This window comes from Protopterus annectens, chromosome 3.part0 (genome assembly GCF_019279795.1).
Source record: "Protopterus annectens isolate FY-2018-M chromosome 3.part0, PAN1.0, whole genome shotgun sequence".
In the NCBI taxonomy this organism is placed as follows: Eukaryota; Metazoa; Chordata; order Ceratodontiformes; family Protopteridae; genus Protopterus; species Protopterus annectens.
In genome coordinates, this window is record NC_056731.1 from 1,227,698,836 (window position 1) to 1,227,770,924 (window position 72,089).

Sequence of the window (72,089 nt, forward strand, 5' to 3'; positions counted from 1 at the left end):
TGCTTTTTTTGCAGCTAATAGCATTAAATTTAGTAAGACTTTACTATGTCTGAAAAATTCAAATCCTACATTCCAGCTCAGAAGAATCACTTCCTTAACCATTTGCTAACCCAACATTTCTGACAAAGTATTCTGCAGGGAATTTTTACAATCTGACAAGGGATTACATTTCCAAAAACACATTCTCAATTATCCATCTCTTTCCCATCACAGCCGCAGTATCTATCTATCTATCTATCTATCTATCTATCTATCTATCTATCTATCTATCTATCTATCTAGCTATCTATCTATTATTTATTTAATTTATCTATCTATTGTAGTTTGATTACCAAGGTAGTACACTGATGACTATAGACCATTTGCAGGCACAGCCCATTTCCTATTTATCTGAGAGAAAATTCTCTGACGTCTAGTTGGAATATAAAATTCCCATGCAAATTCTTCCAAGCAAAACTCATAAAGTCATGATCCACAGACTTAAATCTCTAGTGTAAGATGAATAACACCTTCTGATGTGTTACGTTCCTTACATATTACCTTCCTGACCATTATGCAAAGCACCTCCTTGATTATATTTAAAGCCAGCCATGATGATTGGATGGGTGTTCATAAATTCACACCTCATTTTATTTAGAATTATCTGCTTATGGAAGAAACTAAGCTATTCTTGTTTTTACATAGGTAATGAGGCAAAGCTTACTGATGATGACTCAGGTAAGCTTGGTGTTATCCTATGAACCTGTACTGCTCACAGCAGCACATTGCGTGACCCTCTTGTCAGAGGCATATAAATTCTAATGCATTGTCACTGCAGTTTGTGTATATAAATAAATATATATATATATATATATATATATATATATATATATATATATATATATATATAGGTGTGTGTGTGTGTGTGTGTGTGTGTGTGTGTGTGTGTGTGTGTGTGTGTGTGTGTGTGTGTGTGTATATATATATATATATATATATATATATATATATATATATATATATATATATATATAGAGAGAGAGAGAGAGAGAGAGAGATGGGTCTACTTCTAAATTTTGAAGTTTCAAAACTTTAAATTTCTTTTGGTTGAGACCATAAGATCAACGTTTTGGAACTTCAAACTGTTTAAATGGAGATTGCAGTACAGCATGGAACAGTATATTTACCATTTTTCCTGCTGTAGTGTGATCTCAGTTGGTACATTTAATTGGCAGGATGTGAGGGGGTGCAAGCCCCCCCTGCAAAAATGTAAAAAAAAAAAAAAAAGATTTTTTTTTTGTTTTTAGTGTTTTTATTTACATTTCAAAGTTTCAAAACATTAATATTATACTCTCGACCATAAGAAATTTGAAGTTTTGATACTTTAAAATGAAGTAGACCCATAGTCCTATATATATATATATATATATATATATATATATATATATATATATATATATATATATATATATATATATATATATATATATATATATATATATATATATATATATATATATCTAGCTATGCATACATTTAGCTAGCTAGATAGATATATTCATCACTATGTCCAATGACCATTGAATGCTTGACTCTCAGCACTGCTGCATAACATATTGAAATGTAAACATCTCTTCTAAATGCATTTATTATATCAGTTGTTGGTCCTGTGGGGCCTGTGCATTGCATGATTTGACTAAGTATTAAACTATTCTGTGAAACATTTATATAGCTAGAGAATGACTGGCTATGTTCTTGTCTATCCAGAGTATTCTAAGTGGCTAGTAGTACACTTGCCTTTGATACATAAACTGTGGGCTCTATTCTAACACAAGGTAGTTGAATTGCTGACACTCCAGTGCAGCATAATGGAGAAGGTGTCATCATTCAGATGAGGCATTAAACCAGGGTTCCATCTGCTTGACATGGTGGTAGCTCAGATGGATAGATTCCATGGCACCTTTCAAATATGGTAGCAGTTCTTTATTTAAAAAAAAAAAAAAACATTATGTACAATATTATTTATAAAGTTACATATTTACATATTTGCAAATGTATACAATGTACAAATTTCAATTTCTTTCTATCATCCTCATGCAGTCATACATACCTTGCTTTTCATTATGTTAAACGATTGCCTTCATTATCTTATTTTGACCTCGCTCCTTCTTTCCACAACCACTCTCTAATTTTTCTTAAAATTAGTGCTAGTTTCCATTTACCATCAAACATGATTTCATTTAGCCTTCATTCCAAATGGTCCACATAACATCAAATAACATTTTATCTGTTTTACCAAAATATTGCTTATTTTTATGGTTACAATATCCACAAATAATTATATCCATACTTATTTAATTTACCTCCTTTATATTTTCAAATGTTTTTTCTTTGTACAAATGTTCCCACTATTTTGCAACCCATGTACATTTTAAGAAAACATGTTCTGTTAGTTCTTCTTTACCACAATATATTCAAACTCTTTCGCTGTTTTTATGGCATATTTCCCTTCACTGGTTATTTATTAATCACTAATCTCTATAAAAATTCTTGACATTTTACTTGATTTTTACACTATGCTTTTTACACTGTTATAATTTTAACTTTTTCATTTGCTAGCTTAGCCCAAGGATTAACATAATAATATTGTGTCATAATATTATTATACCACACTTTCGTTTCATTTTCTATTTGATTCATTTTTATTTTTCCATAAAATATTTTTATTTTCTTGATAAAATCTCATTACTTCCTTTAAACATGCTTTTTCCTCTTTGGAACATTTTTAACATATTCCAATGCCACTTATGTTACTACTTTAGTAAATTTACTGCCAACTTTCATTTTTATCATTTATCCAAAACAAAATGTTTTACAAATTCAAAGAAGCAGCATAAACAATTGGGTTTATTAATCCTAAACATCCATCTTCCTTGCCTGTGTATAAGACTCCTCTCTTCACTGGATTCAGTCATGAACTCCAAATAAACAAAAAATGTACTTGTAATATTTTTTTTCATTGATTTTTGGCAACATATAGACAATAGCTAAATATATAATCTTTCCCTGTATAGCTAAATTAATCAAATAAACCTTGTTATTAAATGATAGCTTGTATGTTTTCCAAAAACAACTAAGCTCCTTTATTTCATCTAGTATCATATTCCATTTGTTCCTCACTTACATTTTTACCCCCAAATCTTATTCCTAACACAGAGATTTCATTATTCAAGAAGGATACTCCTCCTGTTTTTACTATATTAAAAAGAGGAATTTATCAGAAACAGAAGAGGTGGGCAACACAATTTCCAATTTAATAATTAGATAATTTAAAATATACAAGACACAAGTTAAAAACTTTCACACAGAGGGCTTCTTCAGATGTATAAAAGTATATCACCTAGTCCTTTACTCTTTGCTTTATTTAAAGTCATACCTATTATATTTAACCATGGATGTATATAGTATAATAACTTATTTTATCCAGACTTTCTTTCTTATAATCAATATAATATAATTTGCATAAGAAAACATGACTGGAATTTTTATCTCTTTATTAGTAATATAAGTAGCTGCTCTCATGTGGAAGTTTACATCTCTAACTAGTAAATTCATAACTAATGCAAATAATATACTACTCAGAGGACATCCATGATGTATCAAATGAATAGATGTAGACATGGTTCTATATAACATTATTGAATGCACTAAACGTTAAACACCTCTTCATTGAACCCTATTTGTCAAAGTCTTTATCTGACAAATGGTCATTTTAGTGAACTTTTTCCCACGGTAAGTAACCAGTGGCCATTGTAGGGAATTTTCCCTTTTCCCCACTGTAGTTCAATCTTAGAGTTGGTATATTTAGTAAGGGGTACGAGTGAGAGCACATCCCCCCCAGCAGGGTAGGTTTTAAATAATGCTATTTTTGTTGCAGTCGGTAGGTTGGCCACATTGTTACTTACAGTGGGAGCACGTTTTGTTGAAATGGTCATTTGATGGATGAGGATTCAACAAATAGGGTTCAATGAAGAGGTGTGTGACATTTAGTGCATTTGATGATGTGTTATAGACCCTTAAACACAAAGTAACCAACAAACATTAATGCAAAGAGGCCAGCAGGCCAAATCCAAGTCACAGGAATTGTAAAGGCTTTAATAAATATATACAGAACTGAATGCTTTCTTTCTACTAAGGAGAACTTCATCAGAGTGAATCTCATACTTATTAAGTCCCCTTCTTATAGACCCAAACATTAATTAAGTGAAATCATGATTTGTTACTCAAGTAATGCTCCATAAAAATCACTCAGAAACCACAAGATCATAAAAATAGACTAGAACATCCTGTTAAAATATATATTTAAAAAAAAAAAAATATATATATATATATATATATATATATATATATATATATATATATATATATATATATATATATATATATATATGGGATCCGTACGGATCACCAAAAGACAACATAACTGAAAGAGTTTCGGCCAATCATACTTGTGTGAAAGTGCTTTTCACCGAAAAGCACTTTCGCATAAGTATGCCTGTTGCGGAGATCGTACTACAGTGGGGATAAGGAAAAATTCTGTTTTCTCCACTGTAGTGTGACCTCAGAGTGAGAATATTTAAGTAGGTGTGTGTGGGGGGTGTAAGGGGGCTGCCCCCCCTGCAAAAATGTAAAAGTAATGTTTTATTTTTTTTTTTTAAACATACTTTAACAAAAGTGCTTTTTCAGTGAAAGTGCTTTCATTAAAGTGTGTTCGGTGATTGTGGATTCGGACTAGATCCATATATATATATATATATGTATATATATAGATATATATATATATATATATATATATATATATATATATATATATATATATATATATATATATATATATATATAAAAATATATGAAACATTTAAAACCGTAACTAATAAAAAAACTAGTAACATTACAATACAAATTTTGACAAGTTCATAGCTCTCATTTAAAGCAGACTACTAATAGAAATTACAGCATAAAGATCAGGGTAAACACTCAAACTGAGTCTTCATCTCCCTAAGTTCAAACAGGGGATTAACACCCCCACCTCAAGGATTGTGTTGCACATAATCAATAATAAAAAATACAAATTTGCTAAAATTAGAACAATTTAGACTGTACTTAAACAGAGTATTGGTAGTTTTATTCTTTTTTATGTCATAATAATGTTCATCAACAGTTCACAATCTTTGCATTTTGATATGGATGACCACCCGGGGACTTCAGTACAGTCACTAGGTTTTGAAGAACATGTTGTATCAAACTCCCCTTTATTGAAATGATCAGAGAGGATAGTCTCTCAAATGTCATCAGGGGGACTTTGCATGTTCCACAACAAGAGAAACAAGAACAACAAAAATCTTCCACAGAGGATAAGGGGAAGGATCAGGAGATAAGTTCTATATTTCTTTTCTCACCCACCTCTGAGGTGAATGACAGCTTGGACAAGTTCACAGTTTATAATTTTAATGAGAGACATTTTGCTCATTCTGTTATTACATTGTTGATTCGTAGTTTCAATTTTGTTCCATCTTTAAATTTAAATATAGTGAATGTACGTATGCAGTTAAGACTTTACACTGAATTTCTTAACTTGAATTTATTATTTGGTAATTCATTATTGGTGTTGATGAGTTTCATTTAAAGTTAAAAAGGAAACATATTTTTACCACCTGTTAATCCAGTGTTAACAGTGTTTGAAAGGGTATGGGAAAGGGGTTCAGAGATATTTGGGAGAACCAAAGCCCTGTTTTTTCCAACCTAACACCACAGGAAAAGCAAGTTCTGCAGTCTATTAGAAATGACAGAACCCTCTGGATAATGACACCTGATAAAGATGGTGGGGTTGTGATTATGGATGCATTTGATTATAATGTAAAGATGTGGGAATTATTGGTGGAGGAGAATACATATGATAGGGTTTTTAAAAATGAAGTAACAATATCCTACAGCAAAATTGATTTGGTTTTGTGTGATTTACTTCTTGAAGGTATGTTAGATCCACCAGCATACAATTTTGTTAATGTGAACAATCCAGTTTACCATCCATTTTTGGAATTCCTAAAATCCATGAAGATCTGTATAATCCACCTTAAGCTCTAAAACTGAAACATTAGCTATTTATATTGATTTGATTTGTAAGAAACATTTGGACACTAAGGTACATATTCTTAGAGATTCCTTGCAACTTTTGGAAAAACTAAACAATATACCATTTAGTAATGACTATTGTTTCATTACTGTTGATGTTATTAATTTATTTATGGTCATTCCCCATTTCACTGGTATTATTTACTTTATAGCTGCCTTACTGGAACAGAAGGATTTTTTTTCTGTGAAATCTCCAAACCAGACAGAAATTAAAAAAAACACACCATAAATATTTAATAGAGATCTATGTTTTATACAAGTGCCACCACTCATTACTTAAACAATTAAATGATAATTGAACATTGCTAGTTAAAAATTCATTATCAACATTTCTTTAAGTTCATAATACATGACATATGAATATTATTTAATGTAAGAAATACAAACTTACTTCATTGCATATAATCTTATTTAACAATGCTTATGAATTTTATTTTGTCAAACTTTTTACTTGTTGAAACATCCTAACAAAAGAGACCCTAAAAAATCAAGTTAACCTCCAAATTCATGCTCATAGGTTTCATAGTCCTATAATTTAGAATAAACTTACTTTTCAACTCGAAAAGCTTGCAAATGAAGCCCCCTTCTAGCAGAATGTGGTGTAACTAACACTGAAGAAGAAAGCTATAATCCAAGCCTCCATGTGACTGATAAAAATTCTCTGCCACAGAGCTGTCCAAATTTATGTTCCTGATATCACCATATGTTCTAAAATGCATATTTTTACCTTCCTTTTAGTCTGTCCCACATACCATTTTGTGGGTTTACATCCACAACCAAGAATATAAACCACCCCACACAAATCACAAATGAATCTTTCAAGAGAGATACATTTCCTCCTATTTATTTTTGAAACTGACAAATTCCTGATTTTCTTGCACAACTTGCTGCATCCACAAGCAAATGAACCCTTGTGTTCCCCCTCTGAAGGCATGGAACTAACTCTCAAATTCAGTAGTTCTTTTAAATTCAAGAACCTACCATAGGAGAATGATACTTGCTTAGGGAATAATTTATCCACTGTATCATCATAACAAACTACTGGCAAAAGATTGTTAACCAAAATTCTTAAAATGTCAGAGAAGGAGAATACGTTGTGACAAAATAAATCTTGCCGTTATATCCCTCGTGTCAACCATCATGTTCATGCTGCTCATTACCCCTCCTTCTTGTGTTCCCTTTCACCATATTCATATCCAACTTATTCCTAACTCTATCTAGCATGTACGGGCAATACCCTCTAGCTTGTAATCTCTATCTTACTTCTGCCAGGTGTCTTTCTAATAAGTTTGCTTCTGGTATATTAGTAAAAATATGTTTAAATTCACCATAAGGTAAGAACCGATTAAGTGTTTGGGATGCATGCTACTAGCATGTAAAAAAATGTTTACTACTGTAACTTTTCTATATGGTTTATATTGCACAAACCTATTCTTACGTACCTATAACTCCACATCCAAAAATGTAATCGAATGTTTATTCAATACATGTGTAAATTTCAAACAATTCTTGTTTAACTGATCTAACAAAATCCCCACAAAATAATTTCCCTTTACAGATAAAAATTAAGTCATCTATATAACATTGATATATGATGGCATGCTTGGAAAAAAATTCTGTGAGATATCTGAACTTCTTTACAAATTCGTCCATAAAAATGATAGCATAAGAGGGACCAAATGTTATAGCAGTTCCCTTTTTTTTGCAGAAAAATCTCCTTGCCAAAACAAAAATAATCATGTGTGAGGTGGAACTCTAAAATTTTAATAAGGAAGGAGGTGCATGGTCCTTCCCCTAGCACATTATTAATAGCTTCTAAACCCCATCTTTTTTAATGCTGGTATACAAAGAACTAACATCTACAGTAACTAATAATAGTCATCTTGCCATTCAATTCCTTTGACAGTCTCACAAAAATCTGCAATATTTTTAATGGGCGCTGGAATTTTCCGTAAATGTGTTTTCAAATGAGCATCCAAAACATACCTATATTTTACAAATATGACTCCATCTCTAACACTATTGGTCTACTGGGGGAGTCAATTAAGTTTTTATGGGCATTAAGAATCACATAAAATATAGGATCCATGGCTTTTTTAACATGTAATTTCTTAACATCTAAGGGTGACATTAAGCTTAATCTTTTACCTGTTGCTAATATTTCCAATAAAGATGAGTTGAACTCAACTACCGAAATCCTGGGCAACTTTTTATATTCTTCCCCACTCAAAAGTAAATCAAAAACCACTTTGTTATACCCGATTTTGGAACTTGTAATCCAATTACCCCATTTATCTGCCTGCCTAAAAATGTAATTATTTGTTATATTACACAGATTTTTAAGAGCTAACCACTCCCCTGTAAGTTGAAACTTCCTGCTGACTTAAATTTCAAATACTCAAGTTTTATTTTCCTACACAATATTCTTTCAAAACTACTTAAATTTGCTAACATTAGAAAATACAGGAAAAAACAGTTTCCCATGTCCCATGCAAAAACCTTCACCTTCATTTACATCTTCTACAAGTGCACCTGAATCACATTTTTGTAACACACTGAATGATATATCACACAAATCATTTTCATGCAGTGAAACATTCAGTAATGAATCATCTAAATCCACAATCTCTAAACAACTTTGCATTCTTACCCTGAAAGAATGCTATTAAATTATTATACTTCCTGCAAAAATGTTTAACTTCTATTAAAACATCAGCCAAAGTTGGCAACTTTGCAGGCACAAATTTTGCACCTTTAAGCCACAAATGCCTAATATTTCTGGTAATTACCAAGTCAGATAAATTAATAATATTTAACATTTCAGATTCATTTGAACACTTACTTTGAAAATTATGAACATAGTTCCATGGTGTGTGTATTTTACAATTTTTTTCCTGGCCTGCAGATGAAATTACTGGAAACTTTTTTGGAATTTATTTTACATAGTAATTTTGCTTTCTTTGAAGGTGAGTTCTTTCAACAAGGTTCAGGGTTTGTAACGGGGGCAGCCTGTGCCCCATTTATGCTGATACAGTGTTAAATTACTGGTAAGATAATTTTATTTTTACCTCTGATTGGTTCTGATTGGTGGTGGCCTATTTTAGATTTCTGGATGATGTTTGTATCAGTTGGAAAGGATCCTTAGACTAGTACATAGAATTTTAAAAAGTTTTTGATACGTCTACTGAGTTTTTATCTTTTTCATATCAGTTAAGTTACAACAACATTAACTATTTAGATACTACCACTGGAAAATACAGTACATTGAAATATACGTCTAACATTCTTAGGAAGAAAACCTTGAAGATGAAGTTAAGTGCTACATCCAAGTAGTTTTTAGCAGAGGTAGAAACCTTAAGAATTTACTTGAATTTGAATCAACTACCTCTCATGATAAACATAACCACATGACTAAATGTGGCCATTGTAAGCAATGTCAGTATATTCATGAATGTCCTTATATTTCAATTGAGGAACATGACAAGCTCCTCCCTTGTCCATGTACAGGGAATTGTGAGTCCATTATGGTAGTGTATGTTGCTTTGTGTGTCTCTTGTCCAGCATTTTTTACAGGGAAAACTACTCATAAACAGAATTTGTGAACATTATTATGAAATAAAAAAGAATACAGTTACCAATGCTCTTTTTAAGCAGTCTAAACTTTTCTAATTTTAAGACATTTGTATTATTTATTATTGATTATGTACAACACAATCCTAGAAGTGGGGATGTTAATTTCCTGTTGGAACTTAGGGGGATGAATTGGCAACTTAGATTCAATTTGAGTGTTTAGTCTGGTCTTAATGATGACATTTCTATTAGTAGTGTGCTTAAATTGAGAGCTATCAACGTGAAAAATTGTATTGTAATGTTACTAGTTTGTTATTAGTAATTGTTTTACATTTTTATGTTATGTACATATGCACTTTTTAATATATATTTTCTACTGTATTCTATTTTGTATGATGTTGTGGTTTTATTAGTTCAGTGGTTTTTATGGAGCAATAATTGATTAACAAATTATGACTTCACTTAATTAATGTTTGGCTCTATAAGAAGGGGACTTAAGTATGAGATTCACTCTGATGAATTTCTTGTTAGAATGAAAGCACTCAGTTTTCTACATATTTATTGCAGTCTTTACTATACCTACGTCTTAGTTCTAGAGTTTTGGCATCTTTGGATTCATTTTTGCACATGTCTGATGTATGCCATTCTTTAGGTCTTTCTTTGCATAACTATCCATTCACTAAAACTTTTACTTTATTTTTATTATATGCAGAACAATATACATTCATAATTTTCTTACTAATGTTATACTCTTCCATGATCATGTAAAAAAGTTCATGTTGCACTGCATCAAAAGTTTCATTTAAATCTCATGATATTGGCCTTAATAAATCCTCTTTATAATATTATCCAAAATTTCCCTTACTATGAATAATATTTGCTGACATCCTTTTCCCTTTAAACTATTTATGCTATATTCCATGTTACTTTTCATTTTACTTTCCATTCTCTTCTGAATTATTTTCATAACAATCTTATAATCTGTATTGTTCAATACTATAGGTCTCCAATTTTCAATTTAATCTGTCTAAGTACCCTATATAATTCATATAAGGAGATCTTGTTTTCCAGTTCCTTATTTTCTTGTTCTTTCAATTGTTTTAATATGCCATTCTTTTTGTACTTTCTTTTTAAATTGAAACATATTTTTTACATAATTGATTATGATACTCAAAATTTGTTCCTGAGATCTGTTTACATCTCATCTATTATCTTTCATGTTTCTCATTATACTAGAATATTCTTTATCTATACTACTCAAATAAGCTGATAACACATCTTTTTTATCTTGTAAATAATATATTTGCCTAAATATTAATTCTTTAATTTTTTTCTTTACACTTTTTGTAAATTCTACAGTCTATCACATAGTATTCTCTATCAATCTTTTCCAAATCCTGTAAAGCATCCATATATTCATAGGTTCATAGGTTAGGTTCATAGGTTGGTACTAGGCTATCGGCCCTAGGGCCTGTGCAATCCTAGCCATAACAATTCCCTGGATATTTCTTCCCACAATATTTACTTCTCCACGCCCCTGTCTAGCAGGGCGAATGACATGATCCCTGGGGTGAATTTCCTATCTCCCATCCAATCATCAAGGTTCCTTTTGAAGATGGCCAAAGAGGCACTCTGCTTGATATGTATGGGCAGTCTATTCCAGAGTACGAGGAGTCTCTGGGACAGGAACCTATCCCTCCAGCATGTTTTGTTCATTGTGATGACAAGGTTTAGATCCCTGGAGCATGTGGCTCTGAGGGATTGGGATTTCTTTAAGTGGAGCACATCCAACAGCTCAGGGTTTGACATGGCCTTGTATGTTAAGCAGAGATCGCCTCTGAGTAGAAGATATGCCACAGAGTATAGCTGGAGGTTTTTAGATGGTCAGTATATGGCATCTGCTTTAAGCCTGTTATTCTTTTAGTGAGGTATTTTTGTGGCCTTTCAAGCTGTTGCAGATGTCTTGTGAGGTACATACCAAATGGGGCATTATACTCTATAATTGGTCTAATGAGGGATGAGTACAGTGGGACAATGACCTCCTTTTTTCTGGATGAAAAGCCCTTAGTGATGAGGTGTGCCACATAGAAGGATTTCCTGACTGTTGTGGCAATGTGGTTATCAAAAGTGAGACCACTGTCCACCTGTGTCCCTAAGTCTCTCATCACACTTTCGATGTTTAGTGTCCTGCCACCTATGTGGCAATTCATGGGTACATGTTTTTTTCCAAAGGGGATAACTATACATTTCTTGGCATTAAGCTTGAGCCCATGGCTCTGGTACCAGGCATCTGTTTCTGTAAGGCCATCTTGTAGAATATCCACATCATTTGGGGATTCAATAATGGCTCCCAGTTTGCAGTCATCTGTAAACTTTGTTAGCCAGAGTCCCTTAGCGTTGGCCTGTACTTCAGAGAAGTAGATGCCAAACAAGAGTGGTCCCAGGTCTGTACCCTGAGGTACTCCACTTGTCACTTGTCTGGAGCTGGATTTGGAGTCGGCTACTTTTACTGTCTGGGTTGTGTCAGTAAGCCAGTTAGCAACCCATTGAGTGATGTAGAGATTCATGCCCAGCTTAGTAAGTTTATCTATGATTCCAGAGTGGGAGGTGGTGTCAAAGGCCTTGGTGAGGTCCAGATAGGCTGTGTGGACTGCCTTACCCTCATCCACAGTGCTGGAGACTGATTCGAAGAAGTCAATCAGATTCAGGAGACAAGATCGTCCCTTCACAAACCCAAACTGGGTGGGGTCTAGTGTTTGAAGGTTGCCAATGTCTTTGTTTATAAGTTCCATGATAATGCGTTCCATGCCCTTGCAAATCAGGCTTGTCAGACTGATGGGACGGTAGTTCCCGGGATCCAAGTTGGATCCTCCCTTGTGGAGCGGGATAACTGTAGCTGTGCACCACTCAGTGGGCACGAAGCCTGAGGTAAGGCTATGATTAAACATGACACTTAGGTGAGGTGCCAGTTCATTTTGTAGTTCATGTAGTACACAGCCTGGGATGTCATCTGATCCCATGGATGCTGTATTCTTAGCTTTGGAGAGTGTGGTTTCTACCTGTGTGGCCATGATTATCGGAATTTGGCAATCTTTTGGTATTGAGATGGGCCCTTTAGGGGGTGAGAGTGGGGTGAAGTTGGCACTGAATCGATCTGCCAGGATATTGGTAATATCCTTGGGATCAGTATATTTAATGCCATTCTGTTGTAACTCAGAGCAGATCTGAGCATTGCCATTTAGATTTTTGACATAACTATAGAATGCCTTGTGGTTGTCTTTGGAATCTTTGGCGATTTTATTTTCATAACTAGCTTTTGAGGATTTTATGAGGGATCTCAGCTTCTTACTGAGGCTGGTGCAGGGGTTTATTGCATCCTGGGATTTTCCTCCTTTTTGCAACATTTTCTTCCTTCTGTTGTATAGTTTGTTTATAGCAGGGGACCACCAGATTGGCTTCCTTTTTTTGGAGAAGAGCATCTTGGTTCTATTTGGGATGGCACGGTTCATGCACGAGTGGATGTTCTCATACAGTGCCTTAGTGTAGGATTCTGCAGTCAAACTTCCAGATCCTGTCTGCATGGGTGTTGTGAAGTTTGTCACTTCTGACTTCAGTAGCTTGAAGTTGGCTTTGGAGAAGTTTTTTAAGGAGGTTTCCTTACTGGGGGTGGGGGTGGGATGTGGATGTCAAGGGTGATTTGCTTATGGTCAGACCTGACCAATGAGGGGGTGACCACTGGTGTGGAGCATCTATCTCCCATGTTGGTAATGACCAGGTCTAGGATATTAGAGCCTCTGGTGGGACAATGGATTAGTTGATCCAGGGCGTTGGAATTTATGAATTCCAAGAACCGTTGGGAAAAGGAGTTGGTACCTGAGTAGTTTTCCCAATTAATGGCAGGGTAGTTGAAATCACCCAGTATTAGGGTGTTTGGTTGTATCTTAATATTTTCCAGTATGTTTAGAAAGGTGTAGTGAGAATCTTGGGGCATGGATGGGGATCTGTAGCAAGCTACAATTTGGAGTGCAGTCTTACCTAGTGTTAGCTGCACCTGGAGAATTTCAGATGCATTGTGTTGGGCAACTAGCCTGGAGGTGTGAATATCCTTAGTGAATATGGACACTCCACCACCTTTAGTGTTTCAGTCCTGGTTTTGTGGCCGAAAAGTGTGGCAAGAATTGTAGCCTGGTATTGCAGGGGTGCTCTCTGGAGCCTTGAACCAGGTCTCAGTTATTGCACAGATATTGATGTTCTCCATTTTTAGGAGTGCCTCGAGAGAGTGCATTTTGAGGTTTAGACTTCTAGCACTGAGTAGCATTACCTTCAGATGTTGCCTGCTACTATTTGTTACGGTGGTGGTTTTATATTGTTTGTGTTTATATATTGTTTTAGCTGTTTTCTGTTTTTCTTACATCCGAATGCCATTATAAAACCATTTTTTATTATCTTCTTTCAAAGCCAAACACCACTGACAGCAGTTTTTCTGACACACTCCAATAGAAATGTGATTTTTTCATAAACACATACTTGTTTTTTTACATTTTCATCCCATAAGTTCTCACTTATTCTTTTTATTCATTTTCTCAATCTGATATAGTCCTTATTTTCTTGTATTTTTATGCATATGGATGAGTGATTTGAAAATCCTGTTGTAAGTGTCTCTCTCTTAGCTATATTTAAACCTTGTGATATAATAAAATAATCTATTTCCATCTTGTATACATACCTCAATTATATGTCCACAAATTATTATTCCAAATCTTTAAATTTTATTAACATCATTTCCTCTCTTCTTGTTTTATTCTCAAATCACAATTGCAATCTCCTGTTGATAGTATGTTCATATTAATTACTACATAATCCAAAATTTATTAAATACATTTTCTATTTCTTTACTTTTCACATAGGCATACAGTGCTATAACTCTTGATACCTCATTATGCCCTCTGAGGTCTACAATAATCAATCTTCCCATCATTGCCAATATGCCCTCTGAGATCTTCAATAATCAATCTTCCCATCATTGCCAATGTTATGTTCAATATTTATAGTGACTTTCTACAAAGTACAAACATGCTTGAGCATAGTGCATTTCCTAGATTCCGTATTGTATCTCCACCCTAAAGTTTCTTTGTAATCTCACTTCTGGCATGAAAAAAAATCTTACATTTTCCAATATTATTACATCAACATCACACTTACTGCAATTTAGATTCCTATTCTTCTACTTGTAGCTTTGATACTATATACATTTACTAAAAATACTCTAAAGCTGTCATTATGTCTATGTCTGTTGTAGATTACCAGAAATTGTGTACATTTGAAATATTTACCCCATTTACATTATCAATTTCCTTTCTTGTTCTGTTTTACACTTATCCCTTTAAACTTTCTTTTTCTGTCTCTTATTCTTTTGTCAATATAATTACTTTTACATTTTACTAATTCCAGTTTATTCATCATCACTTATTTCAGAATCTTCTTCTATGTTATCTTCTGTTTCATTTTCTCTTTATCCTTATCTTTAGTTTTACCCTGATCTTGCTTCCCTACCCCCTCTTTATCTTTTATTAGGGCTGTTTCTTCTATTTGTATACTGTTCTCATGTTTTTCTGTATATTACAATATATCCATAAATCTCACTTTTGTTATGTTTATAACATTTCAATTAACAGTTTTTTTGCTTCAGGACCTTTATCCCCACAAATATAACATTTTCTCTTATTACAGTTACTTATCAAATGATCATCTTTCCCACAGGAGAAAAAAAAACATATGTTTGGTTGTCATGGCTATTTCAAAACATCTCTGTTACACTGTATATTTATCATACTAGGGATACGAACATTTTTTTATCTTTCCATTTTCAGTCCAATATGACAGTCCCATCCCCAGTCCATAATCTTCTATTATAGTAGACTTTGCTAATATCCATAACTTCTTTACAAAGTTTGCTTAAATGTCTATTTAAAGTCTCTTTTTCAACTTCAGTGTGAAATTGAACATGTATTTTCGTTCTTGTTTCTCTGTTAAATGTTTTGACGACATAAAAATTCCATGGAATACATTTTTTTCTTCTTCATATACCCCCCAATAAATGTTTTCCAGAACAGAACAAGACTCAAAAACAATGCCACAAAATGTCTCTTTATTAATAAGAATGAAAGATCTTATCTCCTGAGCCTTTATCCCCAATGAGACTATTAAATTATCCCAAATGTCATAACTGTCTGTTTCTTTTTCTCTCTGTTCTGAGTTTTCACCATAAGTTTCCTTTGATTGTTGACATTTCCTTTCCTCGGTTCATCTCTTATCACATTCCCTGCAGTTTCTTTGACAGTCTTGGCTCATGATTTTTTTGTCTGGCAAATTTCTTTCAAAATAGCTTCTGATTCCTTTGATTGAAATTTTTTTCCATAATTTCACCCCATGAAACATCTTTTCCACTCTCCAGTTCACTCTCCCACAACAATTCCTCCCAATATCATCATGCAATCCTCCCAACTAGAGGGCTATAATAACACATCCATTATTGTTTTGAAAGTTTGCCTATAATGAAACAAACAAATTCTGCTGAAACAGCTCCACAGAATCTTGATGAGCTTCAAACACTGTACTAGCATTCACCTCTGTGCTATCTGCCATCCTGGATTTCTCTGAGTGCTGTTCTCCCAGCCATCACTGTGCTAGGAATGGAACAAGCACTCTCCTGAGGAGTAGGGGTCCTTTATTAAAATTCACAAAATACAATATTTACATTCTATGTAAAATTCCACAGGTTATGAACAATATTTACAATTATATAAAAGTAATGAATGCATTTACAAAATTTTCAGACTTCCAATTCCCCACACTTTTTTCCACATTATCTCATTAATTCTTTATTTCCATATAATGCACATTATATAACAAAATTTGCATCTAATCTATGTCATGTTGTTTCATATTTTCATAATATTCATATTCTATCATTCCCATATTTATTCATTTAACATTTTTCAATCCTTTTAAACATTTTTGTCACATATTTCTTTCCACAATTGGTGTACCCTTTTACATTTCAGAAAAACATGTTCAGTTGTCTCTAATTCCCCACAATATATGCAGATTCTATCTTTTACTGTTTTATATTGCATATTTGCTTTTACTGGAAACCTATTTATAGACAATCTCCACAAACAAAATCTGTACACTCCACATATTTTCACATCTTTTCATTCTTGCTTTCACAGCTTTCACGTTTTTATCTCCTACATGTTTCCAAGGATAAATATAATGAAAGTTTACCATTATATTTTCATGCTGTGTTTTCCAATTCTTCTCTATGTTTCTTAAATCAATATTCCATAGTAATATTTTCTGTCAATATAGTTTCATCTCGCTACAAGTGATTCCCTTATATCTTTTTAAATGTTTAAGCTTTTTCCAGATTGATTTATATTTTTCCACTATAATCCTTATTAACAATTTTTCTTTTTCCTGCATTCCTGTCAATATTTTATGTAAATTTAATAAGGCTATGCACACAATTGGGTTTATTAAACCCAAATCACCTTCCATAATGGTAACAAAAATAATTCCTATTTTAATAGGTTTCAGTCTAGATCCCATATAAATGTAAATAACACCTTCAATAATTCTTTTTCACATTCTGGTGGCATCATAAATGCACTTGCTAGATGTGCTATCTTACCTAATATTACTGAATTAATTAAACATGCTTTTTTTATATGTAAGTTTAAATGTTCTCTGGAATGTATAAGTACTCCTTATTTTAAGTATCATGTCCTTCCATTGTCATGCTCTGTTTTTCAATACCAAATCTTATTCCCAGAATTTCTATTTCTTCTTTATTTTATTAAACCTCTTATTTTTCCAGAGAACCCCAGTCCTTTAATCTTTTCCTCATTAATACTCAAAGCTAACACCTTTAGTTCTTTGTCAAGTGTTTTAATGGCTATACTTATCCATTCTTTATTTTTAACAGCTAATACTAGATCTTCCACATAAGAGAACATCACTGAAATCTGACTCCCCTCTGACATACAATATTTAGCTTCTTTCAATGCCACATGTACCTTGGTAACAACTGCATTTATAATTAATGCAAATAAAATACTACCCACTGGACATCTCTGCTTAATACCACTCTATATTTCTATTGTCTCACTTAACCAACCATTAACCACTAATCTTGCTTCATTTTCTTATATACAGATTTCAAATGTTGATTACTTTATTATATTATATTCTCTCAAAATCTCCCATAATGCTTCATGCTGGATCTTGTCAAATCCTTTACTTACATCTCCTACTAGTGTTTTTAATTTTGTTTCCCTATTTATTACATCATCTGCCAATTCTCTTATTAACATTAAACGTTCTTGACTTCCTTTTTCTTTTATTACAAATATTGTTTCAGTCAGTAACTTATTTGCCTTACTTACTATTCTTTTTTCTACTATTTTTATACAAATCTTATAATCAACATTATTTAATAGTAGTTGTCTCCAGTTTTTTTATGTCTGCTCTTTCTTCCTTTTCCATATAAATTTCTTTGCACCTACACATTTTTCAAACCATTCATTTAACACCTCTAAAATATTTCTTTTTGCCACTCTTGCATGTCTTTATACATTAGATATTCAAGCCCATCTAAACCTGTAGCTGCTTCTACATTTACTGTTTTCAACACATTTTTAATTCTATCATTGCAAAATTTTCTTCCATCGTCTTATTGTTTTCTTCAGTTAATTTTGTTAAGTTCCATCTATTTTTTCTTATAATGTCACACATGGAAAAAGTTTTCAAAATATGTCTTTTAACTGTCTGCATTATGTCTTTTTGTGTATTCACTATGCATCCTTCCTTATTCCTTAACTCTTGTATTATTTTTATTTTTATTTAACCATTTTACTTAGATATAGTGTTACTTCTTCTTTTCTTCCTTGTCAAAAATATCTTTGAATAACATTTTTTTCATTTTTCTCTTGATTCATTTCATATAACATTCTTTCTTTTTCTAGAAACTCTTCTTTGTTGTCTATTATGTTTTTAAATACTTGGTTACTGATTTTTATATTTACAACTATCTTGTATTCTTTTTGTCCTTTGCCATTCTAGTACTTTTTTCTATATAGTGTTCTTTTTAACTAATCCATCAACTTGTCAAATCTTTATAAAATCATCTCATGTTTATGTGATCCAGCCACAGCTGATGTATTATCTCCTTTACATATTCATTTAGCTCTGATTTGTTAATTCTTTTGATACCTCTACCTATTCTTATATAACATATTTTTTCTTGAATCTCTATCCAGATTGCTACGTCGTCTGAAAAACCCATAATTTTAATTCCTTGGTGTAATATACTTAAACTCTCTGATAATATAAAGCAATCAATTTAAGCTCTCAGATTATTCATTTTGTATGTCCAGTGTTAGTTTTTTCCATAAATGCATGTTGCCACCTTTGATCATATCTGAAATAACATTTACATCCACCCCTTCTTTTTGCCTATGTCTTAAATTACAGTTGAAGTCTCTCACTATTATCACTTGCATATTTCCAATTACATAATTAAGTATTTTCTTAAACATAATTTTTCTTTGTTTTTGTAAGGTGTATTCATAGAGTGCAATTACCCTATATATTTGGTTCTTCCATGTTATATCTAATATTACTATTCTTTCTACTACTGCTACTAGTATATAATTCAACATTTCTATACATTCTTTACATAAAATTGCTATGCCTGAAAATTTTCTATCTCCCCCTTCCCTTCCCTTAACCCAGTAAAGGAGAACTGCACCCACATACTCAAAAAACTTGTTTATTTTGTCATGGTTTGGTGTTTCCTACACTTTAGCACCACTCTGGAACTATATACATGTTTTTAAATATTTTTATATGTAATTTCTCAGTCTGACCACATGGGGTCTGACATCTTGAAGTAATTCTGATTGTTTAGTCTGCCTCTAGGTGTCCCACAATTCAGTGCTTGTCTGTAAAAAATTACAACATGCAGGCTTCTTTCTTCCTAAAGCTCCTGTCACTCCATTTATTTTACATGCATACACTGGTGTCTTTCAGTCAATTAGTTTTAAGTAACATTTCATGCCATTCAATGACTACTTAAAACACAAACAGTGCAAATGCTACAGAACAGACTTTCAAAGTGCTTTTTACTGCTACTTCTTTTCAGAATGGCTAAACTACAGTCTTTTGTGAAACCTGAATTGTACTACTTTGACTCATCTCCCATCCCCCTCCACACCTAACTTCCCTAGCTTTCAAAGTGCTAAGGATAATTTGAGCTTTTTCCTGCTGTGATTGATAGCTCACAACAAGATACTTGACTCGTACTGTTTCCTTGTTCTAGCCTTTACTTTCTGTATGGGTAAGGGAAGGATCAGGGAGCCTTGACATCACAGCATGGGTGAGTTTTTAGGACTGTAGTGGTGATGTCAATTTGAGGAGGGAAATTGCCAGAAAACTACCTGTATTCAGTGGACTTGGGTGACATCAGTGAAATGGAGACTGCAGCAAGGGTGGGACAAAATTATTTTTAAAAGTGAAACCACCACAATATAGTAAGGTACTGCTTTAGTGGAGAGAAACAGTCAATTTAAAATATTTTAAATGCTGTACTTTTGTTTATTCATAGCAGGGACAGTAAACAGGGAGAAAAAGACAGAGAAGTTGAGCATTTAATAAAATAATCCCATTGTTGTCCTTTAACTTGTATTCTTTCTTCTTATGTTGTTATTCTTATGTCTACTAATGCTATAATGTCCACGTCTAACATTCTACACCATTCCAACATTCCCAGCCTTCGTTGAAAATGATTTATGCTGTTTACATTAATAGCTAGGATTCCCACCTTGTGGAATAGTTTCTGTTGCTTTTATCCTTTTCCTTTTTTGCTTCATTCTATACTTATATTTTTAATTTTGCTTTTTCTATATTTCACTTTTTTCCCAGTAGAGCTTATTTTACTTTTGACTCTTACCCATTTATCATCCCCTTCATCACTTGAGTTACTTACTTCATCCTCTATAACTCCCTCTTTACCTTTTGTTTCCTTCATACTTTTATTTCTTCCATTATAACTTTTTCATTTGTTGTTTCTTTTTGTGTTTCTTCTGTATTCCCTAGTAAGCAATGTCCCTATCTTGGTCTGATTTTGTTTCCTGTGTATAATTTTCTGTAGCATTACAGTTCATTCATGAATCTCCTATTTTTCACACTTTATACATTTTTGATCACATTTTTTTGCTTTGTGGCCAGCTTTACCACAAATAAAACATTTTTTTATCACAATTGTTGATTAAATGATCATCTTAACCACACAAAAAACATGTCTTTGGTTGCCCCCAGTATCTAACCAATCCCTTATTTCCCTCCACATTAATTATACTTGGCAAATGCATTATTTTATCATTTTACATTTTCAGTATAACACCACATCCCAACCCCCAGTCCATAAACCTCTATTGACATATGTCTTTGTAACTTCCATTACATCTCTACACACAGTTTTTAAATAATCTTTTAAACTGTCTTTTTCAACTTAAGCTTGAAGTTGTATAAATACATTTTTTAGCTTTTCTGTTAAATGCCTGCACAACATATAGGTTGCAAGGGTTTTCATTCCTTCTCTTTTCATACTGTTTTAAAAATGTCTCTATATACTGTGCCTCCTTGAAAAAAACATCATAAAAAGTATCTTTGTTAATACAAATAAAAGCTCTTACCTCTCTGGGTTCAGTACCCAGTCGTGAAATAATACTGTCTCATATTTCATACCTGTCCATTTCCTCTTCCATTTTACCACTGATTCTCACCCGATGCTTTTTTCTTACTTCTGCTTTCTTCTCTTTTTTTCTTTTGCCTTCTCTCACCATTTGCGCATATGATTTCTTTTCCTTCTTCCTTATTTCCTGAACTTCTTATTCTTGAATTCTTTCTATTATTTCTCCCCATGACACTACCTTCTCACTCTCTGGTTCACTCTTTTCAATCAATTCTTTCAAATAAATATCTAGCAACTCTCCCAACTGGAGGGTTGTAACAACACACTCAGGTGTTGCAGAGTCTGTTACAAATGAATTCCACTAAAATAACTCCTCTGACTGCCATTTCCATTTCATCTCCCTCTGTTTGCCTTTTACTTGGCTCACCTCCACTCTCTTTTCTCCCTTCTCCATCCCCCTCATTCCACTTAACATCCAACTCATTCTCAGCCACATTAGTGTTTCTAGCTGTTTGATTAGCAGCTTCTCTCTCATCAAAAACACAAAAAACACCTTCTTCCACCTCCATGTTAGATTTTAGACTTCCTACTTTTCTGAGCAGCCTCTGTTCCTAGACCAGAAGACAGGAAGCGTAACAGTAAACTGAGACCCCTATAGAATGAGTAAGGGAAGTTTCCCAATGCCATGATGAAATTTACCCTACTAATATAAGTACCACCTTGGGTCTCCCTTGAAAAGAGACGACTAGTGTAATGGGTCTAGCCCCATCAACAAAGGACAAATAAATAAAAATAAAGCTACATCTGCAGTAACCACTCACTTGTTGTTCTTGCTTCTGCTGATGAATTATATCCTGATGCTCTTACTGCCACCTTGAGAAGACATTCTTCCTATGGCATACTACTTATCTATCCTCTGCCAACTATGTGAGCTCCTCTATAACCTCCTGATATAAGTTCATAAAAAGAAGACCTCCTCCTAGATAAATAGGATTATAATGTCCTGTTCTGTTAATTAATAAACTAAGACATTTATAGGCCTCCTTCTTCTGGAGCACACTCCCCTAACCTGGACTTGGCTTGACTGACTTTATCCTGTTTGCGTGTGTAACTGCAAATATATTTCATCCGGACTTATGTTGATATTCTGTGTTGTGTATTTGCTATTTTTATATTTCCTACTTTGTGCACAGATGACTTATAAAGATATCAATAAATAAATAAATAAATAAATACATAAATAAATAAATAAATAATTCAAATAGGGGGGAATGATGTCTTTATGGAGGTCCTGCAGAAGCATAGATCTGCATTTCATTTATGTTCTGTCAAATGAAGCCATGAAAAAGGTCTGCAAAGAGCCAGTAATACTATTAGGTATCACAGATGCACAATTCAGCAATGTTTGCAGGTCATTTAGGCAATAAGGAATGATTTAAATGATTTACCTGGCCCCCATGAAGACTGGCAGAAGGAAATCTCACCTGTAGATCACTAAAGAACAAGGCTCCCTGGTTTCCTTTGTTGTGTCAAAGGATTACATCCTCATCACTGGTGGGTGGGTTGCAGTATGGTTTTCTTAGCGTGTTCACAGTGTCCTTACACGGTCCTACTGTTTTATGTCAGATTTACAGAGCACGTGCATCATATCTGCATGGACCCACTTTGTATGTCATTCTTTTCATTCTCATAGGTACGTCGCAACACCAGACAGGAACTGTAGCTTTTATTTCACAACAAACATTTAAGCACTGACATCAAGGAACTATTTAGTAGCAGGTATATCTGAGTAAAGCCACTAAGGGAACAGTATCCTTCCTTTTCTTCATCTGTGGAAGGTTTTATGTTGTCATTTTCTTCAAGACAATTGATCCTGTTGAGTTTCCTGCTCTGTATACTAACTAGTCTGTTTCATGTAGGTGCAGCATGCACACATTTTCACACAAATGGCTGATATTTTGTTATTTGGGATATACTTTTCTGAGGTGCAGGTCAAAACGAGGGCTATGGCTGACCAAGTTTGCAGATGACTGCAAGCTTGGAGTTGCCATCAGTTCCCCTAGTGACATGGACATCATCCAGGAGGGTCTCACCCAAACAAATGACTGGTACCAGAAACATGGCCTCAAGCTGAATACAAATAAATCCATCATCATCCCCTTTGGGGAGAGTGGTGTCCCCACAAATTATCACATTAATAATGTCCTAAGCACGCAGTCAGTCATGAGGGATTTGGGCACCCAAATTGATAGCAATCTGACTTTTGACCACCATGTTGCTTCCATTGTATGGAAAGCTTTCTGCATGGTCAACCTCATAAGTAAGGGTGTCTCATCCAGGGACAAGGAGGTCAAAACATCCTTGTATTCTTCCCTTATAAGGCCCATTGTTGAGTACAATGCCCCATTCAGCATGTACCTCACAAAGTGGAGACCACAGAGGTTCCTCACCAGGAGAATTTAGGGCAACAAAAATCTACCATACACAGATAGGCTACAAGCCCTATCCCTCTTTGTTTCATGCAGGCTCCTCAGAGGTGATGTCTGTCTAACATACAAGGCGATCTTGGACCCCACCTTAATTTAACTGCTGCATATCTGCAAGTCAAGCTCCACTTGAGTAACCCACACACACACCCGCAACCTGGTCTGTGACATCAATAGGACTTGTTGGCGGGACAGATTTTTCTCACAGAGGCTCCCGCATCTATGGAATAGACTCCCTCTCCATGTCAAGGATCTCTTTACCACTTTTTAAGTGCAACCTGGATAACTGGGCAGGAAATAGAAAATACATCCCCGGGATTCCACCCTTGTCCCTGCTGGACAGGGGCATTGAGTGCTGATTAGTCTGTGCATGGGTTAAACTCTTGGCTAGGTTTATAAGGGCCTCAGGGCCAATAGCCTAGTAACTTCCTATGATCCTATGAGCCTATGATCTTATATGATTGTTTACTGTACTTTATACTACAGCATTATCGGCCTGTTATGGAGGCCATACTATATATGCTTACCTCTGTGTCAGAAAGCTTGCTATTGCTACAATATGTATATTTCTAGCCTGGCTGTATCTGCTTCTTTCAAAGAAAGTTTGATTTGGACCAGTTGGATGGCACTCTACATCCATGTCATACTCAGTAACATGGCTGACACACATTGGACTGAGGCTACATCAGTCTGGCCATGACCATATCAACATACTGTCATGAATTTGCCCTTTTCTCCACTGTAGTGCAATCTCAGAGTTGTTATATTTAGTTAGGTGTGTTGGGGGTGCAGCCCCCCACCAGAGTGGGTTTTAAATAATGCTGTTTTTGTTGCAGTCGGTAGGTTGGCCATCTTGTTACTTACCATGGGGACAAGTTTCATTGAAACAGTCATTTGACGGATGAAGATTCAACAAATAGGGTGCTAATGAACTCTGCTGCTGAGTTGTGCAGTATATGCACAGCACATTCGCCCATCATGATGACAAAATTCTTAGACATTTTTCCATTAACTGTACTCTGGATATTTTGCATTCAGCACAAATAACTGTATGTGTTATGTCATGCACTATGGCAGATTTGAGCATGGATCCTTATTATGGGTCTGAGCCTTGAATTACAGATGCTATTTCAACAGGCAATATAGAATTGTCAAAGATGAAACCTGACAATGGATAACTAGTAAGTGACACAGCCACTGTTGCCAAATATGTATGATAGTGACACAGTGACTATTGCTTGTAACATAGGAGCTGGTCTGGAGCTTTTTGGAATATGCATGCCCAATGCAATGTACACAGGTGTGGAACTTTCATCTTTTGTTTTAGGTGGAACATTACTGTGTTGCCACCCGGACTTAATCTGTTTGTATCTTTAGAACACATGTGAGACATAACTTCTCCATTCTATGGATACAGATATCCTCTAATGTATTGTCCTGTTCTGGAGGACATAATGTTGCTTGATCTGGATGCATATTTGTTTATTGCACTTAGGAGCATTAATAATACCCCAGAATGTTGTGCAATGTACTATACACCAGGGAAATGCAGCTGTCTTTGATGGAATTATACTATGGAAATTGTAGTAACATTTTTGAGCTACCAGTATACTGGAAATACAGTTTCCAATGACTATAATATGTTTATCAACATTCTAAGTGTAGCTGTGTGTGCCCAGTTGCATGCTTCTTCATATACTGTTTGCCATCAACATTTGGCTATCATTTGCAATGTCTGCAGAATATTCCATCATACCTTGCATATTATTCACTCTACCATGCTGTAGCTTCCTGTGTGTTGCTGCTGGCATTTTTCGCCATTCTGTGGTAGTTATATACTTTAACAAGATGTACACTACATACATAGCTGTTTGTATAGCCATTTGTGAATGCAGGACAGAGGTCATTTATCTGGCAGAAGCATGATCCACATGCATTGCTGTAATGAAAGACACTTTTGATTTGAATCATACCATCAGCTGGTAGTTGATGTATTTTCATCTGCAGCCATTGTACCACTATCATTTAGAACATATCAGTATCCCATTGAGAATGTGTGCAGTCTATGACTCACAGCATCGAGACCAATTGCCTTTCACTTAATTCCCGTGTAGGTCTGCAGCATGAACATTACTGCTTAAAAAACAGAAGCATGCATATTTGCTATTTTGATGTGACTCTCTTTCTGACTGCACCAAAGTGGCTTTTTAAGCATTCTCCTCTTATATAGATATCCTTTTCAAATGTGTGGAACCCCCTCATTTTCCAGATTGTGGGAACTTGTAGTGTATCTCAGTAAAATATGCCTCATACACATTTTCTTAGGTTGAATTATGACATTGTTGATGCTATTTTATGAACTTTATTCTAACTGTGTGATGTTACAGAGTGTAGGGGAGTTATTCATAGCTACAACTGTTTTTAAGTTGCTTCGAAAATTGATATTGTTTTTTGAGATTGTTGAAAAGCCGCTATTATTATTTTTAGCTTTTTTATAGTTAGGATAAATGTCAGCAAAAATAGTATACTTTGTCATCAGAATTATCATTATTATTATTATTATTATTATTATTATTATTATTATTATTATTATTATTATGAATTCATGTACTTTATGATGATCTGCTTAATCCACTTCAATGTTGTGGGAGAGATGGACCCTATCTTGGCTGTCATTGGACACAATACAGAGAAACTAATCTTGACTGGGGCACTAACCTATTGCATTCACTCACTGGCTTACTCACTCACACTTCCAATCACACAAACCTATAAACAATTTATATTACTAACAACCCACCTATGGCATCATGTCTTTGGGATATGGGAGGAAACTGCAGTATACAGCAATTATTATTATTATTATTATTATTATTATTATTATTATGATTATTACCTGATAAAAGCAAAAACAAAAGTGTAATTTATACTTACAATACTATTCTAATACTAACTGCTACCAGGTTGCTCAAGCAATGGTATTCTTTACTTTTTGTAGTTTATAAATGATTTAATATACTCTTAAATTCTTAACTTTGTTTTGATTCTGTAACCTTCAATTTGGTAAGATATTTAACTGCTCACACCATACTGAGAACAAAAATATTGTATTTCTCTTCTTGGATATGTGCTAGTCTAGAATCTAAAATTATGTGCTATTTTATTTCCTACAACAAACATAAGAGGTATGATGTGTTTTTAAGCTAAACATTTTTTTCTGGCCAGTAGGCCCCTTACAGTATTAATAGATTTTTTTGTATTTTAGGTGAATTACCTAACATTTATTTGTCCTGAAGCTGAGTTATCATTCATTTGACCATCCCATTGACCTTACTAACCTCAAGGAATCCTCTGTCTTTCTTTATACCACACATACTTTTAATAACTTTCCTGTAAGACCTTTTGTCACCTGGAGATTAAAATGTTTCTGGCATCTCTTTAGTTTTGTTTAAATACAGAGAATTACTGAATAAACAACCTTATTTAAATTTGCTTAGAATTCGATTTCTTTGCAATAAAGCCTTTTTATCACTAGAGTTTCCTCCACTCTATCCAAGCAAATAATTGATAACCAGGTTTCAACTACTGTAACCAATCTGACTGCCAGACATTTTAATTAAATCTGAGCAGCTCATACCACTACCCCCCTCACATGTACTGCTTAAACATCCAGTTAAAGCATTGCATTAGATTCATGTGACATGAACTTCCTGTTGTGAATCTATGTTGCCTTGTATAGCTCTGCTCCACTGGCCTCTAGCTATTCAGGAATCCTTTTTACTGAGAAACACTTCCATCATCTCTGTATTACTGAGGTCAGATTTGCTGACCTGTAGCTTCCTGTTTGTGACCTGCTCTCACGTCTATGAAACTGAATCTCATCTGCTCTCATTAAATCCTCAGAAAATGCCACATTATTTCACCATCTTTTAAACTGAGTGGGCAGGGATACTACACATTCTAACAACATTTTAATGTCTTTTGTCTGAATCTCATTACTTTGTACAACTTCAATTTTATAATTGCTGGAGATTTATTTCTTACATGAATTGACTAAAATCCTCCCTTCCTAACATTCAAAATATTTCAGATCTTCATATAAGGTACTTTCTCAGCTTTGCTTTGCCAGTCTTGTGCAACACTAGTTGTTCACCATGACCTTTTTCATTATGTTCACCTACCCATTCTACCTCTTTTTATTGGGCATCAGTCCCTCTCACTTTTCCCTGGTTCTGTAACGTACCACAAAACAATGTTTTATCTGCCCATCTTAATGCAAGTTGCTGCCGTTTACCTATTCTGGAACATTCTGCAATACCCTTTTTGGTTTTTTTTTGTGTTTTGCTCCTTCTACATTTTTATTGTTTCTTAGTTAATTTCTTTGAACTAGTCTGACATTTTTTGAGCAATGAAGTGACCTTTTTGTTAACTATTTGAAATGTCAGGACCCACTAGAGTAATGTTACCACCTGTCCCTCTTTGCAAGGGACAGTCCCTCTTTTGGCAGTTGTGTCCCACTTAAAAAACTTACAAATGGCCAATTTCCTGAGATTTTAGGATAAAAAATATTTCCCAAAGTGTCTTTAATAATTGCATAAAACAGTTATTTTGTATGTGAAACACCTAAATATTATATGAAATAGCATAAATATCTCATATGCTATAAGAGAAATATTTTATTTTGACAAAAAAAGTGAAGTTCTGTCCTTTGCACTAGCCATGGGTATGTTTTGCCCTGCAAAAGCTCACATTTCTACAAAAATGTCCCACTTTGGGCATATGAAAAGGTGGCAACTACGAGTCCTGAAATACAGAGACTGAATGGCTGAAATAACAGGCTGACATATATCGTCAGAGATGCCATTTCTAGGAATATTCCCTATTCTCTGAGGTATGGGAATCTTGGAGTTGGTATATATAAATGTGGGTGGTGTGGAGGCTTGGGGTGGTGCAGGAGCCCCCCCCCTGCAAAAGGAAGCTTAAAGGAGAAGAGTGATTTTCAAGATTCACTTTTTTTTTCTTTTTCTTTTCCAGCTTGTTGGCGCTCAGCATTCAGAGTGCACTGCAGACATTTCAGTACAGAGCCAGCTTTTTCTTTATTGTCTTAATCTGACATACAAAAAGGTCTGTTTCATAGCAGTAAAACACTCATTCTTACTTATCTTCTAACATATTAGCAGTATTTTCTCTGATGTGATCCTGTCAGCCTTTTGAAAATTACATTTCTTAGTATTCACTGCTGTTTGCATTATTACCAGTTCCTACATTTTTAGCTTTTCTCCTCCACATTTTGAGAATAACAGCTGTAAGCCTAGTTACTTCTAATGGGTTCACCATCAGTTCTCTGAGGCATGGTCTTTGTAATCCACAAGCAAATATTACGTTCTTACATGTGACTATAATTAATGTGTTTCAGTTATAACATAAAATATACAGGACCTACGTAAATAACATCATGCTTTTGTTCTGCTATTTGAAAAAAAAAGCCATTCTCTTTAGTCACTATACAGTTTATTATTTTTATTTTATTATTTTAAAAACAGCACTAGCATACATATAAAGTAAGGAGAGGAAAATAGTGAATAACATTATATAATGGAGTCGTAAAGTAATTAAGGTTCATACATGCAGGTCAGTCTGTGGCAAAGAGACAAAAGTTTTATGTATGGGAATAGTGAACTGGACAGGAGTGACCCCCTCAGAAGAGCAGTTTGAGCAGCAGCACTTTACCTTTTCTAGCTGGATGGAGACTGTTGGTGCTGGTGATGTCAGGGGAATGGAGACTTTTCTGTGACCCAGGAGAATGACCATGCATCATCTTACTTTTGCACAGGGCAGTTATATTGGAGACTGAAGTTGTGCAATTGTTGCCATTGCCATATATACTTGCATACCTTCAGGGAAAAAGTAGGGTGCTAAAATGACTTGTGTTCATAGATCAATAATACGCCAATTCCTACCTTCATGAAATCTCTCATTCTTTAATCTCCAGTTTTGATACATTACAGAAGTAAATAATAAGACCCTATTTTGTGGAGGACTGCAGCCAAAGGTTAGAAGAATGTTGTTCTGCAAATTATCTGTGAGCTGTGCAAACTATACCTTGTCTTGTTGATATCTTACATTCCACTGACATTTCCTGCAACAGTAGACATGCTGATGTTATTTTCTGACCTCAATGTGATATTTTATGCAAATCTGTTAAACAAAACATGCCCAAGCATCAAAGCTAGTAGTAATGTAATAGCTATCAGTTTCACTCAAGAAAGTAGTCTCTAAATGTCACCATCAGTCCCCATTCACTTAATAAGTTTCCTTGTATTCTTACCATTTTTGGATGAGTTCCAATACCTCTTACCTCCTATAAGCTACATTTCCATAGAATTACCCCATCCACACATTTCCCTTTCTGCAGTCCTTCAGAATGCCAGTTATGAATTGGAACAAACTGGACTACATCAGCAAAGCTGCATGAAAGTATGTTGCTCCTGCCATTTACAAAACAATGATTACTGACTAAATACATTAGCCCTTCCAACAGAACCCTTTTCTATTCTGTTTTTTCAGTGGAAATAAGACTAACACACCTGTAATTTTCTGCTTCCTCCTTAAAACTGCCTTTGTGCTACAGATGCCACAATCATCACCTTCTATACTTTGGAAACATTTCGGTTTTTAAAAGATGTTTTGTGCCACTGAGTACTGCTGGAACTTGCATATCTATTTCATCCACATCATATGCTTTGTTTCCATAAAGTTCCTTCCTTCCTTCTTTGGCCACTTTCACATTTGCTCACTACACTCATTCATAATTAACTACCAGTCCCATGCTGAATCTATGTGCCAAATGAGAAATAATTGCTGAATTGAATGAAGCTTGATCTGCTTTCTCTCACTCCCTATCACTATCCAGTGAATAAATGTCCTGTAAGTTCCTCCTGTGCTCCCTGATGTATTTGAAGGATGCATATATCTTCTATTCATCACCAATCTGGTTGTCTTTCACTGTTGAATGATACCGTCTGTCTTTTTCCTGCTGTCCTGTTAGCCTTTTTCTTATCCTAGCGCCCATTATCAGACATTTGTGGTTTGCTATACATATTTAACACCCCATATATCCATAGCCAGGCAGGTGCTGCCTTTTAATGGAGTTTCTTTTTCTTATGATATAGCAAGTCATTCTCTTCTTCACTGCTGGCTAGCTGAACAATGATAAACATGTAGATTTGGTTCTTTTTCATCTAATTATTAATCACTCTTCTAATAGACTGTTGACTTCCCCCTTTCAGTACTAGACATACACCTTGTTTGGCTTAATCTGGTAACCATGTGAAATACCAGGCTATGCATTTACTGGTATGATCTGGGAAAGCATCAGAAACAGCAAGCTATCTTTTTACTGTTGTGAAATTGGAGCATACAAAGTCAAATCACCTGCATTGTAATGTTTCAAATAATTAAATAAGAACACTGAACATGACACACAATGGCAAGGGAAAGGTCAAATATTAAGTATTAATGTCAGTAGAACTATAAAATAAAACAAAACACAGGTAAAGTACCAGAAAAATAAAACTATTGAAACAGAAAACTAGCACTTCAGTGAAACCACGCCATAAGATCCATATCCGAACAAGAATAAAATAACAGCCACTGTCCTTCGAAAGTCAAATATATTTATTTATAAAATACACCAGGTAAGTGCTTTCATCCCTCAGATTATGGAGAGACTTCATCAGAACAATCAAACTGCTCAAAGCCACACATTTAAATACCTCCAACAGTAACTTAATTAATTGATTACATCACAATTGACTATTAAAGCGCACTTGTTTGCCAACATAAAAATCCATTTTAAACAAAATACAAAAGACATTAAAATGTGTTAATAAAAAACATCATTTTAGTTCTAAAGCTCTCTTCTTTAAACCAGGAACCAATGAAATATACTCATTAATACCTGGCATTGTATTAAAATGCAATTTAGTTGTTGTTTTTCTTTTGGCTTTTCCCGGTTAGGGGTCACCACAGCGGAACTCCGGTCTGCTGATGATTGGCAGTCGATTTTTACAGTGCCGAGGTGCCAGCCTGATGCCCAGCCTTCAATGAAGGCATGCCCATTTATGCATGTCTTTCAAATGCCACTCGACCGTGGGGAGGACATGCAGACTCCACACAGAAGGCGCTCCAGCTGAGAATTGAACGAGATAACCTCTTGCTGTGAGGCAACAACGGTACTGCTGCACCACCGTGGCTCAGTATTAGAATGCAATTTAGTAATTCAATAAAATTCTCTAAGTTCTAAAGTAAGTTCTCACCACTCTCCTCTTTAATAACTTGGGACCTGTTCCAAAATACTGAATTTAAATTTGGTAAAATCTTGACACTGTAATGTGTGTTTGTACAAGAAATTGTTAATATTACCTTTTAATATTGCATATAGATGTTCATATATTCTAGTTTTTAACTTTCTTTCTGTCTTCCCTACATTATAACTTCCACAAGTCTGGCATATTGAAATATATACTAAGCCTTTTGTTTTGCAATTACATTTTAATAAATTTACCTTATAATCCATGCCCCTTAAAATGATACTACTTAACTCTAATATATAGGGACATTGTTTGCACATACCACATTTTAGAACTTAGAGAATTTTATTGGATTACTAAATTGCATTCTAATACAACACCACGTATTAATGAATATATTTCATTGGTTCCTGGTTTAAAGAAGAGAGCTTTAGAACTAAAATGATGTTTTTTTATTAACACTTTTTTATGTCTTTTGTATTTTGTTTAAAATGGACTTTTATGGTGGCAAATAAGTGCTCTTTAATAGTCAGTTGTGATATGATCAATTAATTAAGTTGCTTTTGGAGGTATTTAAATGTGTGGCTTTGAGCAGTTTGATTGTTCTGATGAAGTCTCTCCATAGTTTGAGGGATGAAAGCGCTTAACTGGTGTATTTTATAAATAAATATATTTGACTTTCGAAGGACAGTGGCTGTTATTTTATTCTTTTTTGGGTAATTAGCTTATGGTGTGGTTTCACTGAAGTACTAATTTTCTGTGTCAGTGAAACTATACAGGATTGTTCTCAGCAGGGCAGCAGCCCAGCCAGTCATAATGAAATAACCATGACGGGAGTACAAGAATTGGCTAGTTACACAAACATGATGACTGTAATGTGAGTACCAGCATAGCAACATTAGCAGCTTAAGGAAAATGAAAAACAGGTGGGTGCAAGAAAAAAGTCATTACACTGCAAGTGTGATTTGGGAAGGAGCATGTGTGACTGCTTAGGAATGCCAAAGATCTTCTAAGGGTAACATGGAAAGCAACAATCTGACTGAACACCCATGTAGATGTAGGAGGAGAAAAGTTGTGTGAAAACTAGCAAACTGCAAACAGAAATCAAGTTGAATTAGGAGTTATACTTGACCAGAGATGGTAGAAAACATATGGAACAGAAACTATGCCAGAAAAAAGACCTTATGAATGCTGGATGGATGTGTATCACACTTCTTCTGTCTGGGGGCCAGTGTGATTCATGCAGCCTTAGACTAATTAGTGCATTCCATGCTCTGTAAGCAAGGTAAAGGTACAGTCCCAAAGGTGGCAGTACTTCCTACTCTGTGTTTCTAAGTAAATATCATACATTTAATCTTAGAAGTAGTCCACAATACATGGCTTAACTGGAACTCTTTCAGCACTGAGTTAACTAACATCTAGTAGCATATATATTCTGGCAGTGTTTAATGATTTCGGTAGCCTTTGAACCAGACATTAGTCTTGGAGGCATCACTTTGAAAAACCTAGCTGGACAAAAGGAGATGGATATAGTTCACAAGGTCAATGGAACTGTCTTGCTTCCTAGAAACAACTTCACTGGACTGCGTGTACTTCATGGCAGGGGTGATATCTGAATGAAACCTGATGATCTTTCCACACATATGCTGCTTGGCATAGAAGCTGGGATGAACAGACAATAACAAATCACAAGAGTAAATGTGCTTCATGCTTCCAATATGACTGGACGAAATAGAATGCACTGAGGATCAGAATCCCTGAACTGCATTCACCAAAAAAAAAAAAAAAAAAATGAAAAAACACTTTATAAGCATTTTTTTGTAGCGGACAAGAACCCTGCACCCCCCAGAACCACATACTACCGCCATGATCACACCAACTTGAAGAAAGGGGAAATTCCCCCCAAAAAGGCATTGCTTTTGGCTCAAATTACCAAAAGTGATTTCCTGTGGAGGAGCTCTGATCACTGATATGTTCAACCTTGGGCAGCTGAAGCTCAAGAGTTCAGCTTTCACCCACCAGTAGGTTGAAGAGAAAAAGTAATCTGTAATTTAATTTTAGACAAGTTTATATAGCCATTTAGACTAATTAGAAAGAGCTGTGATGATTCAATATGATTTTGTTAGGAGAAAGCTAACACTAATATTGTTTTTAAAGCAGTGTTTGTTGTGGTAAGACATACAATGCAGACTCAGATAAAACTCACATAATAAATGTAATAATAAAAAAGTAGTTTCAATGACTAAGTTTGAGGCCTTCATTTTCTTGATTGCTATGCTGAGTAATTAGACATGTCAATAAATATGAAGGGAGGGGTGATATGTTTGGGAAGTGGGGAGGAGGTAGAGCATATGTTGATAAATTAAAGAAGAGGTTGTTAAAGTAACATGGAAGGGATTAAATGCTAATATGGTGTACTTCATTGTGCAAAATACTAGACATCTAAATTAAAACCATGTCCATTTATAGCATATAGGTGAACTAAAGGTCTTCTTACTGACTCCCACTTTAGCATTTAAAATGAAAGTCCCTACCTTTATAGCAGTCATTCATTATGTTTACAATTATTAATGCTTTACTTCATGGGGAAGAATATAAGTACTGATGCTATTCTTTACTAACTCTATTGTAACTCTTTCATCCCCTTCTATTAACAGTTGTCATTAGCAACCACAGTCATAATTAGCATCTATTTAATTCTCTGGAATGAGTCACCCTCTTTCTGTTTCCAGCTCTAATGGCATCTGTACCTTACAATTGAACTTATATTGGGGAGGATGGATGACTAAAGTGCAGTAGCTCTTATGGACTGCTTTTCACTTAATTGTCAATCTAAATTCTCTGGCTTCTAAGCAGCTATGTTCAGTTTTTTAGTCTTCAGGTGAATTCAGTAAAGCCTACATGAAATTTATTTCCATGCGTGCATCACATCGCAATGCATACGTGGGTGCAAACAGTTTTAGATTCACTAAACCCAGTGTAGTGGCGCTCAAGCAAGGAAACTTTTGTGCAATTCAAATTTTGGCTTAATTATCTGAATTGCATGCAAATTAGCCCGGTGGAGTGATCCAACAAGATGTAATGCATCTGTGTAGACTCAGTGTCCATGTAAGTAGTGTACATGGAAATTTTCCATGTACAGGAGTCTACACTGAAAAAAGATGTAAAAGTCCAGAAATATGGACATAATTCACATGAAAAAGGAAATTTTCCATGTACAGGAGTCTACACTGAAAGAAGATGTAAAAGTCCAGAAATATGGACATAATTCACATGAAAAATTAAGATCACATACATAAATGTGCAAAATGTATATTGCAAATGTCTGAAAACAGTAGGGATTATGAGAAATTAATAATTTTTTTTTGAATAATTTCTGCATATTTGCACTATGCACCGCATTGCACAAACATGCTTGACATAAAAATAAAAACAAAAAATCTGTAAAATAACACTTATAATGTACTTCAGACAAATGTACTGTACGACCTTGTGTCAGGTCTGTACAATGGTGCATTCGTGCTGTTACTCAGCTTAAAAGGCTATGAAACTTTAGTTTCCAGGCTATCAGCATGAATATTATGCAAAGGAGGGATAAATGCCCTGGATTTGTTGAATCGCTACATGGAGGAACCATGTCTGCATATTCACATTGTGTAGGCTCCTACATGGTGTTTATATTCCCACTGGATGTGAATGACATCAGGGGAGTATGTCATGTTACTTTTAGGATTTTCTTGGGCACACTGCAAGTATTTTTGCAGCGTGCCACTTGCTGCAAATGATTTGGGCATAGCTTAGCATGTTTGTGCAACCTGACCACCCACATGACAGTCATGATCTAGCCAGCTATGAATGAAAACTGGATATATTCAATTAATAATATATAGTTTTGTATAAGCTATGCTGCACGATGCAATGAAGTAGGGCCTTTAAATCATGTCTATTATATCTTAAGCAGGTGAACTGCATTATAATTAGCCAATCCCACATGATGGACTACACCACAGCTGTATAAAGTACACATACAACCTACATTCTGATTTTCTCCACAGTACTCTGAACCATTGGAGTAGAGACTTGGAAATTTTAACTGAGATAATGGTAGGGGCTGCTGCAGCTATTCTACATCTGTATGTGCTTGATGCTGAAGTCAATGTTGCTGGTGGTGCCCAGGCCAAGGAGGAGAAGAGTGTTCAGGCCCAGGCTAACCTTCCAGAAGCTACAAGAGCTGGAGACTGTACAGCACTATAGGGTGGACAGGGAGATATTACAAGAACTCAGTGAGCTCTGCCACCCTCAACTCAGAACCAGAGATAACAGAGGGTAACCCATCCAAGTGGAAACTAAGGTATGTGTAGCCCTTAGGATACTAGCTACAGGTACTTTGCAAAGACTAACTGGGGCCATGATGGGGGTGTCACAGGCATCTACATCCAGGATACTCCACCAATGCCTGGATGCTATGCTCCCACATGCCAGTGAGCACATATCTTTTCCCCTTTCCCTTGAGGTGAGGGCCAGCAATATGCAACACTTCTACCATGTACCATACTACCATGAAGCACTGGGTGCCATAGATTGCACTCATGTACACATCAAAGCACCGCCTGGTGAGTAGGGTAAAATCTATGTTAACCGCAAGGGATACCACTCCATCAACTTCCAAGTTGTGTACAATGCCCAGGGGAATATGAAAAATGTGTGTGCTGACAACTCTTGCAGTTATCACAACTCCCATATCTGGCACACATCACAGCTGTACCAGATGTTTGCTGGATGGGACATCCCACAGGGCCATTTATTGGGGGATGCTGGCTATGCCCTGGAACCGTGGATGATAATACCCATCAGAAATGCACACACACTCACAGACAAATGCTATAATGAGGCACACGCACAAACTAGGAACATCATAGAGCATGTGTTTGGGCTTCTGAAGTCATGTTTCTGGTGCCTTGATACATCTGGTGGAGACCTGCAGTATATCCCAGCCACATGTGCACAGATATTCACAGTATGTGGTATGCTACACAATCTGATCCTGCAGAAACAGCTTCAGCAGGATCAGCAAAGGGAAGGGATACACAGCCCCCCACCAGTGCCTAGTTCACCACAGCGATAGTCACAGGAGGACTCAGAGGAGGACCCTCCTGCCGATGTCCCTGTAGCAGAAGTAGGCATGCTCTGTACACCCTGGCTTTGGCTAAGAGACAATGCATAGCACATTTCCTGACAACCTAGGGATCTAGTGACTAACATCTTATTGGTGCCAGCCAACTCACACATCCTGTACCTATCTATGTTTTGGCTGTGTACTGCTTGCATCAGACTGATTCAGCCCTGAAATACAGTTGTGTCAACTGCTGCATGTGCAAAGCAAGTCTATACATACACAGTAGTCTAGTGGATTATTATGATATGTTATTATAGCTATGGACTGGGTACATTATGCAGTTAACTATAGTGGGCTATTTGGACAGAAATTACATCCACATGGGACTTCAGATACCCATTCCAATATCATGTCACCATTTGTAATCAATAGGCCTCATGCTTGGAATATTCATGTAGTTCTACTGCAACAGATTATGGGTATATCATTCAAGGGACATGTTTGAAAGTGAGGTTAAATGATAGTAAGACTAGTGTGTAAACTAGCAGGACATGGGCTTTTGATCCCCCACCCCTCAAAACAGCATTGTCCCCTTGTAACTACTATAACAGTGACTCATCTATGATATATGAGCATTTCACACAGTTAGTATGCCACACAGTATCAGAACAGTAATGTACAATTTGAACTTACATTGTATGTGTTAGGTAACTGAGGAATAGCAATGTGCATATTTATGCAGGTGATTGTGTGATAGAATGATCCTCTTTCTGTGAAGCAGCTTCTGTGGTTCAAAGGACTAAGATAGTTAACTTGTTTGATTGTGTTCAAGACTCTAATCCTGAGAAATGCAGATACTTTGCATGTGAAGTAGTAATACGTAGTGCTTTACAGACTGTTACTCTGTGTGTGCTATAGTAATATTAACATATTTCACATATTAATTACACATTTGCACACTGTGCCACATATCTAAGACCTTTTTAAAAAGTCTTAGACAAATTGCATGAAATGCAGCAGTTCAGAAACAGGTTCAGAGGTCACACCATGTAACACACATAATCCCAGCTTGGAGTACAGCTAGATGTGGGATGGAGTCAGTTTATGGAACAGTAAGTCTCTGATGTAAGCAATGCGCCTCCCATTTGTGCACTGCTTATCAATGCACAAACAATCCAGAAATACCACTGCGCATGCTCATAGACTTAGTTAAACAGAGTGCATATCTCTTGCTCCTTGTGCAATTTTTAAAACAAATTATACATATATATATATATATATATATATATATATGTATGTGTGTGTATATACATATATATATATATATATATATATATATATATATATATATATATATATATGTATATATATATATGTATGTGTATATATATATATATATATATATATATATATATATATATCTGTATGCATATATGTATGTGTCTGTCTGTATTGCCTTACATACCCAGATCATGGAGAGTAAAGTTGCACTATGACACATATAATGTTGGACAAAGGACCAAATTAAGGGCTCAGCATTAGACAATGGACTTCATGTAGAAGTGCATAGAATAACATGTGTTGCATTTGGAGCACTATTGGGACATCTGAAATTTAGATTTCTGGCAGTCTTCTCTCATGTCATGTATAAATGATACCACATTTGACAATAAACCACAATTTAGTGTGAAACACATATAAATATGAGTTAAATCTGTGTACTTGCTGCAAACATCTGGACAGTGGGGAGTCATTCCACATCTCCCTAGTAGAAACATTGAATATTTATGGTACAGTATATGAATATGTACATATATTGTGAAGTCATATGTTTGTATCTATGGCAGCAACAATACCAACATTCACTACAGCCGCCTGTGTCTGTTGGATTTCACCACACATGCATCAATAACTGAACAAGTTTTGTAATATATTATGTTGTGTGCTCACTCACTGACAGGGCTAATTGAGTTTTCCACAGGCTTGCCCATCCAAATGCAAACAGCCACATATGTCTAAAGCAAGTACTGTTGTCACATAGCTAGGCTACAAAATAGATTTCTGACTGCTAGGCTATTATCTGCAGATGACAGTAAGAAGCAATGTGACTCTACAGGCCTTCCAAGCTGTTCAACACTGGCTTATGTATGTCCTCAGGATTAATTCACCTGCAGTCATTTACAAAGCAGACTTGCATCATGGTGCATGCGTGAAGTACTGTGATCTGTAGTGTATAAGACTAGATAGGTAGGGGTTCTAATCTCACTCCAGCCCACTTGGTGTGTGTGTGTGTGTGTGTGTGTGTGTGTGTGTGTGTGTGTGTGCATGTGTCCAAAGAGAAATGTGACTCCCACACTGACTTCTAAACTGGTGTGGGTTTGCACTTTTTGGCCCTTGCAGTTGATGCAGGCCTCCAAACTCTTGTCTTCCACATGGTCTGCTAATGTTATCTCCTTTAAGATTACCTAAAGCCATGTTAATGTCAGAAGTGAGCCATGGCATGTGTGATACATTGTGCAGTCTGAAATCTAAACTTAGAGAGGTTGGGGTTCTATTCTCACTACAACCAACTTGTGTGTGTATGTGCTATGCAGTGTTCTGTAAATGTAGATAAGTAGGGGTACTATTGTCACTACAGCCAACTTGGTGTGTGTGGATGTTAGTCAGACCATTTTACATCAGCCTATGGGATCATAGGAGCATAGAATCATAGGAAGTTACTAGGCTAATGCCCCTAGGTCCCTTACAGTCCTACCCAAGTTCTTACCCTTATTTCCATGATCAGCACCTATTACCCATGTCCAAGAGGTGCACAGATGGAACTACCTGGGTGAATGTATGGTTACTCATCCAATCATCCAGATTGCATTTGAAGATGGCCAATGAGGTGTTCTGTTTGACATGAAGTGGTAGTCTGTTCCAAATGTGTGGTAACCTCTGGGAGACAGCTCTGTCTCTCCAGCAGGTTTTATTAATGTCACATACCAGGTTAAGGCCTTTAGAGTTAGAGTGATTAACCTGTGTACATTTGACTTATGGATATGCAGCATTTTTAATAAAGCAGGGTCAGAGATTGTCTTGTATGGAAGGTAGAGATCACCTCTGAGTAGTCTGTATGAAACAAGATAAAGTGACACTGATTTCAGATGATCACCATTGGACAGCTACTGAAGGTGCTTGGAAGGGTACATACCAAAAGGGGCATTGTAGATAATTATTGGCCTGATGCGAGAAGAGTACAGGGAGGTTATAACTTCTTTTTTTCTGGAGACAATGCTCTTACCTATGTTATGAGCAAGATAAAATGTGCTTCTTACCACTGTGGAGACATGACGGTCAAAGGTAAGGTAACTGTCAACCTCTCTGCCCATGTCTCGCACCACTGAGTGTACACGTAAGGTGTTGTTGTTGATGTGGGAGTTAGCTGGAACATTGCTTTTACAGAAAGAAATGAAATACATTTTTTGCATTGAGTTTAAGGCCATGAGTTTGGCACCAATAATTTGTGTAAGACTTTCTTTTAGGATGTTGACATCATTTGGAAATTCTCTGACCACTCCCAGTTTGCAGTCATCAGCAAACTTTGCCAGCCACAGACCTTTAGTTTTTGCTTGTACTTCAGTTGAATAGATTCCAGTAAGTATAGGCCCTGGGACTGAACCTTGTGGAACACCACTGGTTACAGGCCTGCTGTTGGAGGTAGATTCCCCTATTTTGACTATATGAGCTCTATCAGTGAGCGAGTTAGCGACCCATCTAACGATATAATGGTCAATGCCTTGTTGGGTGAGTTTGTCGATGCCTTGGGTAAGTCCAGGTAGGCTGTATGCATAGATTTCCCCTCACCCAGGGCATTTGTGACCGTCTCGAAGAAGTCCACTAGGTTTAACAGGCATGATCTCCCTTTGACAAATACAAACTGAGTAGAGTCAAGTGTTTGGAGATTACCTATGTCTTTGTTGATAAGGTCCATGAGGATTTGCTCCATGGCCTTGCAGATAAGGCTAGTCAGGCTAATGGGTTTATAGTTCCTGGGGTCAGTGGATGTGCCATCTTTGTGCAAGGGAATAATGGTGGCTGTTTTCCATTCAGCTGGTACAAAGCTGGTGCTTAGATTATGATTGAAAAAAGTACCTAATGGTGTGGCTAATTCATGTCAGAACCCATGTAGGACACAGCCTGGGATGTTATCAGGTCCCATAGATGATGTGCTTTTGTCCTTAGAGAGGGTGTTTATGACTTGCTCTTTAGAGATACAAGGTACGAGACAGGTGGTATGGATGTCATGTGGTACATGTGGCAGGGACAGGGTAATAAAATTTTCAAAGAACCTGTCAGCCAACAGGTTAGCTATGTCTACAGGCTCAGTATATGTGGTGACATTAACTACTAGTTTAGCACAAATCTGGGCCTTTCCTTTTAGGTTACGGATGTAACTATAGAATGTCTTGTGGTTGTTCTTTGTTGAGGAAGCTAATATGGACTCATAGTTTGCTTTGGAGGACTTCACAAGATTTCTTATTTGCTTGTTTAAGCTGAGGAGGGAGTGTTTCCAGTTTAGGACTCCCACCTTCTTAATCTTAGACAGCAATTTCTTCTTATTATTGTGAAGACTGTTAATGGCAGTTGTCCACCAGGCAGGTTTGCTCTTCCTTGAGGAGCTTGTTTTGGTCCTATCAGGTACAGCAGAGTCAATGCAGTTATACAGGTGTTTGTATAAAGCATTTTTGTAGAGCTCGGCATAGTTCCCATTTCCATCTGAGGAAGCAGGTATAATGAAGTTATTTATTCTATCTCATAAGAGGTTATAATCTGCTTTGAAAAAGATTTTTAGTTTAGTTTAGTTCCTGTTGAGGTCAGGTGCATCAGTTACTTCAAATGACACTGATCTGTGGTCATATATCACCAGAGAGGACTCACAGTGGGGGTGCTACAGTGGTCTCCCAAATTGGTAAGCACCAGATCCAGGATGTTGGCTCCGCTTGAGGGGTGTATTAACCAGCTGGTCCAGGGCATTGTAGTTAATGAAGTTGAGGAACCTTTGGGAAACTGAGTTTGAGCATGAGTAATCTACCCACTCCATGGATGGGTAGTTAAAGTCACCCAAAACCATGTTTTTTGGATGCATCTTGATAGAATCAAGTAGATACAAATAAGCAAAGTGGGTGCCCTGATTGATGGAGGGGGATTTGTAGCTGGCAATGACTTGAATAGGTGCCCTACAAATAGTTAATTGCACAAGTGTCTCCATGGAGTCATACTGTTTAACCAATCTGGATGTGTATTTATCTTTAAGGAATATTGATACATCATCTCCTGCATTTTTCATGCCCTCATTTTGAAGTCTGAACTTGTGGAAGGAGGTGTAACCTGGTCACTGTGACTGCACAAATACACAAATATCTGCATTTTCCAAGGTTAGGACAGCTTCCAGTGAGTGCAGTTTCATGTTCAGAGTCCTAGCATTTAGCAGATTAATCTTGAGTTTGTTTTTAGATGGGGTTTTTTACATTGGGAAATTTGTCCTTGAGACACCACCTAAAAAGAGAACTAAGGGGTGGCAAGAGCCTTGGCCAGTAGCTGAAATCCCAGGGGTGACAGATGAAGACCTTCTCTGGCAAAGCATCAAGGTCTGTTGATCATGTCATCCCAGGCTGACATATATTGTATCCCCTTAGAATGACACCAGCAACTAAGCTAATTATGGAGGTCAATCATTTTCTGTTTGTATTGAGGCGTCATCCTAGGTGAAGGCAAAATGTTGCTTAAGGCTAGGGACATACCTGCCTGAGACACATAGTCCAAGAGTTCAATCATGTCTCTCTCCATATAGTCTAGAGAGGCACATCTCATGTCATTCTCACCAACATGGACTATGATGGAGTCATAACTGTACCTGTTGTTGAGAGACTTGAATGGATGTGTGATATGGTGTATCCTGACAGACAGCTGACCATGACCTTTTCCTGATCCATTTTGGTGAGAGGGACATCAGTGTGTCTCATGAATTAATCACCTATGACTAATTTGTTTGATTTTGTGTTTTGGCTTAGGTGTTTCACCAGGGAGACACTGGTGCATTAGCTATTATGTGTAATGTGTTCTGCAGAGGAAGTATTATGTGTAGCATGCTTGTGTTTGCGTTTGGGAGTTCACTTGTGTTTGAGTATGTTTCTGGTGAGGATCTTCACATATGTAGGTATGTGTGATGTGGGTTTGGGTGGAGTAGGAGATGAGGTGTGCATGCTGGCAACCTGCTCATTGTCATATGTACTGACTGGTGTGTGAGCAAGCATGGCTTCAAGGATCTTAATTGAGTTGCATCTCTCACAAGTTGTGTTTGTGTGGTCCAGGAGTAGAGAGTTGGGGACGCTGTTCACATCTCTTCAACAGACACTGCTAATGCCATTAGCAATTGATTATTGTTTGTGTGTATGTTGCAACAGGCCATGGTTAGGCATGACTGACACAGATAAAAATGTGTGTAAGTATTTTTACAGTGTTATTCTAAGGTAAAACAGTACCTGACATGTGGGATAACATGGTGTATTGAGTATGCTGCTTTTCCAGACATATGGCCCTTTCCTGATCCATAATCCTGTTATTAGGCAGGTTTGCAATAGCAGACTTATAAATGTGACAATGTACAACTCCAGTAAAGTAAGGGTGATACTGCTACACCCTTGGGGTTCACAGCCTCAAACACACTCTCTGTAGGCACTCTTTGTAGTGAAGATGTGGATGTCTGTGCATGCACAGAAAACCTGTTCAACTTTGTAGTAAGTATTTTGACCTTGCAAGGCTACAATGGCTTTTGAACAACCAGATAGCAAATGGATGTTGTGTGAAATAATGTGGGACTACAATTTGGTGTTTTGTGAACCTAAATGTATAGTATAACATACCTGGGACATGCTGGGAGGACAGAAACATCTCCCAAAGGTGGCCGCTCCTCTGCAGTAGGCCTCACATCCATGTCACGCAGATCACCTCCATTATGCTGTTGAAGGGCAAGCTGCATGAATTGCTTGAAACTGTTACCTAACATGGATCACTGCTGCTGTGGACCTTTCTAGACTAGCCTTGGACATCTATCACCTGACATTTAACATTATATTGTAATGCAACAGCTATGCTCCTAATCATCATCAGATAAATAAATCCTAGGAACCACGGAACCCAAGGAATAATACATGCAAAACTGAACCGATTGGTCTGTTTGCTATTCAAGGCCTCTACCTGGAAAAGACTGCAACAAGCCTACAGGCCCTTGCATCATCTGGGACAAGTGTGTGGATCAACAGATAAGCTGTGGACTCTTTTTATCCTGGAGCGGTGCTAACATTTTGCTTCTGGTGAGAGGAAAAGAAAAGGAGCATTGTATCCTAGCAGAGTAAAGCCATGGTGAGACCAGAAGTAGTAGTAGCCAGGCAGTAGCCATTCATGTGACATCCCTCTTTTCAGTATTCTTCAAAAGGTAGTTCTTTGTTTTCAGTAAGTACTGCTCGATTTGTTTCTAACTTCAAAATAACTGCCTAAATACTCCATCCTTAACTTTTCAGGGTGTACGTATCAGTTTCCACTCCAGTGTTTGGCATTGCTCTGTTCAGACTCAGATACCTTGAGTGACATTTCTGCTGGGAAAGCAAGATGGAACTTACTCCATACTGAGTTGCACACAGGACAACTAGCCTGCAGTGACACGTACTGTCCCTATAGCTGCAAAACAGATACTTGTGACATTGATTGATATTCTCAATACAACTGTTTAATCAATAAAAAGGGTTTGTTCCCATGGATATGACCTTTCACACTGTGACCGTTACCACCTTGTTGGATATGGGCATCCTGAGTCAATGCAGAAATCACCTCATGTTTACCGACAACCAGTTTATGCTCAAACAAACTGATATGGTATGTGAGAGATGTATTTACACAATGTCACTGGAGGCAAACCTCTCACATGACAGTACTCCTAATATCAGTAAGGTAGTCAGTAGTACACAAGCCGCACCCATCACACACAATTCAAAGCAGGCATATGCTGAGGGACTGAAATGTAGCTTTCCTAAATAACAAAGACCTCATAGACAAAATGCAGGTAACAAATACCCTCAACAGCCCCAAATGCACTCTGTAAAAGCAACAAACATATCAATACATAGAGCTACATCTCGTGGGGGGGGGGGGGTCAACCTATAAGCCCATAAGGCAAGTCAACAGACAATCGAACATTCTAGTCATTGAAGACTCCATTGAGAGGCACACTGATGTCTCGCTCACCAAGCTGAGTAAGGAGAAAGGCACAGCCAGTTGCTTATGCGGAGCTAGGATCTGCCACATTATGCACACACTCATGTTATTGGACCAAAAGTAACACAAACTCAACATGTCAGAGATGCAACTATATCAACAGCCTGGAATACATGCTGTCTTGCTCACCAGTCAGTACATATGACAATGAGCAGGTTGTCACCCTGCACACCTCACCTCCCACTTCACCAAAACCCATATCGCACATACCTGCATATGTGGAGGTCCTCACCAGAAACATACATAAACACCAGAGACCTCCTAAACACAAACATAAGCATGCTAAACATAATATGTCCACTGCAGAGCACAGCACACATAATAGTTTTTGCACCAGTGTCTCACCTGTCAAGTCCTTGAGGCAAAACACTAAAAGAAACATATTAGTCATATACAATTCCATTGTGAGACTCACAGGTGTCCCTCTAACCAGACTGGATAAGGAGAAGGTCATCTGTCTTTCAGGTGTCAGGATACGCCATATCACACATGCACTCATCTATCCCAAAAACAGGCACTGTTGTAACTCTGTAATATTCTGTGTTGGTCTGAATGACTTAAGACGTACCTCTCTTTACTATATGAAGACAGACAAGACTGAACTCTCAGACTATGCATCTCAGGTAAGTATGTTCCTAGCCTTAAGCAGCATTTTACCTTCACCTAGGATGATGCCTCAATACAAACAGAAAATGGTTGACCTCAATAATTACCTTAGTTTCTGGTGTAAGGTGGTGGTCTAAGGGCATATAATATCTGTCAGCCTGGGATGACATGATTGACAGACCTCCATGCTTTGCCATTGATGGTCATCAGCTATCACCCCTGGGAGTTTGGCTACTGGCCAAGACTCTTGCCAGCCACATAGTGCCCTTTTTAGGCTGTATCTCAAGGACAAAATTCCAGACGTGAAAATTCTATATAAAAAAACCTCAAGGTTACATTGCTAAACACTAGGTGTCTTAACATGAAACTGCACTCACTGGAATCAGTCCTCACCTTGGGAGACTTACACAATTGTGCAGTCACAAAGACCTGGTTCACAGCTGTGGAGAATACCCCAACCATATTGGGTTACACCTCCTTCCACACATTCAGACCACAAACTAAAGGCATAAAAACTAAAGGAGGTGGTGTATCGATATTCATTACAGATAAATACACCTCCAGATTGGTTAAACAATAGGATTCCCTGGAGATATTTCAGGTGCAATTAACTGTTAGTAGGACACCTATTCAAGTCATTGCCAGCTACAGGACATCATCTGAATCTGCACACTCATTCTGCCTATTTGGATCTACTTCAGTCTATTAAGATACATCTGAGCACCCTGGCTATGGGTGACTTTAAATAACCATCCATTAACTGGGTAAATTACTAGTGCTGTAACTCACTTTCCCAAAGGTTCCTCAACTTTGTTAACTTCAATGCACTGGACCTGCTGATTGACATCCCCACAAGGGATGCCAGCAACCTGGTTCTTATGATTACCAATATGAGGGGCCACTCCAGCACTCCCACTGAGAGGTCTTCCCAAGCGATATCTGACCACAAATCAGCCTCATTCAAATCAACTATCACCCCCCCCCCCCAACAGCAAAAAAATGAAAACATTTCTCTAAAGCACATTATGAGCTCTTACGGGATGGGATAAATAAAGGTACTGCACCTCCCCCCCAGATGGAACTGGCAACTATGCTGAGTTCTACACAAATGCTTTATACAAACAGCTGTTTAACTGCATTGACTCAGCAATACCTGATAGGGCTAAAACAAGCTTCACAAGGAAGAGCAAACCTGCCTGGTGGACAAAGGCCATTAACAGGCTTTACACTAAGAGGAATAAAATTCTGTCTAAGAGTAAGAGGGAGGAGCCCTAAACTGGAAACACTCCCTCCTCAGCTTAAAAAAGCCAATAAGACTTCTTGAGAGGTTCTCAAAGGCAAACTATGAATCCAAATTAGATTCCTCAACTAAGGACATCCAAAAGGCATTCTTTACTTACATCCATTACCTAAAAAGACAGGCCTAGATTTGTGCTGAATTGGTAGTTAAGGATACCACATATACTGAGCCTGTGGACATAGCTAACCTGTAAGCTGACAGGTTCTGTGAAAACTTCACTCTCCTGTCCCCACCACATGTACCACATGAAATCCCTACCACCTGTCCCTTACCTTGTACCTCTAAAGAGCAAGTCATAAACATCTTTAAGGCCAAAAACACAGCATCTATGGGACCTGATAACATCCCAGGCTGTGTCCTACATGGGCTCCAAAAAGAATCAGCGACAACATTGGTTAATCTTTTCAGTCATGGTCTAAGCACAGGCTTTGTCCCAGATGAATGGAAAATGGCCACCATTATTCACCTGCACAAAGGTGATGCTTCCACTGACCCTGGGAACTATAGAACAATTAGCCTGACTAGCCTTATCTGCAATAAAGATATAGGTAAGTTCCAAACACTTGCCCCTTCTCAGTTTAGATTTGTCAAAGGGACATAATGCCTGTGAAACATTGTGGACTTCTTTGAGACAGTCACCAAAGCCCTGGACGAGGAGAAATCTTTGCATACAGCCTACCTAGAATTAGCCAATGTGCTTTACACTATTCCTCACTCAGGCATCATTGACAAACTCACTCAGGTAGGTATCAAACCTTATATCATTAGATGGGTTGCTAACTGGCTCACTGATAGAGCCCATATAGTCAAAATAGGGGAATCCATCTCCAACAGCAGACCTGTAACCAGTGATGTTCCTCAATGATCTGTCCTGCACCTCTACTGTTTCAAGCCTAGTTCTTCAAAGTACAAGCTAAAACTAAATGACTGTGGCTGACAAAGTCTGCCGATGACTGCAAACTGGGAGCAGTCATAGAATCTCCAAATGATGTTGACATTCTACAATAGGATTTTGCACACACAAATGACTGATGCCAAAGTCATGGCCTTAACCTCAAGGCAAAAAATGTATTATCATCCCTCTCAGTACATGCAAAATTCCTGCTAACTACCACATCAATAACAGAACCCTAGGTACGCACTCACTGGTGAGAGACCTGGGCACACAGGTTGGTTGTAACCTTACCTTTGATTGTCATGTCTACACAGTAGTAAGAAGGGCATTCTATATTGCTCAGCTCATAAATAAGGCCATTGCACCCAGAAAAGGAAAGAAGTTATAACGTCACTATACTCTCCCCTCAACAGGCCAATAAAGGAATACAATGGCCCTTTTGGTATGCACCTTTCCAAGCACCTGCAGCAACTGGAGAGACCACAAAGGTTCCTTACAAGGATAATTCAAGGTCTTCAGCATCCCTGTGTGGATCATCTGAAATCATTGCCACTTTATTTTGTTTCATACATAATACTCATAGGCAACCAATGCCTTGCATATAAGGCAATCTTTGACCATGCTTTATTTGAAATGCTGCATACCCGCAAATCAAATCGTACACGGGCTACTCACTCTAAAGAACTTAACCTGGTATGTGACAGTAATAGAACATGCTGGCGGGTCAGATTTGTCTCACAGAGGTTACCACACCTTTGGAATGGACTCCCACTTCATGTCATGGACTCCCACTTCATGTCAAGCAGAGCACCTCATTGGCCCTCTAAATATGCAATGTGGATGACTGGATGTGTAACCCAAAGGTTCCTCAACTTTGTTAACTTCAATGCACTGGACCGGGACAATTGGTATTGATCATGGAAATAAGGGTAGAACTTCGGTAGGCTTGTAAGGGCCCTGTTGCCATTAGCCTAATAACTTCCTGTGATATGACTCTGTCATAGTCCATGAGGGAATACATGACCTGTGACATACCTCCATAGACTAGACTTAGAAATACTTATCTGAGCTCTCGGAAGACATCTATGCAGTCACAGACACATGATTTAAAGCTACGAAGAGCACACTAACAGTGCAAGGTTATTATGCTTTCCACACATTTAGATCAGCTAATTCACAGGCAGGTACTAAAGTGGAGGTGTCTTAATGTACATCAAAACTAAAGATACTTCAATGCTGGTCAAAGAGGACAATGCACTTGAGCTGCTCCAGGTTCAATTCACAATAGGCAAAATCCAATACTACTTCCCTGCAAGCTATAGGCCCCCTCTATGACCCAGAACATCCACACCATGTATGTAAACATATTAGAAACACTAACCATCCAATGCAATATGCTATTCATGGGTGACTTCCATTTTCCCACTATTACCTGGGAATCCTATATGACAACAAACATACAAGCACAAAGATTCTTGGTTTTTGTAACCACAAACTCCCTGCACCAGTTAGCCAGTACACCAAACAGGAGTGCAATCATACTGAATCTGGCCCTCACCAATGTGGGTGAATCATGCACAACCCCATACTATAATGTCTTCCCTGGTAAGGTTTGAACACAAATTGGTCTCCTTTGAAATAAAAATAATGATATAAATATATATAATAATAAAAAACATGGACCCCAGCTAGACATGGAATATTCAGGAACTACTCTAAGGCTAGCCTCTAGCTATTAGGTGATAAAATGGCCAAATCTCAAGCCCTCATAAACACTGAGAACACTGCGGCCTATGCAGAAGTGTTCACAGAAACCCTGTATGTGTATGTTAATAGCTGCATAGAAGCAACCGTACCCACAGAAGTACAGAACTAAGTGAAAATCAAATCAACCTGGTGAAATCACAGAATTAGTAGGCTGTATTAACATGGCAAAACTTAGGAGGTGCAGCACGCAGCAGGGTAAAAGCACTCTCATCAAAGTAAACAAAAAACTCTGAGGACAAATGCAGTCTACCAAAGTCATATTTGAGGTATGCTCGGGCTCCCAGGCCATGGACTACCACAAAGCATACTTTAGGTATGTCCACAACCTCAAAGGCAAGACACAATTGTGTGCACATCTCAACCACCTACAATGAGGCTGATGATATAGCAAACCTCCTGGCTTACAAACTGAGCCCCAAATTTACCCCTTTCCACCACTCAACCTTCCCTCAGGAAATACTATCAAATATAAGTAACCCTGCTATCATGAGGGGACAGATACTTAATGCTTTCTGTAAGAACAAGTACACTGCATCAATGGGCCCAGACAATATCCCAGCATGCTTTCTAAATAGCATGAAACATAACTTTCAGGGCCTCTGGAATTACTATTTCACTGCAGTCACCAAACAGGCTTTGTGCCTCATGAATGGAGAACAGCAGCAGTCATCCCTCAGCACAAACATGGGACATCTATAGCCCCTGAAGACTACTGATCCAGAAGTATCACTAGTCTGATATGTAAAGCCGTGAAAAGAATTATCCTGGAAATGATCATTAAAGATGTAGTGCACTTACAGACACTGGACCAAACCCAGTTTGGTTTCATCAAGGGCAGATCATGCCTACCCAAACTGGTGGACCTATTTGAGAAGGTTACTACGGCAATGGATGAGGGAAAAATGGTTCACATTGCCTACCATGGCCTGACAAGGCATGTGACACTATACCTCCATCAGGCACTGCTGACAAACTCAAGAGGTTAGGTACAAACTAGTATGTCAGCTGATGGATAGCCAAGTGTCTGACAGACAGGACCCAGGAAGTTAGCATAGGAAAGTCCACCTCTACAAACAGGCCAGTCACAAATGGACTCCTTCACAAATCATTCCTCGGGATGCTCCTTTTAGGCATTTACTTGTCTGAAGTCAAGGCCACTGTCAGTGGTCTCCGGCTGACTAAATTTGCAGATGATTGCAAATTGGGAGCTGTCATTAAATCCCACACTGACACAAATGTTCTCCAGGAGGGGCTGACACAGACATACAACTGGTGTCAGAGCCATGGAGTAACACTAAATGCCAAGAAATGCACAATACTATGCTTTGGGAAGTCATCTACCCCTGGTAACTATCCTATTGACAGCACACCACTAACAGTTGACCCAGAAGTCAGGAACTTAGGGACACAAATAAATAACAATCCAGCCTTTGACTGTCACATGTCTACAGTATTGGGGAAATAATTCTATGTTGTGTAACCTATAAACAAAGGAATGGCATGTAAGTCCAAGGAAGTCATTGTTCCACTGTACTTGGCATTCATCAGACCTATCATTGTGTGCAATGCCACTTTTTGTATTTACCTAAGCAGGCATATCTGACAACTGGAACACTCACAGAGGTTCCTCACTAAATCAATACAGGGTGTACATAAAATGTCCTATGCAGACTGGGTCAAGACCCTATCCCTGTATTCTGTGGCCTACAGCCTTTAAAGGGGAGACACATGCCTGCCATACAAGGCATTGTCAGACTCCACTGTGGACCTTCTACATATCCACAAAACAACTAGCACCAAAATTACCCATTCTACAGACCTACACCTTGCCTGTGGTATAAATAGGATGTACTGCAGAGGCAGGTATGTATCCTAGAAACTACACTCTATATGGAACAGGCTCTGCATCCATATGAAGCAGAGTTCCACCCTAATACAAATCAAGTGCAAGTTACACAATTGGATGGGGAGCAGGACAGTCATCCCTGGTTTGGGACCTATGTCTGTAATGGACATAGGGAGTAAATTGTACATTTCCTTAGGCCCTGCTTCTAAGTGTTTCATCTCTCAAAACCCTGATTACACTTATCAAGGGTATCAGACATTGTCAGAGGTTTGGGATGCATGGCTAGGCTTAAAGAAGCCCTTGTGTTCATTAGCCTAGTAAACACCTATGAACCTATAAAACTATGAACCTATACTGTATTACTTTTCTGATGGTATTTCTCTCCAATGCTGACATTCAGTCCTGTGCTATGACATTGATGGGTTGATTGTAGATGCGTATCTTTAGGAGTGCCAAACACAGTCCTGAAAGTGAAATGTAAATTTTTCCATGAGACACAATTCATTGTGTGACTCCACAGTTTTTAAATCAGCATCCATTGTAACATACACAAATTATGTTATACACATTATAAATGGCAAAGCACAATATCTGTAAATGACCAGTACAAGTAGTATGTCTACAGCAACAATGGATGAAATTAATCTGTATTAATGTAGATAGTCACCCTGTGCATCAGACACATAGCTTTATTCCGCTGTATCCATAAGAAAGGAGTTGTGTGGGGGTGCAGGAGGCCTAGGCTGACCCAATAGGTTGGCAAGCATGTGTGTGAGTCAGGAAGGGAAGCAGGCAAGATGGACCATGGAAATGTTGAGTGTGTGTCTGTAGGTACCCTCAACGTGACAGTGGTGTGTGAGTGTCTGCATGAATACAGCCAAGCTGAGTGCTAGCCCTATGTGTTTTTATGTTGGACAACAGTGAGCTGTGCATGGTAGAGCTGACAGTTCATTGTCTCTGCTCCCAAACATGAGAACTGGCTGTGTCAGGAGTTGCACTGGCACCTCCATGCCCAAGGTCAGATGCTGTGCTACTACCTGAGGGTGACTAATGTCTGCTGGGAATGTGTCCTCCATGGGAACACCCAGGACCACGAGCCCATGTCCTGATATGTCTTGGTGTGGACAACACACTCCCCTCTGGAGCTCTGGATGTACTGCCACTACAGTAGCATGATTGTGCATGGCCATATTGACTTTCAGCAAATGTAGTTCCTGACCTATGTTCACGAGGCCAGCGCTTAACTTCAGTCAGACATTCCATCACAGACAACGTGCATTCCAAGACAGATAGTGCGAGAGCTGTCTCAGACCTACCTCTTTCCACTGTGTCAGTCAACCTTTCCAGGTTATCCGCAACATGGTGGAGGCAGTCACTGATGTCAGACTGTGCTGCATCCATAACGCTGAGCATTTGCTGGGAGTTCCTTTCTGAATGTGCCTGTGCCTCCATGATGGCCCTAAACATGCACCGAGTGACACATGATGAGACATCTGCGACAGGTGGTGGAGGAGTAGCAAGCCTCCTACAAGCACCTCTATCAATCTGCCTGTGTGGAACCCCACCAACTATTTGGCTATGGCAAGTGTCAACAGTCACTGAAGCCATAGTAGCCAAACTTCCCTGTTCAATGTCCCCACTCTCGGACTGTCTAATATCTGTGGCCTCTGGGGGCTGGATATGCATAGGCATACTGGCTATGTATGGTGATAATGAGGGTAAACGAGGGATGTCAACTTCTGTTTCTGATTCAGTCTCTGCAGCCCCCAGCTGTGCCTCAATTTGACCACCATCATTATCAGAGCCTAGAGAGACACTGACATCAGGTTGTGAAGGGGACAAAGACCAGCATCTCTGGTGACCTGTGATAAAAAGGAAAAAGTAATACATTAATGCCTGCACTTCTATGCTCTGTAGTACTGTGGTGAAATATATGTTAAGTTGTATACAATGCTGTCACTATTACAGATATGTATAACTCCCAACCTCACATAGTAGGACATGAGGATATTATTTTCTGACCCCAATATGTAATTATTTGGAAATAATTATTCATTAAATAAGAATCTCATGAGCCAAACATAAATTATGTTCACTGTTGACATTCTACAAAAATCTGCACATTTGACAGTTATGGCAATCTGTAAAGTCCTGACAATACTGTCAAGTCAATCACTATGGTCAGACCTACAAAGCAGAGGTATGACTCTAAACTGTGGACATTCAGAAATATCTGTCCATTTGGCAATCATGCAGACACTACATCAATCCAGCCAGCAGGCCTGGGATGACACTTTAGCAAATACATTGAACTATATCTACATCTTGCTAGTCATATATGTAAAGCCATGGAAAGAATTGTCATGGAGATGATCAACAGAGATATAGTAAATCTCCAGACACTGGGCCGAACCCAATCTGGTTTTGTTAAGGGCAGATCATGCCTACTCAACCTGGTGGACTTCTTTGTGAAAGTCACCAAAGCAATGGATGAGGGCAAAATTGTTCACACTGACTACCTTGACCTGGCCAAGGCATTTGACACAATACCCGCTTGGTCATTGCTGACAAACTCAAGAAGTTAGGTACAAACCCATATGTCACCAGGTGGATAGCCAAATGGCTCACAGACAGGACCCAGGAAGTTAGAATTGGGGAGCCCACCTCTACAAAGAGGCCAGTCACAAATAGATTCTCTCTGGGATCAGTCCTTGGACTGCTCCTTTTTGGCATTTTCTACTCAGAAGCCCAGGCCAATGTCAGTGGTCTTTGGCTGACTAAATTTGCAGATGATTGCAAATTAGGAGCTGTTATTGAATCTCATACAGACACAAATGTTCTCCAGGAAGGAATAAAATAGACAAACATCTGGTGTCAGAGCCATGGACTAAAACTAAATGCCAAGAATATGTAATAGTATCCTTTGGGAAGTCATCCATCCCTGGTAACTATCATATTGACAACACATCACTTAGAGATGACCCAGTAGTCAGGGACTTAGGGACACACATAGATAGTAAATTAGCTTTTGATCATCATGTGTGTACAGTGGTGAGGAAATCATTCTATGTTGTGCAACTTATAAACAAAGGTATGACATCTAAGTCCATGGAAGTCATTGTTCCACTGTATTCCGCGTTCATCAGACCTATCATTAAGTACAATGTCCCCTTTGGTATGTACCTAACCAGGCATATCCAACAAATGGAACATCCACAGAGGTTCCTTACTAAAAGAATACAGGGCATAATATGTCCTATGCTGGCCACCTCAAGGCCCTATCCCTGTATTCTGTCTCCTACAGGCTTTTGAGGGGAGATCTATGCCTGGCATACAGGGGGATGTCATAAACCACTCTGATGGCTCTCTTGCATATCCACAAAACAAACAGTACCAGAATTACTCATTCTAAAGACTTAAGTCTTGCCTGTGATATAAATAGGACTTGTCAAACCAAAAACACAAGTCCAAGCAACTGTAGAGTTGACACACCAATTTAATAAAACTTTAAAACTTGAAGCGCTTTTCATTTGCAGTCATGCAAACTTCATCAGAAGTACAACCACAGAAAATTAAATCATCTTTATATACTCACTTGATCAAAAAACACGGGACAATTAACTATTAATTACTTAAAGGAACATTACTTACAACTCCATAAATGTTTCAAAAACTGTAAACAGCCACATTTTTATATAAGTTCTATATTTTAAACATATAAATGTAAATACGAATAAAAATAAGACATTAAATTATGCAAATAATAAATGAGAAATGCTTCTTACACAGATTTAAAGAACCCATAGCCACTACACAACTAAGCATCAGTTTACTACAAAACTAAAAACAGTAGTGATCAGCTTAAAACTTTTAGTAACATGTTTCATCTTTGCAGACTCTTCAGTTTAAGAACACTACTGATAGAGCATGACTTATTTAGTCCTGGAAAATTATATACATTAAGTTTAATCTGCCGCATTAATTCTAATTCCTCAAGTTTGAGAGGAAAGGGCCCTTTCTAATATCCTGCAAAATATTGTCAATAACCATGAATTTAAACTGATGATCCATGTTTAACTGTATATACTTTGCTAATGCATATGTACGAGCATTTATATGCTATTAGCCACAACAAGTCTGATAACGCCTTACAAAGACACAACAACAGGGAAAATTCTTACATAGTGTGCTCTTACAATAGTAGCAAGGTGTTCTGATAACAGAGTTATCATTAAATTGCATTTCTAGTGATGTCATATATCTGCAAATCAGAGGACTGACATTTTTTTATGACATTGAACCTCAGCAATGTGGCAGAAGCTGGCCAGTAAAACAAGATCATATACCAAACAGACCAGATATATGGGGAAATATTCAGTTGTTGTATCTTTTGGCTTTTCCCAGTTAGGGGTCGCTACAGCAGAACTCCTGTCCACTAATGATTGGCGGAAGATTTTTATGTGCCGAGTTGCCGGCCCTGACGCACAACCTTCACCGAAGGTATGCCCATTCACGCATGTTTCCACACAGAAGACGCTCTAGCTGAGAATCGAACAGGACAATGTCTTACTGTGGGGAGACAACGCTACCGCAGCACCACCACCACATGGGGAAATATTCAGTGCATTCAGCAAAAATTCTGACAGTTGAGAGGTATGTTAGTGTATAGTGATTACACTTGACAGTTAGACAGTCATGGCACAGGTCTATGGGTGTGCACTTCAAATACAAGTATGTTTATGTTTTATTTATGACATTATAAACTGCACAATTTATCAGTTGGTTGGTGCAGGATTAGAACCCACAAGCAGTGACTACAGGAATACTGAACATTTGATTTGCAAAAATAAATTATCAAAGCACCATCTCCTGTTACACTTTATTGATTCATGTTGCTTCAGATCTTGCATTTACACACATGAATAGCTGTGCAGGACTTCTTTTAACATATGTTTACCCTATCCATTTATTGACTGCAGTCTACATACAGCATATTTCAGACAATGAGCAGACCACAGTGACTTTTAATCTGGGTGTTGCATATTTATTGATGACATGCTAAAACAGTATTGAATATTGCACAACTTTTCAGTTGGCTGGTGTCAGATTAGAACCAACAAGGAGTGACTACAGGAATACTGAGCATTTTATTTGAAAAAATAAATTATCAGAGCACCATGCCCTTGCATTTACACACATGGATAGCTGTTTAGGACTTCTGTTAACTTACACATTTACAATATTCATTTATTGAGTGCAATCTACAACATATTTAAGACAATGAGTAGATCATAATATTGACTCTTAATCTGGGTATACCACTATGCAGTACTGCATGCTTACTTGCTTTACAAGTTCAGATATGCACTGACACATTAATGAAAGTCTATGATATCCCAGGTATTTCATACATGACTGTTAAGACTGCAACATCTGTATTTACTTTATTTTGTCATTATGTTATGCATTAATTTATTACTTTACTGATTTTCTGACATACCACAAGCTGCCTCATCTTGGCCAAAAATCTTACATGGGACTGGATGTTGCAAGCCTCCTCTTCTGCACCTGCGGTAAGAGAAGGAAACTGTTATGCATACCAGTTTAGCACAGATTCAGCTTGTATATTTATAAATTACTAGAAAACATACCTACATATCTATGGGGTGCTTCCATCCCATGCTTCTTGGATCTAGATATCCAAGTATCCCCTCTTCCTTTGATAGAGGTCTTCATAATGATGATGGCACTGCTCACCAGTGTGGGGGATACTTGTTGCACTGGTCAGATCCATGGCCAAACTATCCCAGACCTCAGACTTACATTCTGAGCCATGCCAGTTGCCCTAAAGCAGCTGGGTCCATAGTGTTCTACCAGGAGTTCAATAAAAACCCTAGACTCCTGTACACCCCACATTTGTATCCTAAAGTGCACACCTTCCCCCACGACAGCAACCATACTCACAGTCATGGTCAGGCTCCAAGGAATAATGTGAAATTCCCACCTATTGCCCTTTAAATAAGCTGCATTCCCACCATTGCACATTATAGTGTAATTTTCAAAAATGTATCTTGTCACTTAGGGTTGCCCAAACTTGTACAACCCATGTTTAAGAGAAACTTAGCAACATGCAAACATGAAAAGACCATTGACTATATTTAAGAGATGCTTAGCACTGTGCACCTTTTCTAAAGGTAACAATTACTGAAGTTAAAGTCAACCAATGTTTCAGTCACCTGACACAGTTTCACAGCAGTACATGTAAAAGGTAATACTGCCCAGGATTCAAACCCAGGATTTACTGCACTGTAGGCCATGACTCAACCTATTTAGCCACTGGGATAGTGAAGAGCACTCATATATCTTGAGATATACTGCAAAGGTGCTTGCAAGCATAGCCAGCTTTGGTGCGCATTTGCATTGCAGAACTACAGCAAATAAATGCATCCAGTTTCTAGTTTTAGCTGTCTAGCGTATATCTGATGCATAAGTACGCAGCACTAAGTATGGCTAAATAAAGCGGCACATCATGCAAACAAGCAGATAAAAATAAGAAAAAAATATAGAAATTGAACGCATCTGGTTCCTATGTTTAGATGTATGACACATGTCTAATGTATGGTTGCACAGAGCTAAGCATAGCTAAATAACATGGCACATCACTCAAACAAGCATATAAAGGTTAAAAAAATTTAAATAAATTCAAATTAGTGAAATAATATGTCTTGTTGACCTTTCAGGCAAGGATAATGGGCAGAAATGTATGTGGGTGTGCTGTAGGTCTTACATGGATTCAAAATCCATGTTGTTCTGAACCCCCTTAGGCGCACACCACAATTAATATGCATGGTGCACTGCCGAGGGAGATTCATAGCTGTGTACATGGATACATTCCATGTAGGCTGTAAAGGGAGCTTACATGGACTTTATTGAATCCTGGGGTTTATGTTTCATCTTCAGTTGATTCTCATGTCACGTACACATATATGTTCTGCCCTCCCTTCCATGTTAACTCCATTAGAAATCCCACCATCTTATCTATTTGTGTCACTTTTCTGAGACTGTCCAGCCCCCCAAAAAAATCTGCATTCAAGTTATATTTGTGAGCTTTATATGCTTTATGTCATCCATGATCTCATTTCTTTGTTTCTTTTGGATTTAGTCCATAACTGCTGAGCTTATGCTGAACTGACCGCATGTGAGGTTTTTTTTTCCTTGCTTCTCAGCAACATCTTCGTCAGGGTTTTTAACAGACCCATTTTATAACTTCTTGGGCTTGGCTTGTGCTCTGGAGTGTCTGGAATGATGGCATTTTTGTCTGTGTTGCTTCTTCCCATCTAGGGGATAAAAGGTCATGTAAAATTGTCATCCCCCCAAAAATGTCATTATATAACAAGCTGCAAGAACTTACACAGACCATAGATATGAAAAGCAAATGTGAGCACACAATAAGGCTTTTGTGTAGTTCTGTACTAGACATAAGTCCACTGAAAGCTATGTGACTAACTTGCAGGAATGATTAAAGTAGAACTAAGGAGAGGAGTCTATTACGTTTTCTCTGACACTTTTCATCTAAAAATATCACAAAAAAATCATCTAATATACACTTAAAGTATACTTAGTCAAATCACATTACATCTAAAACTTTATATACAGAGAAGAGTTCTCCAAAATGTATTTTTTGAACTTCTAGAGGCAGAAATACAAAATAACAGTGGGCATTAGCAAGATACAAATACTGATCAACACTAATGTCCATTGTAATTCTTATGATCTAAAAGCACACCAGCAATAATTTTTATATAGTGTTACACATTATTCTGTCATATGTGATTCAGTCAGTTATGTTTTTGGTGAAATGTATTTTAGATCAATTGTGACACTTTTTTTTGTAGATAATGTGCCATATATAAAATGTCATGAATCCAGGGAGGAAATATACAGGGAATCAGTTTCATGTTGGCCATAACACAAGTATGACTAGCTAAGTGTATAGGCAAAATGAACAATTTGGAAACAGAAAGTTAGGATGAAGTGGAAAGTAGACCTGCAGGAAAATTACTTTTGGAGAAGTAATACTGCATTACTGAAATACAAGAATCAGTTCTAGACAGAGATATAAAGGAGTGTTATATACTGAGAATGGCACATCACCTGGCACTGTCAAATTCCCTGGATATTCTGTGAACAGACTCCATAATGTTTGTAAGATAGAAAATGCAGGGAGGGAAGAGTGACATGTATTACGCTGTCAACATGCCTTCCTAAGCAATTTAACTGGCTAAGAAAAAAATCAAAAATACAGTAACAGGTATCAAAGAAATCACAACAGCAGAGCATTTATCTTTGAATCTTTTAGCCAGATACTGAGAATATAATATGGAGATGACATCAAAGGTAACATTGTCATGTCTGTCAGAAAAGGATTCATGTATGATCTGCTCTTCCAGGTGATACTGGCTTTTGGTTATAATGTCCGTAACTGGAAGAATAATTCTCCTAAGGAAGCATGGAGGTTTATGATTAGTCAATTAAAGCCTATAAAGGCTTCAGCAGGAACTGGCAGATTAGAAGGAAGTGATCCATAAGTAAGATGATGTCAGCTAACTAGTCATCGATAAGAGAAAGGAAAAGGATGACTTTCAGGATGGATGGCATTAACTCTGTTTTCAGAACAAGATTCATGATAGAAGTCACTCTGGGGAGAGATTGAAGGAGTATTTTGATGGAAATGTCCAGCTGTGGATACTACAAGAAAAATCTGGCAAACAGATCTGTTCAAACCAGAATCTTAGAAGAGGAGGAAGATAAACAACAAAGATGTGAAATGTTTTAGAAGACATCATTTAGTCCAGAGAAGATTAGTAGTCATTCTTTAACTAGAAAATTATTTAATGTTACTGACTGGGAAGGAACTTTTATAGCTGAGTGGTTTGGATCAGACTGAAAAAAAAAATCTTCACAGTATATTGAATAACCAGGGCAGTCTAAAAATGGACTGAAAAAAGGCAGAGTAGACTGACTAATATGGGTATATGGGGCAAGGTTAATAAAATTTATTAGATGGCTTGCTTGTTGTACTAGGCCTTGAGTCTGTTTTTGTACTTACCCATGTAGTCTGGTTAAATGACTTTTGTTATCACCTCTCAGCTTGCATGCAAGGGAGATCATTGAAGGGAAGAAGCATATTGTACATACTAGTGAATAATTATCATCAAATAATATTAATTCTTCCATAGACTTGACTACCTAACCAGTAAATATGTTATTGTTTAATCAAAATATATCTAAATTGCTGAAATTCATTACAGATAATGTAAGTTTTGCTTTATTAGACTTTGCTACTCTGACACACGAAGATGTGTAAACATACTAGCAAATACTTAATGGAGAATTCTTCTAAGTTTAATAATAACTGTGATAGGCCACTACAGAGAACATCTAAGACCAGGTACAAAAGAAATTTGAGCAAGGTAGGCAAAGTCAAAAAAAGTTAGTTGAAGTTAACCAGGACAAAAGAAAAAAATATGAGTTCTGGTATTCATAGATAAAAAAGTATCAAATAAAGACTTGAACGCATGGCATGGAGAGTAAGAGGTTGTTCCAGGCTATACTGTGAGCTCCTTTGCTACTTTTTCAAGCACAGGCACTGATGGTTCCCAAGGGTAGGAGGGGAGGCAGATTTCCTTTTAGCATTATACTTGATAGGGATGGTAAGAAAAAGCTTAAAATGATGTGGAGGCATGAGTAAGGATAGTAGGTACAGGAAGAAATTACAGCAGAGTCATGGGATGATTACATGATATATAGGGAGAATATCAAACCTAGTGAACAAACTGACAGCAGCTAAGAAAATGAAAGAGCAAGAGAGGAGATATAGAGCAAGTTCAAGAGACCAAGTTAGAAAAATTGGGGATGAGAGTAAACGAGAGAGGTAAAAGACACACAGCCAATCTATCTAGTTGTAATGATATAAGAGTGGAAATGGAAGATAAATTATACAGCAGTAAAAGACTGATCCCAGGATCTGGAGGATACAGAATATGTTCTGCACTCAATGGTAAAATGCAAGCACTCTTTGGGCTCTTTTTTAGGACCTGGAAAGAGATGGCAGGGTACTCTGAGGCCAAAATGGATGATGATGATTTTAGTATCAGAATGAAACAAGAGATAGCAAGGTCCAAGGGGAAAAACAGAAATGACAGAAAAGAGGGAGAACATGTAGCAACTCGAAAAAGTAAATACATGAGAGAGCACCAGAAGTAAACTGAAAAGTTTATCATTTCAAAGAGTGAGGGAAAACAGAACAGTTTAAAAGACTTCTTGATAAGAAAGAAAAGGGGAAGATGGAATAAGAGGGTAAAAATTCTAGATAGCAGTGTTTCAAAACATGCCTCAGTCATGATAGTGTAAGTGTGGGTAAGTGAGAGAACATGAGGTAAAATAAATGAGGGTTGGAGGCTAAGACAGAGTTGGTTTAATTTAGTTGGTTGGAATACAATTAAGATGTAGGGGCCAACTGATGCCAAAAATGGAATGGTAAGGGAAGAATAGATTAGGGAAGAAGAAATATTGAAAATCAATTTACATTTACCTCAAAGAACTTCTGGTGGATATTGAGGAGGCTGCAGGCAGGTTTCCAGACACAAGCGTTAAAATCTAGGTTAGAGTAGTAGACACTAGAAAAATCCATGATAAAATATTAGGAAGAAAAATGTTTTAGTAGTACCAAGGCAAAAAAATAGCTAAGTAATTGACATGGAATTTAAAGAATAAAAGATAGAGATTACATGACAGAAAAAAGAAGTAGGGAATGTTGAAGAAAATGGAAGAACTATATAAGAACTACCATGTCATTGAGAGGCCTACATACTCCACACACAAATGGGGGATGCAACTGAGGTAAGGAATATTTTGGGAATGGCAGACAACATGTAGAGAATTCTCAGCAGAAGCAGTTAGGAAAACTGTTAGAAACAATGTGGGTGGTAAATCTACAGGCAGCGATACATATTTCATTTAACAAAACAGTTTGCTGAAGAACTGATATGAGTGTTCAACATAAGGGCACAAGGTGTGCACAATGGAAAAATCTAATAATTTTTCCCAAAGATGGGGGGAGCAGAGCTAGGATTTGTAACTTTTAGAAACATATCACTGATTAATATAGATGGAAGAATCATGGCTGAGATCTTGGTTCCTACAGTACAATGAAGTTATCTATATTAAATGAAAATATGCAAATGGGATTTGATAAAGCAATGCAATTAATAACTAACTTTTGGGTGCTGTTGTGATTCATGAACAGGATGGAGAAGATGCAGGTAACGAGGGCCATGCTTTCTTATGAAGGGAAGGCAATTGCTTCAATCAAGTAGAATGGGTTGTGAAGGTTTGTATGGAATAGGAATTTTAGTACTTCCATAGACTGGATAAAATTACTTTACAGTAAGTTTGAAACAAAGTTGGAATCCATGGGTTTAATTCAAAATTAGTGAAAGTGGAAAGAGTGAGTAGACACAATTGCTCACTTTGTCTGTGATGTTTCAAATTATTTATGGATCTTTAATTGAGAAAGATTAGAAGGAAATTAAAAGGGGTCAACATATTCTTTCAGTTGTGTACTGTTGATTGTGTGTTTTTGACAGATATATATTTTTTTATTTTATTCTATTCAATTTGTTCATTGTGGTGGCTAGAAATTTGACCACTTTCATATGGAGTTGGGTAACAGGTCTCAGAGCAAAGCTATATGCAAGTTTACAATGAAGAAATAAAGAAATACTACATATGGGTACAACAATAGACATTCATTGTATCACAATTATAAAGAGTATATTGTCACAGTACATACAATAAAAGTATATTCACCATAGTTAACATATTTGGAACAGCGTCTAGTGTGACAGTAAATATTATGGAAAATAAACAAGAAGTCTGATAGCTTTAATATAAATGATATAAAAAGGGGATCATATGATTTTACGAGTCATAAGTTATCAGCATAAGTTATCAGGGCTATGTAAAAAGTTTTATATAGATATTTAAGGTGGAAATATTTGAATAGTTTGTAAACACAGAGGAAATTGATTCTAGCAGTTTGCTAACAATGTATCCCAATACTTAATATTACTTTGACAATTTTTAGCATGAATTTATTAATTAATTTTAATTCCCTTTTAGGACAGAAGCAGGTTAGTAAATATACAAGATCTACACAGAAAATGCTAAAGAGTCATTTGTAAGTTACTGTAATTTGACTATATCTATTTTTGTTTTCAATAGCCATTCAGCTAAGTTTGTTTAGTACAGAACAGTGATGAGGCTGAAAATGCTGATTTGCTACAAAATTAGCTGTTTTTCTTTAGACTTTTTCTGATTTACTTTAACATGTTTTTTTTACATTTCTCTTGATTGTTGAAAAAGGACTCTCTTCCTGACTTAAGATCAAATAATGCCATGATGGAGTATCTAACATAATTAACTTTTGCCTTAGTTAATTTATTTCCAGTATATCTTTTGATTCTATTTATTTCTGGAATTAACAAAGTAGTTGATGTGGAAAGCTTACTTTTAAACTTCTTTCCATTAAAAGAGCTGGTGAGAGACTGAATACATCCACTGGAGTGTTCCTGTATTCAAAAACTGAGAAGATAAACCTAGCGCCTACTGCTAGTTTTTTTTCTTTTCTATCAGATACAGCACTGTCTGAATAATTCTCTTTATTTGTCCATTCCACTGATGATAATATAACTGGTAGTTACATGTTTAAACTTTTAACTTTTTTAAGAGTTTTGACCTATATTTTTAACAGTTTTGTTATACAGCTACATCAGGTTTGCTTTGTCTCAAAATCTAGACTTCAATGCCCTACATAGTGAACACACCAGGTTGGCAATTGTAATACTTAACAGAGATTCTACTTCAAATTCTTCACAGCAATAATTTGCACATATTTATTAACTGATTTGCTTTTTTGAATTAAATGAATTTGTGCCCATTCACTCCATGATGTTTAATATTCTTCCCTTCCAGGAGGAAGTTACATACTGTATCAGTCAGTACTTCATCTCCTATATTGCTTTTGCAGTATTAACTGCAAGCAGAACGACTTCATTCACTGTTCTGTTTGAATTGTGATCATGGCCCAGTATATTATATTTCTTGTTCTCTCCTTACACTTTACTAATTCAAGCTGTGATTCCAGTGTCCTAACTGTGAGCTTATTAAACTTCAGCTGACCACAGGGAAATCAATCCCCATCTCATAGCCTATCACTCATTCTCTGTTGCGGCAGATGGCAAATAGAAATTATTGGAATTCTTTGATATTATCTCTATAAACAAAAGCTCTTTAGTCCTTGGTGAATTCATTTATCATTTCATTTACTGAAACACCTATGTTTCAAAGACTAGGCACACTCAGCAATTCCTGGATCAAGTAAACAAAAATGCCTTGGATCAGACTGTCCTTAAACTCACCAGGGATGTAAACATTATTGACATGTTATTTTGTGTTGAGTTATATTTATGTGCTGTGAATTCAGTGCTTTTTGTACCTTTTAGGTCTAATTTCTGTCTTAATTTAATTATCGTTTGTTGTTTCTGCTCGGTCAGTTTGCATTATAAAGTTGTCTTCTAGTCAGTTGTTCAGTTTTCTGATGAAGTCCCTTGTGGGTAAAAACACTCAAAAAATAAACTTCCTTCAAGAAGATTCCATTTTCCTGTGGTGCCTATTTGTGGATGTTTTCATTGTTCAGTTCTGCTATTCATCATCTGAGTGGTTTGTTTCGGTTGGTACACACAAGCCTGTTCCCTGTATGCATCCCTCCCATTTTAAGCTTTTCATCAATATAATCTGGCCATAATCTGGTTACCTTTACCCCATTCCCTCAGTAACCGATACCACATTCAACAGATACTTCAGAAAGGCAAACCTCATACAACTGCACAATAAAATCTCTAAATTTACAAATGCAATCTCCATAACTAATGTTAGTTATGCAGACAGATATATTAACATTTTTATGCCTATTTAGATAAATTTATTGACTTGACTTTGCAGTCTCTTCTAAGACCAAATATTGTGGTAAATTTTAACATAAATCATTCAGATGGTCTTCCAATATAAATACGATGTATAACACAAAGAGGAACCTCCTTAAACTGTTTTGTAGTACCAGAACCCTACGGCAATGGAATTGTGTTAACAACTTCACTTAAAAACTGAATGCAGCTATAAAGACCAGAAAAGCAACACATAAATTAAGACTAGCAACATAAGCAAAGTATAACTAGAAGTCCATCTTCAGTTACTTCAGGAAAGCTAAGTAACTCCCTCAGTACTGCACTGAACTATTATATAATAGAACCTCCCATTCAAACCCAAAAGACATTGCAAATATACTGGCGATAACTTTGCATCAAATTTCTCTGTCAGAACTATCATTCTCTCTCGATCCAGTCCCAATTCAATCCTCTCATTACCATTAAGGAACACATTCTTAATGGAAAGACCACAAGCACTTCCTCCATGGGCCCAGCCAACATACCAGATTGTCAAATAACCAACATTAAACTAGGGCTCACTGATATATTCCTTGAACTGTTTAACCTAAGCCTTGCTATAGATTATATCCCTCAACCTTGATGTAGAGCTTTAATAATGCCCCTCCATAAGGGTGGAGCCATAACAGACCCTGGGATATCTAGAAACATTAGACTTACAACTGTTATCTATAAAACCATGGTGCATGTCATCACTGACCTCATAAATTAAGGCGTCAATAATCTGATTAAACCTGATCCACCACAATTTTGGCATTATAAAGGACTGGTCCCACTGCTAAATCTTGTCAGCTTCTTGTCGAGGATCACTCAAGCGATTAACAGTGGTTGCACCATGCATGCTGCTTGCCTCAGTCTTGCCAAGGCATTTGATACTAAATCATTTAATGGAATTGTTTATAAGTTGGTGGTCTTAAACATAAACCCTTGCATGGTAAAATGGATAGTCAGTGGGTGACTCCTTTTCAGACAGAGAGAAAGTTACCAGTGGTGTTTCCAGGGCCACTTCTGATTTGGCATCTATTTTTCAGACCTCCAAACTGATAGCAGTGATCTCTGTCAAACCTGTGCGTAGATGTCAAATCCCCCTTTAGATACATTTATCCTCCACAAAGGGCTAACTAAAGTCAATAAATGACTCAGTCTGTATATCAACAAAAGGTAAAAAGGACTCAATCTACATATCAAGAAAGGTAGCATAATCCCCTTCAGAAAACAGAAGCACTCTGCATCCTACCTTATTGAAAACATTCTCCTAAGGAGAGACTTGTGATTAGCATACCACACCCTTAAGGATCAATTTCTTCTCAACCTCCTTTTCCTTGACAAATCAAATTTGTCACCAAATGCCAGAACCAGAGGTCTCAACTGTCACCAAGGAATAAATAAAAACTGGTGAAGAGATATGTTCACCACACTGCAACTCACCTTACTCTGAAACAGACTCTCATTGCATGTTAAGCAATGTGATTCCTCATTATTTTTCAGATGTAGCTTAGACATCTGAAAAGGTATCCTTAAATGTGTCTGTTGAGTTACAGGCACTACCTTCCTTGCAAGCTCATTGCAAAAATTGCTATAGCCTGAGTATAGGCTTTGGAAAGGTGTGGATGGTTTCTGGTCAAACATGCCTTTTTTACCCTGTAATCCTATGATCCTATAGTAAACATTATGTTTTCTCAACTTGCTAAGTACTATAATTGTGCTGGATTTAGACATTAAGCTTTAGACATCACTTATTTTATCCTTAAAATACAAAGATAAAATTAATTTATTTCCTGAATAATTAATTATTTTTCACTAGCTATTCTGTCATTGTAACTTTTTCCAGTAACTGCATTTTTCTTGCTAACCTGTCAATCTGTTGCATTAACTACATTTCTAAGTTATTGCTCAGCATATTGCTAAGGTAATTTTACTTTCTTTTTTTGTTAAGCAATTGCAGTAGTACCCAAATAAACTCCAGTAGTCTAGAAAATCATCAATATACCAAATGAATCATATCTACTATATGTATTTCCTTGCTTGCTCTGTATTTCATCTCAAAACATCATGCATCTTAGATTAAGCAACATCCTGTGTAGTCTAAGAGGAGCATTATACAAAGAACTGTTTATGCTTTACAAGGGTTTGTTCTCTTCTTCTTCTTCATGTATTACTTTAATATACATTTATTATTAATTTCTTATATCCATACTATGTAATTATAACTCCTTCATTGTTTGTGCATATCTTTTCTATGCATTTGAAAATGTTACTGGTTCATACATGCATAGGAGGTTACTAGGCTAATGGCTCTAGGGCCTTTACAAGCCTAGCCATGTATTAACTCATGTACCCTAGCTGACCATAGTTAGATGGTCCATAAGTCTCAACCTCTTAAGAGGCCAATGTGGAACACAGACCCTAACAATGTGTGACAAATGGTCAAAATGTGAAACACCCTATTTTCGCACTGCGTGAAATGTGCCTTCGCCATGGAGCATGATAGAACATCTTTAAAATTCAATAAGACACACTTCTCAGATCCAAAACCTTTATTTATCTGCAATACCATAACCACACCATAAGTAAATGAAACAGCATCTTACAAAAATAAAAATCAAATTTACTACATTTCCTACACAGACATTACAAGTCACAGAAATGATTTTAGTTAGAACAAGTTAAATAGCATCCTGTCATATGTCAGATGTAGATTTATTGCCATGGAGCATGGTACTTAACAAATGCACTTGCAACACACACACACACACACACACACACACACACACACACACACACACACACACACACACACACACACACACACACACACACACACACACACACACACACACACACACCAATACTACTTGCATTTTACATACACTACTTTAGATGTGTTCTACACCTGTCCTACTGCCAGTTCTGGGCCTGGCAAAGGTGCCTAAAAAGGGTACTTAAAACCAGGGACCTCTGTACTTTTACAAGAATGTGCCATTTAAGACATCATGTCTTAGAACAGTTATGACCAAAGAATGCACAATCAAGTTACACTCTAAAGTTCTACCAGAAAACAAAACCGAATACTTTAAATCATCTCCTTACTATAAATAACTCACTTCTGGCATCCATTCTGACATACCTCTCAACCTCTTAGTGCAAGAAATCTGGACAAAGCCCTGCCCAACGCACTAGGGGGACAAGCAGCACAAGAACAGAGACTTTAAATATTATTCTGATAAACTTAGAAATGATGCTCTCATAAACTCTTGGCATACAGTTTCTGCAAAAAATTGCTTTTACTTTCAGAAATGTACTAGGGGACAAGCACAAACAGACACTAAATATTGTTCTTATAAACTTAGAAAGTTGCTAGAATAACAGGACCTGACTTGGCATAATATTAATGCAAAAAAAATAGCAATTATTTTCAAAGATGTCCAAGGGGGACAAGCAGCACAAACAGAGACACTTTAAATAGTGCTCTTATAAATGTAGAAAGTTGCTAGAATATCAAGGACCTGCCTTGGCATACAGTTTCTCTAAAATGGCACACAGACACTTTAAATATTGCTGTTATAAACTTACAAAGTTGCTAGAACAGGACCTAACTTCACATACAGTTTCTCTAAAAAAATGTCAATTACATTTACAGATGCACTAGTGGGACAAGGAGCACAAACACAGAGACACTTTAAATATTCCTCTTATAAAACTCAGAAAGTTGCTTAATTAACAGTATCAGATGTACTAGGGGTACAAGCAACCCAGAGATACTAAATTTTTATTTATTTTATTTTTATTTTACATTTGTTGACCGGGATAGTCCAACTGGATGCATGTCCATTTTCAGCGGAGGCCTGGGGAGAAAAGCTCCAAGGGTAGGCAGATACAGCATTACATAATACCAGCATTACATATTACAAACAGACTATTTACAGAGATTACATAGGTAAGCAAGTTAAACAAGTTCCACAGGTTACAGTTAATCCTGAGCACAAGTCAGGATTAAATTAAATTACACAGTAAACTGGTTAACAGATTTTTACACATTCTAGAGAGAGTTAGCCAGGCTTGATACATTGACATAGCCAGTTAAGTGACAAATGTTGTTTGAGTCTAGTTTTAAATTGACCTAAGGTGGAAAGTAAGGTAATATCAGCTGGAAGAGAGTTCCAAGATCTACTTACAGAGTTTGCAAAGAGAGAATCACCGGCTGTGTTATTAATTTTGCTAGTCTGAATTAGTAGTTTGTTGGAGGATTGAAGCGGTCTAGGATTGTTATAGGGGGTGATAATATTTTTAAGTGCGGGAGTATTGTCCAGATTATAGAGGATTTTATAGGCCATAATCAGTTGGTTATACTGGATTAGGCTGGGTAGTTCAAGCCACCCAAGCTGATTTAGATTGATGCAATGATGTGTCCTAAAAGGCAGCCCAGTGGCAAACCTGACAATGTGGTTGTAGCAAGTTGAGAGTTTGTTAAATATTGCTCTTAGCTTTGGAGAGTGTGGTTTCTACCTGTGTGGCCGTGGTTATCGGAATTTGCCAATCTTTTGGTATTGAGATGGGCTCTTTAGGGGGTGAGATGGGGGTGAAGTTGGCACTAAATCGATATGCCAAGATATTGGCAATTTCCTTGGGATCAGTATATTTAATGCCATTCTGTTGTAGCTCAGAGCAGATCTGAGCATTGCCATTTAGATTCTTGACATAAGTATAGAATGCCTTGTGGTTGTCTTTGGAATCTTTGGCAATTTTATTTTTGTAACTAGCTTTTGAGGATTTTATGAGGGATCTCAGCTTCTTACTGAGGCTGGTGAGTGAGTTTTTTGCATCCTGGGATTTTCCTCTTTTCTGCAACAGTTTCTTCCTTCTGTTGTATATAGTTTGTTTATAGCAGGGGACCACCAGATTGGCTTCCTTTTTTTTGGAGAAGAGCATCTTGGTTCTATTTGGGATGGCACGATTCATGGACGAGTGGATGTGCTCGTACAGTGCCTTAGTGTAAGATTAACTGCGGAGCACAGCCAATGCTATGTAATGTGGAAGGGCAGCACAGTTATGCACTGGTTTGTATATTGCAATGCCGATTGGCAGTAATTGTGGTATACAGACCAATCAGAATTCATGTAGTGGAGCCACAGCTGTTCAATGCGGAACAGCGGAACAGTGGCTTCGCTCATCATTAAATGCGGAGTGTTCCGCATAATCCGGAGCACTTGGATGCTCAGAGATGGTCATTGTTAGCAGAGCAATTCTATAATCAGCACTGACTACCCCTGTCCATGAGGGACTTAGGTGTCACCCCTAGGGTGAATTTATGGTCACCCATCTAATTGTCAAGGTTCCATTTAAATAGGGTTATTAAGGGGCTCTACTTCACATGAAGTGGGAGCTTATTCTAGAGGAGTGGCAATCTCTGGGAGATATATCTGTCTGTCTAACATGTTTTGTTAATGTCACAGACTGGGTAGAGATCCCAGTAACGAGTGAGTCTTGTCCCATTTGAGTTGCGGATGTCCAGCATTTCCATTAGGGCAGTGTCAGAGACAGCTCTGTAGGACAGGCACATCATCTCTCAGCAGCCTGTATGATACAGTGTACAGTGATAGGGCTTTCAGTCTTTTCATGTAAGTCACATTTTGGAGGTCCTACATTCTCTTGGTTAGAAATCTCTGTGGTCTTTCCAGTTGCTGCAGGTGTCTAGTGAGATACATACAGAAATGAGCATTGTACTCACTCAGTTAGTGGTCTGATGAGGGTGGAGTACAGCAGAGTTATAACCTGCTTAGTCTTGGATGCAATGCCATTATTTATGAGATGTAGAATGTAGAAGGCTTTCCTTACCACTATGGACATATGGTGATCAAAGTTTAGATTGCTGTCAACCTGTGTTCC